The 71,754-nt window shown below is 37.7% G+C and overlaps 6 protein-coding genes and 2 long non-coding RNA genes across 12 annotated transcripts; 5 read left to right on the top strand and 3 right to left on the bottom strand.

The window, feature by feature from the left end:
• Positions 1–5,909: 5,909 nt before the first annotated feature.
• On the top strand, positions 5,910–7,418 carry LOC126687747 (uncharacterized). Its single transcript, XM_050382305.1, has 2 exons — positions 5,910–6,643; positions 6,749–7,418. Exons 1-2 carry the CDS (start codon positions 5,910–5,912, stop codon positions 7,416–7,418), a joined length of 1,404 nt encoding a protein of 467 aa, XP_050238262.1.
• A 28,387-nt stretch (positions 7,419–35,805) lies between these two features.
• Positions 35,806–37,520, top strand: LOC126687746 (uncharacterized). Its single transcript, XM_050382303.1, has 2 exons — positions 35,806–36,487; positions 36,568–37,520. Exons 1-2 carry the CDS (start codon positions 35,806–35,808, stop codon positions 37,518–37,520), a joined length of 1,635 nt encoding a protein of 544 aa, XP_050238260.1.
• Positions 37,521–43,090: 5,570 nt separating this feature from the next.
• Positions 43,091–45,468, bottom strand: LOC126686090 (origin of replication complex subunit 6). Its single transcript, XM_050380117.2, has 10 exons — positions 45,219–45,468; positions 45,093–45,139; positions 44,910–45,014; positions 44,749–44,829; positions 44,553–44,664; positions 44,416–44,478; positions 44,242–44,329; positions 44,087–44,157; positions 43,477–43,567; positions 43,091–43,375 (listed from the first exon to the last, which is right to left on the bottom strand). Exons 1-10 carry the CDS (start codon positions 45,336–45,338, stop codon positions 43,296–43,298), a joined length of 858 nt encoding a protein of 285 aa, XP_050236074.1. The 5' UTR covers positions 45,339–45,468; the 3' UTR covers positions 43,091–43,295.
• Positions 45,469–46,691: 1,223 nt separating this feature from the next.
• Positions 46,692–47,381, top strand: LOC126687745 (uncharacterized). The gene is made up of 2 exons (XM_050382302.1): positions 46,692–47,040; positions 47,182–47,381. The coding sequence occupies exons 1-2, from the start codon at positions 46,692–46,694 to the stop codon at positions 47,379–47,381; spliced, it is 549 nt and encodes a 182-aa protein (XP_050238259.1).
• Positions 47,382–47,641: 260 nt separating this feature from the next.
• Positions 47,642–48,091, top strand: LOC126687744 (uncharacterized). Its single transcript, XM_050382301.1, has one exon. It carries the CDS (start codon positions 47,642–47,644, stop codon positions 48,089–48,091), a length of 450 nt encoding a protein of 149 aa, XP_050238258.1.
• A 116-nt stretch (positions 48,092–48,207) lies between these two features.
• On the top strand, positions 48,208–49,056 carry LOC126687743 (uncharacterized). Its single transcript, XM_050382299.1, has one exon. It carries the CDS (start codon positions 48,208–48,210, stop codon positions 49,054–49,056), a length of 849 nt encoding a protein of 282 aa, XP_050238256.1.
• Positions 49,057–55,679: 6,623 nt separating this feature from the next.
• On the bottom strand, positions 55,680–57,447 carry LOC126653711 (uncharacterized). Of its 3 annotated transcripts, none has more exons than XR_007632299.2 (3): positions 57,027–57,431; positions 56,638–56,921; positions 55,680–56,536 (listed from the first exon to the last, which is right to left on the bottom strand). It is a non-coding gene; the product is annotated as an uncharacterized LOC126653711 (long non-coding RNA). The 3 variants fall into 3 exon arrangements; XR_007632300.2 differs by having other exon boundaries at positions 57,167–57,431; XR_007632298.1 differs by having other exon boundaries at positions 56,638–57,447.
• Positions 57,448–68,080: 10,633 nt separating this feature from the next.
• LOC126653712 (uncharacterized) lies at positions 68,081–69,849 on the bottom strand. Of its 3 annotated transcripts, none has more exons than XR_008790895.1 (3): positions 69,428–69,836; positions 69,039–69,322; positions 68,081–68,937 (listed from the first exon to the last, which is right to left on the bottom strand). It is a non-coding gene; the product is annotated as an uncharacterized LOC126653712 (long non-coding RNA). The 3 variants fall into 3 exon arrangements; XR_008790896.1 differs by having other exon boundaries at positions 69,568–69,836; XR_007632301.2 differs by having other exon boundaries at positions 69,039–69,849.
• Positions 69,850–71,754: the final 1,905 nt, after the last annotated feature.

Here is a 71,754-nt window from a genome sequence, read left to right as displayed (position 1 = left end):
GTGTCTTAAAAAGGTAAAGTGTTGAAGGGGTAAAATGTGTGAAAGTGTGTTAAAATCAAGAAATTGGCTAAAACTAAAGGGTTGTAATCTAAGGGTAAAAGGATATGCTTTTTAAAGTGGGTTCAAAGAAATGAGGTAATCCTAATGCCATAATCATTTAGCTATCGACACTCAATAATATAGTCTTGAACGGACATCATGTATGTTCTAGTAATTATGCACGCAAATGACACTCATAAAGGACAATTGGGCTCCAAAACGCTCAAACAAACGTGGTGTCATACCATCTACTTAACTCTTATGAAAACATACCAATCATGCCCAAAAATTGAAAACACAATTTTTACAATTAGCACATAACATGCATCCGCATCAAGCTCAAACCATCATGCTCAAAATCACAACACTAACATTCAACTTCACCCTAATCCCATCACATGTCATAAAAATTTTCATTTCATTAAGCTAGCACTAATGACAATTGTTTAAACTAGAAAACGCATTTCATTGTTTCATTGATCGGAGATATAACATATTGAAAAATTTAAAAAATACTGCAAAATCACTAATCATGCTTTCAACAAACCTAAGCCAAATATTTAGTGCTAGAGACGACTCTAAACAACCTAGAATAAACTAACATAAACAAACAACATAAAGCAATAAACAAGATAAAACGGCAAGCAAAATACAATTTCATACTCATCCTTACACTATTTCTAACTTAGTCACTAATTATAGAAATATAAAAAAACATTAAATTGTATGAGAGGGTTAGAAAATGCAAATCTTGCTTGTCGAACTCCAAAAGGATCGGGAGATGGGGAAGGGTAGCGCTCGCCTCCTTGCGCATTGAAAAACCGCCGCATATGCTCATCTTGGCGCTTGAGCCTTGCTCATATTAGAGCATTTTAAGGCCCCGCCTTTGCTCCGCCATAAATAGGCGACTCTCCGCATAAAAGTTGTCTGTGGGCGGTTCACCCCATTGTGCCCCTTCTGGCACATCTCCGCTTGGCTCTTTTGTCTTCTCGGCCCCGGTGGTGGTACCTCTTCGGGTGCATACTCTGCTTGCTCTCCAAACTCTGCTCTAAATGCCACTTCCAACCCGTGCTCCATAATCCATTTCGTTCTCTTATAGTACGGGAGCACTACCGCATCATGAACAAACTTGGCCCTTTCTAGGTGCTCCGTGTTTATCATTTGCAGGGCCGTGTGGGTATAGTCGGATGTGTCGGTCATTCCATGACGCGTGGCCAAATAAAGCACTATCAACGCCAAACCGATAGGCGTTGAATTATCCGGGACCGCCTTCAGGCGGGAATAGAGCATGTCCGCCGAATAAACTTGATAAGCTTTCACCTCGGGGTGCAAAACCGTATTCAACAAAAACAACTCACTTTCCCCAACCTTGTTGTACTCGTTTCGTCCTCCAAAAGTGTGGCCAAGCCACTAGATCACTACCACTAAAGTGGTATCTTTGATATCATTCATTTTTGAAATAGGGCAAGTCGGTCACGCCGCTTCCTAATCAAAACAAAGCGGAGTCACCTTACAACCCGAGCTTCTCATCCGGAACCAATTTGCCAATGAGCGTTTTTTTAGAGACCATACCTTGTCCAATAACTAAAATTTTATAATCTCGAGGGCTTGCACATTTTCTCAAGTGTTGTGACGAATTCATAAACTAATTCTCCGTAGACATCATGGGGAAGTTTTGTTAATGCTCGCAAGCCCAAAACATCTAAGTGCATTCTAACCTCCTCCGCTAAACCCAATTGCTCCATAGTATTCCAACATATTCTAAATGGAATCGCCAAACCTTGGGCTTGTAAAAGAGCAAACCTTTTTCCTTCTTCGTCGGTATGAATCTCAAAAGGGGCATGGTATTGCCTAGTTAATGTCGTAGGAGTGTTGAGGCTGCCGGCGGGCGCCTTCCAGAAAGATCTTGTGCTTGTGGTTGGTCTTGGATCTTGTAGTACTTGAGAAGTGCTTGAGCCCAAGTGCGATCCGCATTTCTTAACCGCCTTATCCATAGCCGGAGTGGGTGAGAAAATGGTCGGAATTTGAGGGTTTGTGGTGGTTGTGGTGGTTGTTTGGTGGCTGGATTTTTACTTGGGAGAGAGAGAGTTATGAAGTTCTTTCTATTATTGATAAAGTGATTGGGGAAGAAGATGAAGATATCTACAAGAAGCAAGTTGAAAATTGCTTCGCTTGATTTCCTCCTTAATGTCTTGATCAAGAAGTTCACTTAAAGTGAGATTGTCACGACCCGATTTCTTGAGCCGAGATCGACCTAAGGAATGATAGTGGTAGCTCTGAAACCCGTAGCAAGCCTGAAAAATCACTAAAATGTTTTTGCAAATAATCGACAAATAACAATCAGACAAACGGAAGCAAACATGTATATATAGTTACACTAGTCGATCGATATAAAACATGGGGGGATTTCACTTCCGTACCATGTACGTACTAGCCCGGCTATATACAAATACAAATAGTGTATCTAGATCACCTCACGGATATCTACTTCCATGATACCGAATATATATCATCTGATGTAGCCTACAAAAATCATAAACAAAACAACAACCACAAATAAACTCATATCACATTATGATGTAACAGCTATGACTGACAAACAACTACTGCAGCTCCTAACCGAGGTTGTGCACTGTACATGCCTAAAAAGAAGACTCCTAAAAACAGGTCAGGAAGCCTTGCCTGTCAAACTCTAGTACCAAAAAATGTTTAACAACAATAGGGTCAGCTTAAGCTGAGTGAGATGTACGTTACTAACGATATTATAAAAATATAACATCGCACTTAAAAACATTTAATAAGAAAATATACTATTTAAATATTATAAACAAAGATTTATCTGATATAAACCTTAATCTTAATCGTAATGTGAACGGACTAGACTTTTCTCCAAACTACTTATACCATTTATGTTATCTCAAATCAAATCAACCGAAGTGGTACGGTCCCGAGATAGTTCAACCGAATTAACCACTACCACGTGGCATAGTCCGAGATAGTTCGACTGAGTTAACTCATGCCACTACTTAATCCCAAGCTGTGAATCCTGAGAAAGTTTAACCGAGTTAACTCACCAGATACAGGTCCCGAGATAGTTCCACCGAGTTAACCTGGTATCTGCCAAACATAATTGTCATGACCCAAATTATTGAGGCGCGACCGGCACTAGGTGATAGGTGTAGAATTACACCTATTATGTGGGTCTATTTTGATGTAATTATGCCATGATTAGTGTCCATTAAAGTGGTTTTATTGCTCATTTTTATGTCAAAGTGTTTCAGGTACATATTGGCGAGAATCGGGCAATTTGGAGCGTAATTGGAGCAATCAAGACTAGAGGAAGCAGAAGTGATAAAGTCAGAGCTTGTTTCTATCGAAACCTCCCCAGAAATGACTGTCTCGATCAAGACATATTGGTTTCGATAGAAACCATGTCGGAAATGCTTCCAGGGGACTTTTCAGCTAAGCCTGTTTCTATAGAAACCATTTCATTTCGATAGAAACAGCTCATTAATGAAGATAGGTGATTTGAAACTGAAAAGGCACATGTGGACAATTTTGTGATCTATTTTGATTGGCTACCTCATTTAGACTTGTCATATAGTGTATTTTTATTCCCTTTTTGTCCTTAAACTATAAAAGGATCCCTTCTTTCCCATTTTAGGGTTATGCACTATTATTAGAATTTTGTAGCTCCCATCTTAGTTCACTATTCTCAGCTTTTTACATTCCTTTTGTTCTTAGTTTTATCAAGCTTTATTGTGGATTGAAGTTATTAATTAATATAAGATTATTGTTCTTTTCATCTTGCTTGTTCTTCATTATCTATTTTATGCTTTGGGTCTTCAATTATTATAAGGTAATTAATCTCTACACCATGTTTATTCTTATTTCTTGCTTATTAGTTATTGTTAGCATGTTTGTGATTAGTAGCTAAACCCCCTTGTTTAGAGGTTCTTAATGAAGTTTGATTGTGATTAGTTGACTAGGGTTTGAGTTGGGTTCAAGGTTTGTAGTGATTTGTATACTTAATGCGTAGGATAGATTGATCTCCTAATCTTAGGTTAAAGGTTAATTAATTAGGCGAGAGTCACTTAATTACCCGGAATTAGCAAATCATTAAATTAGGGCTTAATCACGCGAGAGTGGTTTAGGACTTAATCGGTTATAGGTTAGCTTCGTGATTGGATTCAATTAGTATAATCGAAATCTAATTACGGGAGAGCGATTTAGATTTTGGTGTATAAATTTAATTACACTTAGTTCTAATTGCGGACTCGAGAGAGCGGATTGGGCATTTTAGAAAGACTTGACCCTAACCATTTACCAAATCAACCCCGGTTACCTAGGAACGTTTTCAAACCTAGTTAGCAACCTCTAAACGCCTTTTACTCATTTGTTATACCCGTTAATATTTGATCGTTTAGTTTGTCAATCGCTTGATTAGTTTATTAATTGTTGTTTAGTGATTTAATTGTTCGTTTATTAGTGTTTAAAGTCCATAGTTATTAATCTAAATCAATTGCTTTGTTGCTTTCCGAATTGGAATTCAAAATCCGTGTTCGTTCACTTTAAACCCCTTGTCCTTGTGGGTTCGACCTCGACTTGTCGAGTACTACAAGTTAGCGAGTGAAAATTTTCTAACAAGTTTTTGGCGTCGTTGCCGGGGACTAGGTTGCGTTTAATTGATTGGAAGTATTTTGAAATTCGGTCGAGTTAGCGTTATTTTATGTTTTTACTTTTTGTTGTTCATCTTGCGTGTTTTCGTGATTTACGCTCGGTTCTCTTGTCTTTATTTGTGTAGGAGTTTACCCTTCGTGTATGCATAATACACGACGTGCTAATCTTCCACTAAAACCTTTCCAAGAGGATCTCGGTAGTTACGAAAGAGGCGTGAGAAGAAGAGCCCGGATTCCTTTAGTTATGGAGGGTGACGGGCATGATTATGAGGTAGAAGAAGGATTCAATCCTTTAGTGGATGAAGGGGAACAACAATATCGACCCCCTCCTCTACTTGAGAATGTGAATCAACAAAGGCAACAAGAGCGACCAAGGGATGTTCGCCCTCGGGTGCAACCGCAAGTGCAAAATCAACCGAGGCAAACTTTGGGCGAGTTCTTCTTGCCGGATGTGGATAATGCCACGTTCGGATGTTTCGCTATGCCGGTTCAAGCGGCGTCTTTTGAGATCAAGCCTAGTACTATCCAACTCTTGGAGAACCGTTCTGCTTTTTATGGGTTGAAACATGAGGATCCAAATGCACATATAGCCAAGTTTTTGGGTGTTCTTAACACGTTCAAGATTCATGGGATAACCGCAGACCATATCAAGCTTTGGATGTTTCCCTTCTCCTTGAGGGATAAAGCTAGTTTGTGGCTCCAATCTCTACCCAATGAATCGATCCATACTTGGCGGGAGTTAGCTCAAGCTTTTCTTAACAAGTACTTTCCACATGGCAAGACAACAAAGCTAACCAAAGACATTCTCGAGTTTGTGAAATTCGACGGGGAGTCGCTCTATGAAGCATGGGAGCGTTTTAAGGACTTACAAAGAAGTCTCCCCCATCATAAGCTTAACAAGGAGCATGTGATTCAAATTTTTTATGATGCAACGAATGTCACTACTAGAGCTAGTATTGATGCGGCTTCGGGTGGGTCTTTGATGCAAAAGACGTATGAAGAGGCTCTTGAGTTGGTAGAAAAGTTGGTCATGGTTAGTAGCACATGGGGGCCCATGGATAGAAGGGCACTGGCTAGTCAAAAGTCGGTAATGACGCTTGACCAAGTTAGAGAGATGGAGGCTATCAAGGAAAAAAAATTCTTCACTCCAAGCACAATTGGATGCTTTGAAGAAACAAGTTGCGCCTAGAAATGCTTAGGTGGCTTATGTTCAAGTCGGGTGTGAGTTTTGTGGTGATTTCAACTATTCGGGGGGGGGGGGGAGAATGCCTAGTTACGGGGCAAGCTTTAAGTGAACAAGTAAACTATGTCGGGGGTCAAAGGCAAGTAAATGATCCTTATTCCAACACCTACAATCCCGGATGGAGGAATTATCCAAACTTCGGATGGCGGAATCAAGAGGGGCAAGGAAATGCTCAAGAATCTAATCAAGCGGGTTCAAACTTTCAAGGTCACAATAGACCTCCACAACAACAAGGTCCCTACCAAGGAAACCCAAACCATGGGAACAATTATGGTGGTAGACCGCAACACCCTCCCGGTTTTCAACAACCACAGAACACGGATGAGGGAAATGTGCTTGCCAAGGTACTTGAAAAATTGGAAAAAATGGAGCAAAGGGAGAAGAACCAATCTTCCACTATTCATCATTTGGAAACCCAAATTTCTCAAATGGCTATCTCACTTCAAGGTAGACCGCAAGGGGGATTGCCCTCTACTACAGAGAACAACCCAAGGGAGCACCTAAAAGTGATAGAGCTTCGGAGTGGGCGGAACTTGGAAAAAGCCAATGGTAAGAAGCATGTTGTTGAGGAGGATGAGCCTCAAGTGGTTGTTGACATAGCAAGCTCAAGTAAAGACCCACCTAGTGCTTGTGAGGAGGTGACTGTTGAAGAACCATATGTGAGACCACCGCCTCGTCCACCGTTTGTACCACCGGTCCCGTTTCAAAGCCGGTTAAGGAAAGCTCAAGGGAACGAAAAATTTCATAAGTTCCTTGAGATTTTCAAGAAATTGCAAATTAATCTTAGCTTGGCGGATGCACTCCGAGAGATGCCGCAATATGCCAAGTTCTTGAAGGATATCATCACCAACATAAGGAGTTGGGATAGTGGTGCAACGGTTCCCATTTCGGAAGTGTGTAGCTCAATCATTTTGAATGATCTACTAGCTAAGTTGAAGGACCCAGGGAGTTTTTCTATACCTTGCACTATAGGCACTATGAGTTCTATAAATTGCTTATGTGATCTTGGTGCTAGTATTAATCTTATGCCTCTAACTCTTTTCAGGGAATTATGTGGAGATCAAACCGTGAAGAGCACCTCGATGGTACTCCAACTAGCGGATCACTCATTGAAGAGGCCGTATGGGATTGTTGAAGATGTTCTTGTGAAGGTTGATAAGTTTATATTCCCAGTTGATTTTGTCATTTTGGATTATGCGGTGGATAAGGAATTCCCAATCATCCTAGGGCGGCCCTTTATGAATACTGGGAGAGCTTTGATTTATGTCCATGGTGGGAAATTGACGTTGAGAATCGATGAAGAAACGGTTAAGTTTGATATGAAGAAAGTCATGAGGAGTACCATCGAGGAGGAAGAATGCATGCGGATAGAATTGGTTGATGAAATGGTTGAGGAGCAACTAAGATTGAGCATCGGGACATTTAATGAGGGCACAGAAGGGAGTTTGGAACAGTAGAAATTCTCAGAAGCCTGTTTCTTTCGAAATGAGTTTGGTCCCTTAGAAACAGTGAACCAGAAAACAAGCAGTGCAGAAATGACAAATGCATGTTTTTATCGAAACCAATCTGTCTCGATCGAAACAGGTGTTTCTGAGGAGGTTTCTGAGGAAGTTTCGAAAGAAACAGGCAATCTGAAATCCAACACTGTTTTTCCTCAACTTTCAAAGGTTACTTTCTATTCCGATGAGCTCTATAGTGAATATTCTGAGGAAGATGAGCCGGAACAAGAGAATTTGATTAAGAATGAAGGATTTACTCCTCCCTCATCCGTTGTGCCACCAATTGTGGAAATGAAGCCATTGCCACCACACCTCCGGTACGCCTTTGTTGGAGAAAACAAAACCCTCCCGATCATCATTTCCGCTAAGTTAGCGGATGCTCAAGAGAAGCAAGTTGTGCAAGTAGTGAAGGAGCATGTGTTAGCAATGGGGTGGCAAATCTCCGACATTCGGGGCATAAGTCCACAAATTGTGATGCATAAGATCCATCTTGAAGACGAGTCAAAGAAGTCAACTCAAAGGCAACGAAGACTAAATCCGAATATGAAGGAGGTAGTACATAAAGAGATCGTCAAGCTCCTCGACGCCAGAATTATTTGCCCTTTTTCCGATAGTGAGTGGGTAAGCCCAATTCAATGTGTACCTAAAAAGGGAGGTATCACGATGGTGGAGAATGAAAAAGGGGAGCAAATATCCACAAGGACGGTAACCGGTTGGCGGGTATGCATCGATTATCGAAAGCTCAACACGGAAACTCGAAAAGATCACTTTCCGCTACCATTTATCGACCAAATGTTAGAAAAAGTTATGGGTCACAAGTTTTATTGCTTCCTCGATGGGTACTCCGGATACAACCAAATATTAATTCTCCCGGAAGACCAAGAGAAGACTACCTTCACATGCCCCTACGGTACCTTTGCATACCGACGAATGCCTTTTGGTCTATGCAACGCACCCGCCACATTTCAGAGATGCATGACCTAAATCTTCAATGATATGATTGAAGATATCATGGAGGTATTTATGGATGACTTTTCTGTTTTTGGTGATTCTTTTGATAGGTGCTTGGCGAATCTTGAACGCGAGTTGAAGCGGTGTGAGGAAACAAATTTGGTGCTTAATTGGGAGAAATGCCATTTCATGGTTGATGAAGGTATTGTGCTTGGGCACAAGATTTCCGAGAAGGGTATTGAGGTCGATAGAGCTAAGACGGAAGTAATCGAGAAGTTGGTTGCTCCGATCACGGTGAAGGGAGTCCTGGCATTTTTGGGCCATGCGGGTTTTTATCGGCAATTCATTAAGGATTTCTCATCTATTGCAAGGCCGTTGACAAGTCTCTTAGTGAAATATGCCCAATTTGAGTTCACAAAGGAGTGTCATGAGGCTTTTGGAAAATTAAAGGAAGCTCTTGTGACCGCGCCAATTATATCATCTCCGGATTGGAGCTTGCCCTTTGAGCTCATGTGTGATGCGAGCGATCAAACTTTGGGGTATGTCTTGGGTAAAAGGAAGGACAAGAAATTTCACGTGATTTATTATGCAAGTCGGACTATGGAGGGAGCTCAACTCAATTATACCACTACCGAGAAGGAGATGTTGGCGGTAGTATTTGCTTTGGACAAGTTTCGGCAATACTTGCTCGGATCGAAGGCCATCATTTATACCGATCATGCCTCTTTGAGATATCTTTTTGCTAAGCAAGATGCAAAGCCAAGGATTATTCGATGGATTCTCCTAATGCAAGAGTTTGATACAGAAATCTGAGACAAGAAAGGTACGGAGAACGTAGTGGCGGATCACGTATCGAGGTTAGAAGTTTCGGAACCTATTCCATTAGGTGTTGATATCAACGAACAATTCCCGGATGAAATGTTGATGGTAATCTCGGAAGTGGAGACACCTTGGTATGCGGATATTGCTAATTACTGATCTTCAAATGTCATACCACCGGATCTATCACACCATCAAAAGAAGAAATTTTTGAGTGATGTGAAACGTTTTTTGTGGGATGAGCCGTATCTTTTCAAGATATGTGGCGATGGGATGATTCGGAGGTGTGTGCCTTCGAAGAAAATGATGCCAATTTTGAGCCATTGTCATTAGTCGGATTACGCCGGGCATTATGGGGCATCAAGGACCGCCGCTAGAGTGCTTGAGAGTGGTTTCTTTTGGCCGACTCTATTTCGAGATGCCAAGGAATTTGTGGGGAATTGTGATCGATGTCAACGATTAGGGAACATTTCCAAGCGAGATGAGATGCCATTGACCTCAATCCAAGAAGTAGAGATCTTTGATATGTGGGGCATAGACTTCATGGGGCCATTTCCGATGTCTCATGGGAACCTTTTTATCTTGGTTTGTGTGGATTACGTATCAAAATGGGTAGAAGCGGAGGCTTTACCTACAAACGACGCCAAGGTAGTTATGAAGTTTCTCAAGCGTTTAATGAATCGATTTGGGACCCCAAGGATTATCATTAGTGATGGGGGGTCACATTTTTGAAACCGGCAATTTGAGGCTTTGATGAAAAAGTACAACGTGTATACCACCGTGTTGCTACCCCCTATCATCCCCAAACAAGTGGCCAAGTGGAGGTTTCCAATTGCGAGTTGAAGCGAATCCTAGAAAAAACGGTGAATGGGACTCGAAAGGATTGGTCTCTCAAGTTGGATGATGCCTTATGGGCCTACCGCACGGCATTTAAGACACCTCTCGGTGTGTCGCCTTATCGGATCGTCTATGGTAAGGGGTGTCACTTCCCGGTTGAATTAGAACACAAGGCTTATTGGGCGATTAAAAAGTTGAATTATGACTTCAAGACTGCGGGTGAGAAGCGTTTGTTGCAACTCAATGAGTTGGATCAATTTCGGTTTGATGCTTATGAGAATGCCAAGCTTTATAAAGAGAGAACAAAGAAATGGAATGACGCTCACATCTCACCAAAGTCTTTTGAGGTTGGAGCCTTTGTGTTGTTGTACAATTCGAGGTTGCGGTTGTTTCCGGTAAAATTGAAATCTCGGTGGAGTGGACCTTTCAAGATTCGGAACGTGGCGAATCATGGTGCTTTGGAACTTGAAAATAAAAAGGGTGAAATGTTTAAGGCCAACGGACACCGTTGCAAGCCCTATCTAGGACCTTTGATTGATCAAATTGGCGAAAAAGCTTATCTCGCCCCCCTTTCGTGAGCTTCATCAAGATGACGGTCGAGCTTTTGACCCTAAACAAGCGCACTCGGGAGGCAATCCCGAGAGGTTCGAAATTTTTACCTTATTTTTATGTTTTTGCATTTGTTTTATTTTGTGTCATTTCGTTGTTTTTTTGTGATTTTTGTGTCATTTTGCTCTAATTTTTTATTTTGTTAAGTTTAAATTTTATTAAACTATTTCCGTATGATGCCGGGGTGTTCATTTTGTGCGATGTGCAGGAAGTAGGAAAATTGAGCAGTGTGGTTTTGAGTTAAACCTGTTTCTTTCGAAATAGGAAGTATTTCGATCGAGAATTGTGAGTCTCGATCGAAATAAAGTCTGTTTCGAAAGAAACAGTTTTAACTCAAAAGTGCACTCGATTGTTGCCCAAAAATAATCGTGGCCTTCGCATTTAAGCTTGTTTCGATCGAAATGGCGATTTTCTCGATAGAAACTTACAATTTCGAACGAGAATCACCAGTTTCGATCGAAACATAATTCTGAAAATCCAAATTAAGCTGACGTGGATCAATCTCTGCAACCCATCTCCAATTTTAACCTTATTCACCAACTCACCCTCTCTATTTGCAGAACAAAATCCCGACAGACCCCTTTTTCTTCTCTTAAAATTTCTCATAGCACCACCATTTCAACCTAAATTTTATCCCACCAAATAAACTCCAAATTCAACAAAAATCAAAACCCACTTCCAAAATCACAAACTCTACAATACCTAGTGATCAGAAATCAAAAACCCAAAAAGAAAATTTAAATCCAAAAATTACAAGATGGTGAGAAGCAAAAACGCCGCTAACCGCACTATCCGCACCACCAATGAAGCAAGGAATGCTCCGGAACCTGACTTGCCTCCACTTCCGGCCGTTGGACAACCTCGCCAAGCACGTGTTCCAAGGGCAGCCGCTGCCACCTCTTCTAGAGCGGGGAATTCAACTACGGCGAGCCTCACTCGTCGATACAAAGCTCCTTTCGAGATACGAAGCGAAGAGGAGGGTGAAAGATATGAAAAAATCAAGGTGCGTGGCATTGCTCAACCATGGAAAATCCATTGGGAGTCGCTTAAAAATTTGGGTATCGAGAGGGATGTGAAGCGACATTTGGAAGTTTGGGTTTTGGTACACTTAGCTAGTGGTGACCACAAAACATATACAGCGATGGTACACGAGTTCTTTACAACATTGCGATCGCCGGATGAGGCAAGCACGGACATAATCTACAGGATGAAGAATGTGGAACATCGCCTTAGTGTGGAAGCTTTTGCGGGGAGAACGGGAATGAGAAATGAAGGCTTGAAATGCACTCCAAATTACTTGGATGAATTGGCAATTTGGAAAGCTCTGTCTGACGAGGATAATTATGACGCCAAAGTATCCAAGGTAAATGCAATTAAAGATATCTCTATTTGTGTTGCATTGAAATGGTATGGGCATACTTTTTGTGGTAGGCACGAGTATAGCAAGGTTGCCAATGAGGATATGTTAGCTCTGAATTCGTTGTTGCATCCAGATGTTAGTGCGTATAGGTTGAACATGCCGTATCGGTTGTTTCAGTTGTTGCGAGATATACCACGCCACAACTACAGGATTGGTTTAGGGTGGATGACTACATTTCTGTCAACTACATATGGGGGCTATTATTTGCATGAACAGGAAGCTATGGAGTACTTGCCTCCTAAATTGATCAATTATGATCACTTGGCTTTGGGTTTACTAGCGAGAGATGGCGAGGCGATACCGTACTATCGAGGACGAGTTGGATTAACCGCCATGGAGCGGAGGCAGCAATGTTAGCTGCACTAGCTGAGGAAGGAGAGCCTGCAGAGATATCAGAGGAGGGTTTGAGACCAAGCAAGTTGCCGGTGCGCAGAAAAAGGAAGGAACCACTTGGTTCATCATCACAAGCCGAGCCTGATTTTGGAGAGAAGAGAAGCACTCAGTGGACCGGGTACGATCACCGTTTTGACGAGATAGAGAGGCAAAACCGAGAGAGTTGGGCGGTGCAGAACCAGTTGTTGACTGAGATTTGAGATGATCAGAGGTAAGGGTTGGCAAGAATCAGATATGAGCAGGGTCGCCTAAAGGAAAAATTTGATCGCCAGGATGCGTACTTGAGGCGTTACTTCAATGCTTCTGGAGGGGAGCGATACCCATCACCCGAGCCGTCACCAGACCCCCCCGGTTTTCGACTAGCGGGATTTGTTTTTTAATCCCTAACCTATGAAATTTTCCTTTTATTTATTTCATTTCAATGTGGACATAGCATGAAATAGTGTGAGGAGGGGGTTAGTAAAATTGTTTCGTTAGTGATTAGCTTTTGTTAGGATGTGTGTTTAGGATGTTTGTTATCTTTTATGTTTTTGGTGTGTTTGATTAGTTAGGCTTTATGTTTGTGTTTTTAGTGTTGTTTTGATGTTGGGTGCCTTATATCACTTAGCCTTGAGCTTGATATTGTTGAAAAATTTGCTAGTGATCTTTTGTTGTTTGAAACACTTTTCATATTTGTTATTCCGACTCATAAATGGATTGAAATGAAACTTCTTTGAAATAGCAATAGTTGATGATGCTCACATAGTGAAATGCTAATTGCATGATAATACAATTGAGTTTGAGATTGTGGTTGCATAGTAGTTACTTTGATGCGGATTCGTGAGATGTTGTTTTAATTTTTTTAAAGGTTGAGTTGATTTTAGGCATGATTGGTTTGCTTGTGGGGAAATTAAACTTTTGGCATTACACAATTTTTTGTTGAAAATTTGAGCCTAATGTTTTTGTTGTGAAAATCTTGTGTGCATTTAATTCCTAGAACTTGACTTGTACCCGTTCAAAATCACATTGTTGAGTTTTTGGCACAAAAATGAGAATTGCATTAGGACTACACATTTTTCTTAAAACCACTTAAAAGACTACCCCATTTTCCATTAGTTGCACAAATTTGAGCCTAAACCCTTTCCTTGATTTTAACCCCAAAATTCACACATTTAAACCTTTCAACATTTACCTCTTTAAAACACCTCATTTAACTTGATTGGCTTAAATTTTTAGAAACAATTTGATCACAACTTGATGAAAAAGAAAAAGAATAGCGAACAAATGCCTTATAGAAAAAGAAAGAAAATCAAACAAAGAAAGAATAAAATTGGTTGAGAAAAAGAAAAGAAAATACATATAAAAAAAAGGCTTAATTCCTTAAAAAAAACTCCACCTTGTACTTTTTCTTCGTTTATACCCTACTCTTATAAAAACACCATATGTACCCAATTTTGGGTTTTTATGTTTCATCCCTATCCAAAAGCATTAAATTGTACTTTTTTCATTTGGAAAAGAGTTTAAAACATACTTTTTTTTATTTTAAAAAATACAAATAAATTCTTAAACTTAAAAAATAATTAAATACATCCAAATAATTAATTAATTTTTTTAATTTTATAAATAATAAAAAAATTAAAAAAATTATTATTTTTTTTATTTGTTTTTGAATTAAAAAAAATTAAAAAAATTAAAAAAAATTAAAAAAAATTAAAAAAAATTAAAAAGAATTAAAAAAAAATTAAAAAAATTACGATTATTTTTAATTTTTTTGAAGAAAATGATATTTTTGTACTATTAATAACATTAATATCTAATTAGTATATAAGTTAAAAATGAAGGATTGTTTTAAACTCTTTTTCAAATGAAAAGAGTACAGTTTAATGCTTCTGGGTAGAGATGAAACATAAAAACTCAAAATTGGGTACAAATGGTGTTTTTACAAGGTCAGGGTATAAACGAAAAAAAAATGCAAGGTGGGGGTTTTTAAGGAATTAAGCCTAAAAAAAAATGAATGCAAAAGAATAAAAAGAGGCAAGAAATGAAGAAATTGTTCGTTTTGTGCTTGTAAATTCCAAGTTGGATCTTTGTGTTTTGTATTGTTTTTAGCCATCAAGTTATTTGTTTAAGCCAAATTTTACCCTTTTTAAACCTACCCTACACCTTAGCCCCATTACAACCCATTTTAAGTCCATTTGATTTGTGTCGATTACCGAACTAAGTGGTGGAGTCCCGGATTATAGTCAAGCCTATGGTGAATTTATGCGTGCTTTGTGAGCTTTAAATTTGTTTTGCACTACCCTAAACACGTTGAGCGTCGGAGTGTAAACTTGTGAGGATTCATGCCTTTTGGTTAATTTTCGCACAAATTTGCTTTGAATTGCCTTTGAAAAAACTTATACTTATTTGACATGTCCCGCAAGTGATAATGTGACTCTATGTGATTGAGTTATTGAGTGATCTAAATTATGATGGTGCGATTGAGTTTTCACTAGTGTGTATCTTTAGCGGTTGCAATACTTGGAAGGAAGCATTCATCTCTTTATGACTTGTGAATTTAAATGCGGTTTGTGTTTCAGCGATTCAAGTTAGTAGCATGTTTGCTAAGCGAGATTTAATTCTTGCTCGGGACGAGCAAAGGGTAAGTGTGAGGAGGTTTGATAGGTGTAGAATTACACCTATTATGTGGGTCTATTTTGATATAATTATGCCATGATTAGTGTCCATTAAAGAGGTTTTATTGCTCATTTTCATGTCGAAGTGTTTCAAGTACATATTGGCGAGAATCGGGAAATTTGGAGCGTAATTGGAGAAATCAAGACTAGAGGAAGCAGAAGTGATCAAGTCAGAGCTTGTTTCTATCGAAACCTCCTCAGAAACCTCCCCAGAAACGACTGTCTCGATCGAGACATATTGGTTTCGATAGAAACCATGTCAGAAATGCTTCCAGGGGACTTTTCAGCTAAGCCTGTTTCTATAGAAACCATTTCATTTCGATAGAAACAGCTCATTAATGAAGATACATGATTTGAAGCTGAAAAGCACATGTGGACAATTTTGTGATCTATTTTCATTGGCTACCTCATTTAGACTTGTCATATAGTGTATTTTTATTCCCTTTTTGTCCTTAAACTATAAAAGGATCCCCTCTTTCCCATTTTAGGGTTATGCACTATTATTAGAATTTTGTAGCCCCCATCTTAGTTCACTATTCTCAGCTTTTTACATTCCTTTTGTTCTTAGTTTTATCAAGCTTTATTGTGGATTGAAGTTATTAATTAATATAAGATTATTGTTCTTTTCATCTTGCTTGTTCTTCATTATCTATTTTATGCTTTGGGTCTTCAATTATTACAAGGTAATTAATCTCTACACTATGTTTATTCTTATTTCTTGCTTATTAATTATTGTTAGCATGTTTGTGATTAGTAGCTAAACCCCCTTGTTTAGGGGTTGTTAATGAAGTTTGATTGTGATTAATTGACTAGGGTTTGAGTTGGGTTCAAGGTTTGTAGTGATTTGTATACTTAATGCGTAGGATAGATTGATCTCCTAATCCTAGGTTAAAGGTTAATTAATTAGGCGAGAGTCACTTAATTACCCGGAATTAGCAAATCATTAAATTATGACTTAATCACGCGAGAGCGGTTTAGGACTTAATCGGTTATAGGTTAGCTTCGTGATTGGATTCAATTAGTATAATCGAAATCTAATTACGGGAGAGCGATTTTGATTTCGGTGTATTAATTTAATTACACTTAGTTCTAATTGCAGACTCGAAAGAGCGGATTGGACATTTTAGAAAGACTTGACCCGAACCATTTACCAAATCAACCCCGGTTACATAGGAACGTTTTCAAACCTAGTTAGCAACCTCTAAACGCCTTTTACTCATTTGATATATCCGTTAATATTTTATCGTTTAGTTTTTCAATCGCTTGCTTAGTTTATTAATTGTTGTTTAGTGATTTAATTGTTCATTTATTAGTGTTTAAAGTCCATAGTTATTAATCCAAATCAATTGCTTTGTTGCTTTCCGAATTGGAATTCAAAATCCGTGTTCGTTCACTTTAAACCCCTTGTCCTTGTGGGTTCGACCTCGACTTGTCGAGTACTACAAGTTAGCGAGTGAAAATTCTCTAACACTAGGGAATATGAGTGGTAGCTCGAAATCCCGTAGCAAGCCTAAAACCACAATGAATTTTTCGCAAATTAAGATATATTATTATGCATAATACGTTTTCAGAAAAATCTTTTAAGTAATACGATAATAGGTATTAAACCATTATAATCCTTTTCTGAAAACATTTGCCAAATGATTCGTAGAAACCAGGGTCTTACCGAGTGATATCTCATATCCAGCACGGCCCTGTTCCTAGTCATAATCATAACCAATTCTACTCACGGCAATTGGTATAGAAATCAAACGGATAAAACATCTTTTTATAACAAATATCATTTATAAATTGTATCAGAGTTTACAATATGAAATACCGTTTGAAATCAAGTCATAAATCTTATACTGACATCTACTGACTACTGCAGCTCTAAGGACTTGTACTTTGAGCAAGTCAAAGACTTCCAACACAAAGGATATAGTATGTCTGATCCGATTCTGATCACGTGAAAAACATCAATGGTGAGGGGTCAGTATTTGGAGAAATACTGAGTGAGTTTACGTTTACAGATGGTATTATCATCAAAATCATATAAACATCTAATATACTTTTAAATACTTGAATAATCAATTCATAGATCAAATATCAAACAACACACAAATATACGATCCGACTGAAACCTTAGTCCAAAGATTCCTAAGAAACCAACCTTGGAATCTAATGAGCTTACTTATGACACCATCTTGACCGGAAACAAAACACCGTCGCCACAGATCTGTATTGGGTCTCTGGGCCGGGAACAATGCCACCATCGCCACAGCTTCCCTTTAAGTTTTGGCCGGGAACTAAGCCAACGTTGACATCTGACTTAACAGCTCATACATAACTCTATGACACAGGATTATCTAACCTTAGTATTGTTAATCACGCAGTCCTATTGACGCCCAATAGGTAGCACGTTTTCTCGGATCGTTAGAACAAAGTTCATCACATCAAAGCATCACAAATTAAATTATAAAACATACAGCGTTAAGGATAACGCAGTAAGCATATAATATAGCAGCGATAAAGCATCCAACTCATATAGACAATACAAAAAAGTAAACTGCAAACTCACAGTAACCGCTATCCAAAACTGTACTATCGTCATCCAATCACGTAGGTTTCATGCATCGTTCGATCATCTAGCTATTCCAACTCGTCGGCTTGTTAGCTTGTAGGTACGTCAGTTACTCACTCGAATTACTTGTACGTTTAATTCATAAACATAAACTTAGTACTAAAACCCTAAGTTATAAACTTAGGTTAATTCGATCTTAATCCAATATTATTTTATTCTCAATTTGCTTCTTAACTTCGATAAACTCTTAATAAACCTTTATACTTAGTCAAGGTAGTAGTCGTAATCGTCTAATCGATTTCGAAACATAGGTTATATACGTTTCGAAATCTAAACACGTATAATCTACTTATTGTCCGTCATTTTTTTCACATTTTTGGAGTCCGTGATTCACTTTTAATGTCCGACATACTTGAAGTCAGAAACTAGGTCGTAACGGGGAAAAAAAATACTCAAATAGGTATTGCCCGTTGGCTGTGCGATCGCACAGAGGGCAGTGTGCGTTCGCACAGTTGCTGTGCGTTCGCACAGCCTCACAAGTTGTGCGTTCGCACAGCCTGGTGTGCGTTCGCACAGCCTGGTTTCGCGCAGCCTGGTGTGCGTTCGCACAGCCTGGTGTGCGTTTCCCACAGCCTGGTGTGCGTTCACATTGAACGCACAGCCCCGGAATTCACGTTCTGAGATGCTCCGATGCGGTCTAAACTCCGAAATTGCTTAAATACCAACATACTATCAAAACCCATAAATTTAACAGTAACAACACCTTTTATCTCGGGAAATCAATGACTCAATGTCGTAAACCCTAATTCATACACTTCCATCGCTTTTTCATCACAATCTCATCAATCTTAATTATTAAATTATCAAAAACATCATACCCTTACCTCAAGAACCATGAACAGTCCCTAATTGTTAAAGGAAATTTGGAAAATTGGACGTACGAGTCGATAACTCCATCGACATGATAAATCTTGATTCTCACCTTCAATATAATGTTGAATTTGAATAAGAAAGTGTTTGGACGAAGATTTAGGCTTGGAGATAGGTTAGGGTTTTAGGTCTTTCGCTCTTAAGTCGTGAAAAATGACATTTCACGAAATAAGGGCTATTTATAGCTCTGTGGTGTCAAAACAGAGTGTGCGTTCGCACACATGGAGTGTGCATTCGCATACCCTCATTTTTCCAAGGTGTGCGTTCGCACACTATCCAAAACTTGGCAGATTCAAAATCCTAACGGTCAGTTTATAGATTTATCTCTTAGGAAGCCCTTTGTCAAATTTCATCTCGATCCAACGGTTAAATTGGAGAGATCATTATTTTACTAAAGAGTGTCAATGTGCACGCAGCATAGGCGCACTATCTCAGAAACTCTTCAAAAATAGATTGGAATGGCTCCAATTATGGTATTCCATATATGGTTCATATATACTCATTTTCCTTTAATAATATATTATGTTCATGCCTGGTCAATGATTCAAATTGCTTAATGACACATAGTCTTATTCCATTTCATAATACACTTATCATGTAATCCTTAAATTTTGATACTACTTCAATCTTGTAGTATATTTAACTTTATTTCCAAAGAATATCTTATATATAAAACGTATCACATCGAGATTCTGATAATTCAAGCGTCATATGCCAATAATGACGTCATACTAGTTCGGGGCTTTACAGACACGTTGCACTATCCGGCACTTGAACTTACGGGGTATTACAGTAATTCTCCTTCACATTTCACAATCAAAATCGCAACGAATCCAACACAAACGAAGTCATACTAAGATATTGACATCTAGACTCGACCTACACCGTTGGTCGCACAGTCCTATTAGCGCCTAATAGGTAGCTTGTTTTTTCGAATCGCACACTAATCTTATACATAGAACAAACAACAATAAAACGATATACAAATTGATCCAACACCAAATATGCAATTAATTTATCAACATATCCATCGATTCATATATATCTCACGGTAGAATAGTCATTTAAATCATACGTTTTCAAATCACAACAAACTACTATGTTATGCGGTGTGCTTATAAGTTATATATAAAATATTTACTTATATATTTACAGCATAATAATACGCGAGAGTAAAGTATACTCACCACTTACTATCCAAATATCTCAATACTAGTTCGATAATTTATTTCCGCTAAGCAAAGTCCGCCAATCTCGGGGTCCGTCGAGGAGTCTATTACAAATAAAATCAATTACGTTTAATTCCATAAACGTATATCACATTTTATAATCCTAAGCTATAAACTTAGATTGACTTATTTTAATCCCTACATACTTCTTTAATTTGATATCTCATTGATATCGACTTTAAACTTTCAAATCTTATATCCGTACTTTTAAGGTCGATAACGTATTTAACCTTTTAAATACGTCTAGCTTGATTTTCTGACTCCTAATCCTTACGTTTTAATGGTTTACTTAGCTAAAACAAAATTTACATATCAACTTCATGTTATCATTTTTGTAATGGTTGTAATAACCAATATCATCTTAAACATTCAAACTCAAACTATCGCAACTTTTACGTCAATATCGTTTTCTATGTTTTAAACTAAAAGGCTTAACCCGTAACTTAAAATCCTTAGCATTTTTAAAATTTAAAATAGCCCTGACATATCATATTCCATCAATTAAAATCCAATAAATTCTTGGTCCAACGATTAATTTCAAACTCATATTATGTTAAAACCGATTCTAGCTTCGTAGTGTTACGTTTAAACTCAAATCAAAAACGTTCTAGCTTTGGGGGAAGGGGGTTCAGCCCCTTATTCTTGCTACCGTACCCTAACACACACACACAACTCTCACAACTCACAAACAACCCATCACAACTCATCAATTTATCTCATAAACACCAATTTTAGCATTTGAATCAATCATCACCATTTTTCTTATCAAAACTGAAACTAAAGTTTAGACATCCGAAAAATAAACTGAGCTCTTTACCCTTAGATAATAGGCTAGATCATTATCTATCAATTTCCTCTTTTAATTTTCGCAAGAATCGCTTAATTCTTATATCAAACGAAAAATCTATAAGGTTTTAAAGATTTTGGCATCAAAATCATCAAGACCATGAATGAACACAAAAACAGCCCAAATTCCTCTAAACCCTAACTGAGAATTGTGATTTTTATCTTAAATTGATGAGCTAGATCTAGAGGATCTCTCCCTCGTTCCCTTTCCGCAAGAATCGCGCGAATCAGACGAGAAGCTTCTAGGTGGATTTGAAATTTTGACATGGAGTAGGAGGAAGGAGATGAATATGAACCCTTTCTCTACTCAATTCTGGAAATATGAAGTTGTGGTGACAATATTCATGTGCAATACCTATATATAGCATGTCAAAAATGTCTCCTTAGATCCTTTAAGTTGCCACCTCCATTCACTTCTCTTTATAACTTGTCTTTCGCTCAATTTAATCCATTAATTCTATAATCATTCGATCTCAATAAACTCCTTATTATTTATATCCAAAAAAATAATATTATTCCACTACCTCATCATTTTACTTCTGATAATTTATTTTAATAAAATTCGGCCAAAAACGCTCAATTTCCAATTTGAGGTAAAACGCTCATTTCCTTACTTTTTCCATCTATATTTTCCTATAATAAATATTGACATCCAAGTTATCAATATTATTTTTATAAATACTAATTCCCGTCAATAATCTAATTAAATTATATTTTCCTGGAATTAAAATATTATTTTCCAATTTGGAAATTTAGCTTAACTTTATTCTATCTTTCCTTACGACTTTCTTTAGTCCCATTTCCATATCTTTTTATAAATTATAATATCCAATTTTTCTTATTGGAAATTCCAAAATCGACCTGCTCGGTTCTTCTTTTATTTAATTACAATGATAATCTTTCATTTTTGACACTTTAACCATTCAAAATAATATTCGTTGCTTACTTTAGCAACGTCAAACTTACGGGGTATTATAGAGATTCTCGATCAAGACATGCCCAAACCTGACATTCTTATAAATTTATTCCTACATAACACAAACAAAAATAAACCTTGAAATTATCTTGAACAAAAATTCGGAGAAAATAAACATGTAAAAACTCTGAAATTAAATGACAACACAAAAAAAATAAAGGAAAAAATCGAACCTCCTGGGATTGCCTCCCGAGCGCGCTTGTTTAAAGTCGAAAGTTCGATCGTCATTCCTTGGAAGCTTATGAAGGAGGGTGAGATAGACTTGCTCATCTACTTGATCCATCAAAGACCCTAAATAAGACTTGCAACGGTGTCCGTTGACCTTCAACGTCTCCCCTTTTATTCTCTAACTTCATAGAACCATGATCCGCAACGTTCGGAATCTTGACTGTCCCACTCCACCGGGACTTGAGCTTTCCCAGGAACAAACTTAGCCTTGAATTATAGAGCAACACAAATGCTCCTACTTAAAAAGGACTTGGGAAACCTTAACACTACCTTGGCATCATTTGTGGGGAAAGCTTCCGCTTCCACCTATTTCGAGACATAGTCAACTCCTACCAAGATATTTTGATTTCTGAAGGACACCGGAAACGGCCACATGAAGTTAATCCCCCCACATCAAATATATCAACTTCTTAAATAGTGGTCAAATGCATCTCATCCCTCTTCAATATGTTACCAACACTTTGACATCAATCACAATTGCTCACGTAATCCTTGGCATTTCTAAACAAAGTCCGCCAAAAGAACCCGCTTTCAAGCACTTTAGTGGCGGTTCTTAATGCCCCATAATGCCCGGAGTAATCCGATTCATGACAATTACTCAACATTGGTATCATCTGCTTCAAAGCTACACACCTCCTTAACATACCCTCTCCACACACTTTGAACAAATACGGCTCGTCCCATAGAAACCGCTTCGTATCAATTAAAAACTTCTTCTTTTGGTGCTATGACAAGTCTGGTGACATGATATCTTAGGACAAATAATTAACAATGTCCTCATATCAAGGCGTCTCTATCTCCGAGATCATCATCAACATTTCATCTAGAAACTGCTCATTTATTTCAACTCCAATAGGAATGGGCTCCGGGATCTCTAATCTAGAAAGGTGGTCGGCTACTACATTCTCCATCCCCTTCTTGTCTCGGATTTCCATATCAAAATCTTGCATTAACAAGATCCACCAAATGAGCTTTGGCTTCGCATCTTGCTTGGAAAAATGGTGTCTCAAAGCGGCATGATCGGTGTAAATGACCACCTTTGAGCCAAGCAAGTATTTCCATAACTTGTCTAGAGCAAAGACCACAACCAACATTTCCTTCTCGGTGGTTGTGTAATTGAGTTGCGCTCCCGCCATTGTGCAGCTGGCATAGTAGATCACATGCACCCGCTTGTCCTTTCATTGCCCCAACACACATCTCAAAGCTTGATTTCTTGCATCACACATGACTTAAAAGGGAAGACTTCAATTTGGGGATGAGATGATTGGGGCGGAGACAATCACTTCTTTCAACCTATCAAAAGTAAGCACCCATTCATTAGTAAATTCAAAAGAAGAATATTTAATAAGCAAATTAGTCAAAGGTCTAGCAATAGAAGAAAAATCTTTGATAAAGCGTCTATAAAAATGGGTATGTCCTAGGAAGGCACGAACTCCCTTTACAATGGTCGGAGGTAGAAGTTTCTCAATCACTTCCATATTAGCTCTATAAACTTCAATATCGGCCTTTGAGATCTTGTGGCCAAAAACGATGCCTTCTTCAACCATCAAGTGACATTTCTCCGAATTCCACACAAGGCTGGTCTCCTCACACTGAGCTAACACCCCGTCCAAATTCATTAGGCACGTCTCAAATGAATCCCCAAACACTGAGAAGTCATCCATAAAGACTTCCATAATATCCTTAATCATATCGGCAAAGATGGAAGTCATGCACCTTTGGAAAATGGTATGTGTGTTGCATAGCCCAAATGGCATTCTTCTGTAAGCAAAAGTTCCATAGGGACATGTAAAAGTTGTCTTTCCTTGGTCATCCAGGAAGATTAGAATTTGATTATACCTGGAATAGCCGTCAAGGAAGCAATAATAAGCATGGCCCGCTACCCTCTCTAACATTTGATCAGTAAAGGGAAACATGAAGCGGCTCTTCCTTGTCTTTGCATTCAACTTGCGGTAATCAATGAAAACACGCCACCACGTCACCGTCTGTGTAGAAATTTTCTCACCATTCTCATTCTCAATTACCGTTATCCCCTCTTTCTTCCTGACGCATTGAATGGGGCTAACTCATCCACTATTGGATATGGGGCAAATGATTTCGGCATCTAAGAGCTTCAATATCTCTTTATGCACAATCTCCTTCATGTTTGGGTTCAAACGCCTTTGTCTTCAAACCGAGGCTTTTGACTCATCTTCAAGGTGCATCTTGTGCATCACCACTTGAGGACTAATACCTCTAATGTCAGATATATGCCATCCCATGGCCAAAATATGATTCTCCACCACTTGAATAACCCTCTTCTCTTGATCTTCTGATAGTTCGTTTGCAATGATAAGGGGCAACGTCTTATTCTCGCCCACAAAAGCATATTGAAGATGAGGTGGTAAAGGTTTTACCTCAACAATTGGTGACACAACGGAGGAAGGTGGTGTTATTCCCTCACTCTTGGTCAACTTCTTGGGTCATGGTTCACCTTTCTCAATATACTCTTCTTCTTGTTCATCGAAATGAAAGGTCATTTTGGAAACGCTTGAAAAATCTCCATTCAGGTCAGCCGTGCATGCCTTTATCGAGACATGGCATATTTTTTTGCCTTGTCTCGACGAGAAAGTCCTGTCGAATTTGATTTGGATTTTTCAATAAATTTCAAATTTCCGCCGCATTATGAATATAAAAAAAACCCAAGTCCAAATCACGCAAAACCATCCAAAAAATATGTAATTAAGCCTCTAGGACTAACATATATAGATGATACAACAAATCAAAATGATTGAATAACACCATAAACTGATCTAGAATCAATTTCAATGAGATTTATGAGGAAAAAAGCTCAACAACACAGAAATCATGAAACATGTAATATAATGATTTCAAATTAAAATAGATGCAAATAGAGATATTTATGGATGAAAAACGACTGATTTAAGCGAAATAACCATTATGAGTTCTGAGGTTGTTTTCTAGTGATTCAGATGCATAATTTATTGTAAATCGTTGTGCAATAATTTATTCTTGAAGGAGTTGATCTGTACTTGCTTTATTTTAATGAATCTTGTTCATTTTGGTGGTTGGGAATTAATGGTGACGGCTAAGGATAGGGTTTGTACAACAATAATTGATTTAAGTCACCCGACAAAATAATAAGTTAAGTTCACTATTTATGATTTCTAAGTTAGGGGTAGGCTTAACTAATTATAATATTAATAATTTATAATTATTTGTTATTTATTTTATAAATTTAAGATGAAATATAAAATTCAATAAAAGAAAGGTGGCAAATTTTTAAAGGGACCTTCAGGGTCACTAAGATTAGGTTTTGGTGAAAATGGGTCAATCAAACCCACAAATTGGACCATAAAATTTTAAGGCATTAGGTTTAATTGAATTTTTTAGACTTTTATACCGATGCCTTCGAAATTGGGTTATTTGTGGCAAATACGTTTAAGTCCCTCAAGTTTATCGTTGTACGCCGATCTAGTCTTTTTGAATTATGTTAAGGAGATCGCTAACTTGTCACCTAGACGATGTCCTTGAAAATCACCATTGAACGCTTCAGTCCCTTATCGATTTTCTACCTACCAAAAAATAGAGGTGTATATATATACCCATATAGAGAAGCTAACTTAATGTATTCGAATGAACCATTTGATTATAATTATTGTGCATTAAAATTCCTTCATTATAAGATAATGATCTAGACGCGAGTCAAGGTCTCAAACTCTTGATGTCTCGATCATATATTCCCATATCAAATTCTAACACTTGATGTAATAAGAATAAATATTAGTAACTCCTTTCTTAGAATTAGAACTATTTCCCTTAATATTAGTTTCTTGATCAAGAATTCTTTTTGGATGGCATAGAATTTTATTCTCAATGACTCGAGAAAAAGGGTCTCGCTTATTTCCATATACATTTAACTAGAGCCAACATTTTATGTGACTCTTGCTCGTGAAAGATATAAAGATAATGAGCGTCAAACTCTAATCACTCATATATAAAATAATTGTGTCATCTCAGAATTATATGCATTAAGTAATGAGTAAGTTTCATAATTGTGTAAAAAAATAGTTTACTTTTCATGTGGTACCTTTTTCTATAAAAAAGTTGACATGTGGTACAATTTTTCGCCAAAAAAATACAATATTTACATACAATGATGTAAGTAGGCCTGACGCATGAACATGTGCACCAGCTGTGCTGGTGCACATGCTACACTGACCCGCGGGTGACGCGCGGGTCAGCTAGCTCACCTATTTTTTTTTTAATAAAACAAACCTTTTTTTTAACTCAAAAACAAAACTTTTCTTACTTATTTATTTATTTAATAATTAATTTTTTTAATATTTAAAACAAACAGTTTATTTTTTTTTCAGTTTATCTATTTATTTACTTATTTAATATTTAAATTTTAAAATACTAATATTAATTTTAATTTTAAAAATATGAATATATTAAATTTTAAAAATATAAAAATATAAAAATACACAAATAATACTTCCCTTGTCTCATAAAAATATACATTTTTTTATTCTATAAAACTAAAAAAATAGCCACATTTATTATTAATTTAAGATTAAATTAACAAAATACCCTCATGATTCTATTGTTAGAACATTAAAAATATAATTTTATAAATTACTTATCAAATACATTATTCTTACACACCAAAACACGGGTTTGATGCATAAAAATATATTTATTATGTATAAATTATGTATCTATTAAGTATATTTAAAAAAATATCATGTATAAATTATGTATCAACGATTTATCTCTTTAACACATTTTAAAAATATATCTATCATATATAAATTATGTATCAGGGGTATATAAAATATGTATACAAAATATATAAGTAGTACATGTATTAAAATTTTTGATAAGTCTCTGAAATGTATAAAATTATTAGTAATAGAACTTAAAAAATAAGAAAAAAGTTTGAACAACGAATATGTATTGGAAATGTATTAAATATGTATATAAAATATAGAGAAAATGTTTCGAACAACGAATATATATTAAATATGTATTAAAAATGTATCAAATATGTATCAGAGATGTATCAAACATGTATATATGTAATACATGTATTAAACTTTTCGACAAGTCTCTGATATGTATAAAAATATTAGTAATATAACTTAAAAAAGACATAAAAATTTAAGGCATTGGGCTTAATTGAATTTTTTAGACTTTTATACTGATCCCTCCGGAACTGGGTTATTTGTGGCAAATACGTTTCAGTCCCTCAAGTTTATCGTTGTACGTTGATCTAGTCTTTTTGAATTATGTTAAGGAGATCGCTAACTTGTCACCTAGACGGATATCCTTGAAAACCACCATTGGACGCTTCAGTCCCTTATCGATTTTCTACCTATCAAAAAAGAGAGGTGTCTATATATACCCAAATAGAGATGCTAACTTAATGTATTCGAATGAACCTTCTGATTACAATTATCGTGCACTAAAATCCCTTCATTATAAGATCATGATCTAAACGCGAGTCAAGGTGGCTCAAATTCTTGATGTCTTGGTCATATATTCCCATTTCAAATTCTAACACTTGATGTAATAAGAATAAATACTAGAAACTCCTTTTTTAGAATTAGAACTATTTCCCTTAATATTATGTCATGATCCGAAATCTCGAGTCGAGACCGGCGCTAGGGAATAGGATTGGTAGCTCCAAAAATCTGTAGCAAGCCTAAAACCACAATAAACTTTTTGCGATTCAGTCAGATAAGCAATCATGCAAAACGATTTCAGAAAGGCTTTTCAAACGATACGATATCAAACATTTATTCACATTCTGAAAATTATACATAAAAACCAGGGTCTTACAATGCGATGCCACATCAAGCATTGCCATGTTTCGCACATCATAAGTAAACGGTTTAAAGCGCAATTAAACTATTTAAGTTTACAAAAATATCAGAGTATATAGATACATAAAACTGTTTGTCAAAATCACATAGACATCCAGGACTAGACTACTGCAACACTATCGATAAACACTTCCTTTGTACATACTTCTAAACAGACATCTGAAGCAAGGATAGAAGTCCGTCACGTAAAAAAGACTATTCACCTGAAATGTTTAAAACAACAGAGTCAATCGAAACTGAGTGAGTTCATAGTTTACTAGTGAGTGTTCTATAAAACAAAACAATACTGTAAATCATTCATTCATATGCATCCGAATATAACTTCTGATTGAAACCCTAATCCTCGATTCATTGAATCTTTCTTGCAATCAAAACTAAGAACTTAATCCTGATGGTAGGTTACGGAATAGTTCAAACATGTCAACCATACCATCTGGTAGAGCCCCAGGATAATTCAACCATGGTGACTCGTACCATCTTAAATCCAACAATCAATTTGAGTCCCGGGATAGTTCAACCTGCGGGATAGTTCATCCATGCTGACCTCGTATCGAATTCACACACAACAAAGAAGTATATTGCTCGATTTTAACTAGTGATCACGTAGTGCATATTGCCGCCCAATAGGAAAGCATGTTTCATCGGATCTATACTAGTTTCAAGATAATGATGTGTGCATTTCATACAAAGCATTTCGATAATAAATCATGATATGAAATCCATATAAATCATTTTACGTTTAGAAAGTAATGCATTTTCAATACATCAAAAGTAAACACGTATAAACTCACTGCTTGCTATTCCAAAAACTTGACCACACGACACCCGTCAAGCTCCTTATCCGGTAGCTGGTTGCCTCGTTGGATCTAGGAAATAGACAAACATAACTCGAGTAAGAATCTAATTTTATAGACATTCTAGACTCGAGATATAAACTTATACATAACTTGTCGATTTCTAATCGCGTCTAATCTCATTTCATTCCTTTGTTACTTATCGACCTTCGATACTAACACTATACGGCTTTAGGTTTACAACTTAAACCTTAAACGTAAATGTCTCACTCCGTATATCAAACCCTCATCATAATCTATGTCCAAATTCCATCAAATTGAAGTCTGTAAACTTCAAACAACTCAAAACACCAAGCATCGAACTTTAGATCATCGAAACGGGTCACGAATGACCTAAAATTGGTCCAAAAGGGTCCTGGCATGACATGAGGACATTCCTCACGTCGTGCGGACCCTCCTCACGTCGTGAGGGGTCTCCTCACGTCGTCAGGAGCCATCCTCATATCGTGAGGATATCCCTCACGTCGTGAGGGAACACTCTCACGTCGTGAGAGATTCCTCACTTCGGGAAAGCCATGAAAATAGCCCTGACTTTGATTCCGACGTGCTAGCAACACTTCCGCACCTATCCATCATCCAAACGACACTCCAAACAACCAAAAACATAGAAAAAACACTTAAAACGAATCGAATGATAACGGTACGGCTTCTCCGTAACCTAACGTTTATATCTAAAAACCCACCAAACTAAACCAAACAAACCTTAAAACGACTAGCTTACCTTGATATCCCTTCGTTCTAGGATCATTTCGCAACGAGAATCATCAAATTTGGACGAGAAACAGAAACCCTAGGTTAAGTCGAAGTTTGATCGTGAAAAGGGAAAGAAATGAGCTTCTAATACTTCAAAATGAAGATGATATATAATGGTTAAAGTACACTTTGGCTCAAGCAGCTCAATCTCGTACTTTAACTCAATTCCTTAATTAACGTCCGCGTCCAAATTTAAAATAGTCTCGGAATTACACAAAACTTTGCCGATAAATTCTTAAAAATATTTTACGAACGACGGCGTAAAAATTATTAGCCCGAGACCTACATTTTATTTTATATTAATTTCTTTAACTTTTTCTTAATCCCGCTAATACCGCTCTAACGAATAATAATTACCAAATAAAAATTATCATTCCGCGATCAACTTAATAAACTTATTCCGACTACGATTCGCAACTAGATTTCCATTTCCGACCTACTTGACCTAAATTTCGTAATTTAAAACACGTGGCACGATCTAATACCTTAAAAATTTATGGGTTATTACATATTAGTTTCTTGATCAAGAACTCTTTCTATTAAGAATAACTTTGGATGGCATAGAATTTTATTCTCGATGACTCGAGAAAGAGGGTCGGTCGCTTATTTTCATATACACTTAACTAGAGCTAACATTTTATGTGACTCTTGCTCGTGAAAGATATAAAGATAGTGAGCGTCAAACTCTAATCACTCATATATAAGATAACTGTGTCACTCTCAGGATTATATGCATTAAGTAACTAATATAACATTGTGTTGACTTAAGTTATATATGATGCAAACATTATCTAAAAGCATAAGTTTGACCCACTTATCTCTTAAGTTTCCATATATTTATTCCGGAAACACTTGTCACGTAGCATGAGACTTTTTTTTTATCAACGGTGGAAATCGACTCTTTAAAATATCATGTTAGTTGTTAGTTACCGAGGAGTGGTTCGAACCCACAACCTCTCGATGCACTTAAAGACGCCTTAACCACTCAGACTAGGCCCATATTGGCATAGCATGAGACTCACTACTATTACATTAGCATCTCATACTAATCAAGAAAGTAAACATTAGTGATGATCGATTCCTATATAATGCCATGTGCATATATTTGCAATCACGAATTAATAAAGATCAATTTGTACTTGTTTGCACCGGCCCAGAAGGCTTGTGACATTTCGGCCCATGGTCAGAGAGGATGAATTGAATGGGCTCATCAGGGATTTTAGACCCGAATAAGAGCTATATTTAATTTTAGCTTTTTTCTATTGGTTTAGGGAGATTGAATCTCATTAGAATTAGGACTCTTTATTAGGGTTTTGTCTTTATAAATAGCTAGGAGCTTTGTATTATTTTTTATCAACACATCATTAATCAAAAACCAAAGCTCAGGCTTTTTATCCCAATCTCCGGATTGAATCTTAGTTTAGGAGTAGAATTGATATTAATCTCGCTTGGATCTCAGGATTCCCAGATTAATACTGTTAGTTTAATCGAACGACGGCAACGTCATTCACAATTTGGACAACGTCACTTGAATTCGGGTTACGTCACTTGAATTAGGGTTACATCATTCAAATCCTGTTTACCTCATTTAGAATCACCTCGGTTAAAGCATCAGTACCTAAAGTTACCCATTAATAAATTCAAAGGTTTGAGCAAGGTGAAAATCTCGCGAACATCTTTTGGCGACTCCACTGGGGACAGTTTATGGTCAGCACAAAAACCGGAGTTTTTTCAGACGATTACAAGGAAACTCGGTCTCAAAGCCGTGCGAAACTTCAAAGGAAATTTGGAGAAACAGAACAACCAGATCCAGAGATCATCACCATCATGGCGAAAGGAGATAAGCAGCCGCAGACCAAAGGAGTTCAAAATACGACACCTGAGGTGATTTCTGCTAGCAACAAAGCCATGGAAGGCGATGACGTAGAGAAAGACTTCGACGAATTCTCCCGAGAAATACCACCTACTCTCCCGTCGCTATCTAGGGCCGATTTACCGTTATGAGAGACGAAATAGCTCAGGAAAATCGGCAGATGTTTGACGGAGCGATGCAACAGATGTCCAATGCCTTCAAGGGGATGTTGGCCGACCAAGCAGTCGTTCAGCAATCAATCGTCAAAAACTTGAGCAACTTAACAAGCTCAATGGACAATCTGGGAAAGATCTTTTCGGGACAATCAGTGACCGATCAGAGTTACCGTAGGGCCGATTATACCTCGACGTCGTAAAGAAATGGCGGTCTCGGTAGTACGGCCGATGCGGGGCATTCACCGAGTAAAACCGGTTTCACTTATGGATCGGTGCGGTTGTTAACGCGCCCAGAAGGAGACACGGGTGCCAAGGGCGATCCATCCTCATCAAGAGCCGGGCGATATCAAGGGTGCGACCCATCCGGCACTGGAGCAGCACGACACCAGGGCCATGATCCGTCTGGTCCAGGAGCCGGAAGGTACCAAGGAAACGACCAGTTGCCGGGACAACAATGCCCGAACCAGCAGTCGCCGCAGGATAACCTCTGCGGAAGTAACAATGCCCCCATGGGAGAAAATAACTTATACAATCGGGGGCAATTGCTAGATGAATTGGAGAAGTTAGGAGTCAACGTTAGGCCGATGCCTAGACCTTCATACATGAAGCCGTACCCGGATTGGATCGATAAACTATACCCATTCCCTAGAGGTTACAAAGTGCCCGAATTTAGCTTATTCTCAGGCGAAGAGAAAAGTCAGTCGACCGTGGAGCACATCGCAAGGTTTTCCGCTCAATGTGGAGAGGCAGGAGCCCATGACTTCTGGAAACTGCGTTTGTTCGCTAGTTCCCTCACCAAGGTGGCTTTCACGTGGTACTCCCATTTATCGCCTAACTCGGTCAACACGTGGAAAGACCTGGAGATAAAATTCCACGAAGAATTTTACAGAGCGCCGCCTGACGTTACCTTGGCCGATCTGGCAAGAATTTCGCAGCTACCTAGTGAATCTGTCGAGAAATATATCGGTCGTTTCCGGAATTTGAGAACAAGGTGCATGACCCATATATCCGAAGGAGATTGCGTGCCGATGGTTGTGAAAGGGATGAACTTCGCCATGCGGGAACATTTCGAATGCCACCATTTTCGAGACTTGTTTGAACTCACCAACAGGGTTACAGGTTATGAACGATTACTCCAGGAGAAAGAACAGAGGCGAGGATCCTCGAAAGGTGCCTATTACCGCAATCAGTTGGATGTCGCCGTCGTTGCTGATAGTGAAGATGATTCATCCGACGATGAAATATGTATGGCCGAGTTCCTAGGGAAGAAACCAACGGAGTGCTCAGCGTTGAGGAAGCCGGGGTACGTAAAAGAGAATAAGATGGGGGTCAGCCAGAAGGAATATTCATTCGACTTGACAAAGGCCGATGATATATTCGACGCCTTGCTAAAAGACGGGCAAATATACTTATCCGAAGGTCATGTTGTACCATCAAGCGAAGAACTGGTTGGCAAAGATTTTTGCAAATTCCATAACTCGTGGAGACATAGCACCAATAACTGCGTCGTATTCAGGAACGTGGTCCAAAAGGCGATAACCGAAGGAAAATTGTTGTTCCCCGCCAGAAGGGAGGCCGATGCAAAATGTGTTTCGATCAATGTGATTCGGCCCAATTTGGACCAAGTACTGGGTATTGGGAGAGTATTGGAGAAATGGAGTGCTAAGAAACCTCGGCAAAGAGTAGTAGTGAGTAACGTAGTTAGGCAACATCGAGCGACCAATCCGATTGTGCCAGAGCCGATTTGCCTACATTGTCAGCATTGCCAGAGCCGCCCTCGGACCGAATTCGTACGGAAGTCGGCCAGACCAAACCCCAAAACCTTTAAGCCAAGGTCGCCCACAAAGGAGTGGCAGCAACACATTCCATCTGGACAAAAGGGGAGATCGGTTTTCAAAAGAGTATTCAGGCCAACGGAGGAGACCCCTCATATGACCAAGACACAGAAGAGGCGAATGCAGAGAATGCGACATGAGTCGCGATTGGTTGCAACAGAGCCCGAAACGGCACCAGGGTGCCGAGTGCCCGTCAAAGACCGTTTGTCCACCACTACATCTTCTTTCGGTACTAAGAGACCGATTCAAGAAAGACTGGGGGCAACCAGAGACAATCCAGAGATGACCCAAGGCAAGCATAATCGGTCGGAAGTTGAATCTTTTGATACACCGAAACGAAAACTTAGGAAAGTCTGGATGGAGAAGAAACGAAATTCGGATAATGAGGTACCTTCTCCTAAGGTTGAGAAATCGCCAAACGGTGATAAGCGATCTTACAAAGATGTAGTCCTGAGTCATGCAGATGGCCAGTTGAAGGCTTGGGTGCCTGTGAAGAAAGAGTTAGTCGTTGTACACCAAGGTGGGCAACTCAAAGCTTGGATTCCGAAAAGCGATAACCGAAAAGAGGTCCAAGTAGTCACTCTTCCGGATTCATTCAGGAATAAACCAGGACATAAGTCAATCTTGGATGGAGATGTTATAATCCCGGACGAGAATAGTGCCGATGCTTCGGCAGTTGTGTCTTTAAGCAAACCGCCGACAAGAATGACAAGACACATCAGGCCGTTGTATATCAGGGCCGAGGTAAATAGCGTTGCCACCGGGAGAATGCTAATCGACAACGGCGCAGGGGTAAACATCCTGCCATCCCAAATGCTCAAGAAGTTCGGAATAGAACGTCACCAGCTAGAATCCACTGACGTTTAAATGACGGATTTCGCTGGAGGCGAGACTCCAGCCGAAGGGTACATCACCCTAAAAATAAAGGTTGGCCGAGTCGAGACTGAAGAAGGATTCTTTGTTGTTAATGCTAGGAGCAATTACAACGTGTTACTCGGCCGTGATTGGATTCATTCCAACATGTGTATTCCTTCCACAATGCATCAGATGCTGATATTATGGCGAGAAGCGGGGGAGGCCGAGATAGTTCAGGGCGATCCAAGTCCTTTCGGCGAAGACAAAAACGTTTTAGAAGCTATGATGTATGACGAGCAAGTGAGGAATATCCAATCCTTGAGTCATCTAGATACAAGCAGTCCCAAGATCCTCGTCAATGCGGATCGGCCGACAGACGTTACCCTTGGGGGCAGCGGCCGATCCACCATCTTGCAACTTTCCGATGAATAGACGACATACGGAGTTGCGAAGTAAAGTCCAAGACTTAGCACTAAGTCACGGAGTACTGTCCGCGGAGTGCATATAAGAGGATCCCTATCAAGACCCCACCGGTACCTTGAAAATAAAGGACCTTAAGATAGCCACGGGAAAGTTGGGGGACGATCCAGCCCAAGTCCAAGACACACTCTTGGAGGTTAATTTGGGGTCAGATGCATTCCCCAAGCCGGTATACATTAGCGCAAGCCTCGACGTCACATTTGGAGGCGAATTGATAACGCTTCTCCGAGAATACAGGGATTGTTTCGCGTGGTCATATGCAGAAATGCCAAGTCTAGATAAATCCATCGCCGAACACAAGTTACCCCTAAAGGATGGTTTTCGCCCATTTAGGCAACCGCCCAGACGAATGTCAAAAGAGGTCGAGGAGCTGATCAGGGAAGAAATCAATCGGCTAAAAGATGCTAACTTCATACGGGAGGCTAAGTACACAGAATGGTTATCCAACATAGTGCCCGTCATGAAAATGAACGGCAAGCTACGAGTCTGCGTCGACTTCAGAAACTTGAACCTGGCGACACCCAAGGATGCGTATCTGATGCCGACAGCCGATATGCTAATCGATGGACAGCCGGGCACACCATCCTTAGTTTTTTGGACGCTCATTCCGGGTATTATCAAGTGCCGATCCACGAAGCCGATATTTCTAAAACCGCATTTCGCTGCCCCGGGCCGATTGGTGCAAATGAATGGATCGTGATGCCTTTCGGTTTAAAGAACGCTGGTGCAACTTGCCAAAGGACTATGAACAAAATGTTTGAAGGGTTGAAATGTTTAGAAGTGTACATCGACGACGTGGTCGTAAAATCGCCAAACAATGCAGCGCACCTTGCCGATTTGAAAAAAGGTTTTGAGCATATCCGAGCTAATGGTTTGAAGATGAATCCATTGAAATGTGCTTTCGAGGTATCGGCAGGAAATTTCTTGGGATTTTTGGTTCACCAGCGGGGGGTGGAGGTAGATAAGAATAAAGCGAAAGCGATAATCAATGCTTAACCACCAAAGACCAAGAAACAACTATAGTGATTGATCGGACAAATAAATTTTTTGAGGCGATTCATTTCAAATACAGTTGGCCGATTACGTAGTTGGAGCGTTTTGTTAAAAGGAAATGATAACGATCAATTTGTATGGACCCCTGAGCAACAACAAGTCTTTGACGAGCTAAAAAGATACTTGGTGAAACCGCCGATTATGATGCCACCAAAGCCGAATCAGCCTTTGTTGCTATACTTACCAGCGGCTCCCCAATCTTTGGGGTGTATGCTTGCTCAGGAGGACCAAGGGGTTGAGAGATCAGTCTATTACCTCAATAGAGCTCTGACCGATACCGAAACACGGTACTCAGACATCGAGAAGTTGTGTTTGTGTTTATACTTTACGTGTTGTAAGTTGAGATATTACATGCTACCGGTCGTAGTTTACGTCCTCGCACAGATCGATGTAATAAAATACATTCTATCCCGACCGTATATTAGGAATCGGATGGGGAAATGGGTAGTGGCGATGTCAGAGTTTACTCTCGTATATGTACCTCAGAAAGCTGTAAAAGGGCAGGTCCTTGCCGATTTCCTTGCAGATCATACAGGGACCGCCTTGAAGGAGGGAATCGGCTGCATGGAACTACATCCTTGGAAGTTATGGTTTGATGGCTCTAGAACATACAGGGGTGCCGAAGCAGGAATCGTCATCGTCTCACCCTCGGGGGCACGATTCACGATGTCTTGTTCTTTGAATTTCAAGTGCACTAACAATCAAGCCGAATACGAAGCTCTCATTTTAGGTTTAGAAATCTTAATGGAGTTGGGGGCAATATCGATCCAAGTATGGGGAGATTCGATGTTGGTCATAAAACAAGTAGCCGGAGAATACAAGTCGAGTCAGAACTTCTAATCCGATATTGTAACAAAGCCAAACATCTTATCAATGGTTTCTCAAACACATGGCTGGAATACACAGAAAGGGGAGACAACATGGAAGCGAATGATCTCGCACAGCACGGTAGTGGTTATAAACCTTGTTACGTTTACGAGGCGATCCAGCGAGATACACCAAATCTGATAACTAGGGACGATGTAGTGTTCAGGACGATTCATTCTGTGTATCAATTAGATGTTTCCACATATTGGAGAAAAGAAATAACCCAATGGTTTGAGTCACCAGATATGACCAACAGAAGGCTACGAACTTTAGCCTTCAATTATATAGTTCTGGCCGGTGAATTATACAAAAGAGGGAGCGATGGTTTGCTCTTTAGATGCATCGGCCCAAAAGAGGCTATGTTGGTCATGGCTGAAGTGCATGAAGGGATTGCAGGCGCACATCAGGCTGGTCCACGGATGAGGTGGCTCATTCACAAATATGGGTTCTATTGGCCCAAAATGGAGCAAGATTGTATCTGGTACTCCAAAGGATGTGAAGCATGCCAAAAGTGTGGTCCCGTTCAGCATGTTCCGGCAGAGACGTTGCATTCAATCATTAAACCTTGGCCATTTCGTGGATGGGCTGTCGATTTAATCGGTAAAATATACCCATCGTCATCCAAGGGACACACATTTGTGATTGTCGCGACCGATTACTACTCCAAATGGGTCGAAGCCGTACCATTGAAGTCACCAAGTCAGGAATCGGTCATAAAGTTCTTCAGAGAGTACATTATCCTGAGGCATGGTTTACCAGAGACTATTACTACAGACCAAGGAACTATGTTTAGTGGGAGCGAGATAACCGATTATGCAAAAGATATGGGATTCAAATTGATACATTCGACCCCGTATTATGCGCAAGCAAATGGCCAAGCTGAAGCAACTAATAAGGCGATTAAGGGTATTATCCAGAAGATGATAGAAGATAATCTGAAACAATGGCATCAGTTGTTGACGGAAGCCGTTTGGGCGAATCGCACGAAGTAGAAATCGGCTACGGGTACTAAACCTTTCAAACTCGTGTATGGATATGACGCGATGTTACCAATGGAATTGACGGTGGCATCTACGAGGCGAAAGATGCAGCACGTCTTGACAAAGGCCGATTATCATGACAAAATGGTGCTTGAAGCTTTAGACTTAGACGAAGAACGATTGTTGGCACTTGACCACTTGGAGGCCCAGAAGAGAAGGGTAGAACGGACGTACAACAGGCGAGTTCGAGAAAAGAAGTTTCAGCTAGACCAACTTGTTTGGAAAGTCATCCTACCTATCGGGGCAAAGAAAGAAACACTAGGAAAATGGTCGCCAAACTGGGAAGGACCTTATAAGATTGTCCAAGTATTGGGTAATGGTGCGTATGTACTTGCCGATATAGAAGGACGAATTCATGATAGGGCGATAAACGCTCAATATCTCAAGAAATATGTACCCAGCTGCTGGGAAGGGGTCGACAGACATATTTTTGAGAAGTAGAAATATGCCTTGCAAACATCGGAACACCAGCCGATGACCCAGCACGATAGTGACCCGATAGAAGAATCGGAACGTAAGCCGATTACTAGCAAAATTGTAAACCATAAGCACCGACTTTTGTGCTTATCTGGATTTAGTTTTATTAACATTGTAAAGGCATCGAAAAATCAGCCGATCAAATTTTATATGTTTTTAAAGAAAATCGATTCCTAGTTAATTTTTGTCAGCTCAAACCATCGGAGCACCAGCCGATGAGTATAACACAAAAGATTAGCGTACGCTAGAAAATCTTAGACTTCGGAAATAAAGACGATTCAACAGTTCTGATAAAAAATATGTTTCAAAAACGAAACAATAAAAGCTTAGTTTGAAACATCGTAAATTGTTTGAGTATTACAAAATTAGCCAAAATGGCTGAACAAATCGCCCATGGCGCTGCGAATGTCAGATAGGTTCTTCACAGCTTCTGAATATCGTTTTTCAGCACTCGCCAGTGTCTTCTTCAGTTGGTTACGGCGATCCTTCAGGTCAGTGCCCTGGGAGATGAAATCATCAAGTTGTCGCTCTAAAGGGGCAGCGATTTCCTCTTCAGCTTTGAGCTCCACTTGAAGCTCTTTGATCTTGGACTTCAACTCGTCCATCTTGGAAGTGTGAGGAGCGAGTTGATCTGAGGTCTTTTTCGCCTTTGACCTGAGTGAGCCGAATTTGTCATCAAGCTTGCGCTTGGTCTCCAGCGATTGCTCATAAGAAGATCTGGCAGGAGCAGCTTCAGCATATAACTTAGTCAAATTCGGGAGCTCTTTGACTATGTTGGCGATGGTTTTCTTTGTTTTCTCTGCTACCTTGCTTTCGTCTTTCACCAAGAGAAGCGCCTCTAGCGATGTTTTAAGTGACTTTGATTCATCTGGATCGCCCAGCACTTGCACACCTTTTTCCTTCATTGCGGCGATGTTGTTTAGATGCACAGCTAGATCAGCTTCAGAACCGCCAGTATCGGATTCTTCAGAGCTAGAGGAGCTCTCGGTGGAACCATCAGCATCGCTTTCCGAGTCAGAATCGAAAGCTAGGAGTTTAGTCTGCAAAATGAAAGTTAGTATTGGGGTCGTTGGCGATGATAGAAATATATATGGTAAGAGGGATATACCTTTAAGGCTTCAGTATGAGTCATGTCCGGTTTTAAGTTGGAAGGGCGAGATACTGAGACAGTCGCTGTCGCCGACGTAGATGCAGGCGATACCGCAGCAGCAGAGCGGTCAACTGAACTCCCACTCATCTTGATTGAGATCCGGGTAGTGTTCGCCTTCTTGGAGGTATCGGCATCCGTTTGTTTTGTAGCAGCAGCCTCTGATTTTTTTGACGGTTTAACAGGAGCTGGTTTGGTGTTAACCAACTTCGGTTCAAGTTTGACAGCCGATTTCGATGCGATTGGTTTCTTCCCAGTTCTTTTCCTCTTCAGAGGTTGTTCATCTTCTTCTTCTTCGTCCATGATAATCGCCCCTTCCATTTCCGCTTCTACTTCTGCGATTTAAAAGAACAAGGTTAGGCAGTATCACATCAAGAGGAATGCGATTGAAAATTTCCATTATGCTTACCTGCGGGAATCTTCAAGTCCTCGACAAGGGAGGCGATATCCTTATAGTTACCTGGTAAAAAATAACCAGTATATGTTACCTTTTTAGGGTGAGATTTTGGATTTTTATTGACCAACATATATTCAGAGTCTGGGACTAAGGGTGCTTTATATGTGAAAGAAGGGCGAATATACTGTCGGAAGATGGGGTAAGGCCGATGCAGATATTTTTTCTCCCATATTTTCCTCCATTTGAGTATGTATTTTCGCCAAGCTTCTCTTCTATGGTTTTCCATTTTTAAACTAAGAAGGGGGCGATTGGTGGGGTCGTACTTGAATTTGTAAAAGCGTTCAAATTTAACAAGTTCAAGGTGATGCTCGTAGTTACCTTTCCTTTTCTTCGGCTGCGGAACCTGTAAAAGAAAAACATCGGCGTGAGTATGTTTTCGCTTCGTTTCAGGCAGTTGAAAAATATTCAATTGAAGGATATCATCTGCCGATAATCCGAAGTTAATGCCGATCACGATTTCCCACCACTCTTCGAACTCGTGTGTAGAAGACGGATGTCCATCTGGTATAGGTAACTCGTCAGGCGATGGTAAATAGCTCTCATGAAGGTGGCCAAGGAAAGCTATGTGTCTTAATGTCGGTAAAGCAGGGCGATTAGAGCCATACTCGTTTCTATCTACTAGGAAGGGGCAGGGAATCGCCTGGGTGTAACCAAATTGCCTTGACAAGTAATTGGGGCAATACGCTTTTGATCCACTATTTTTGAAACTGTTGTCGATCATAAGGTTACGGCTGATCAATGAGTTGCTCCAGTTGTCCCACCATTGAGAGTGGAGTTCCTCGTCTATATCAGAGTCTTCGGTTACCTCCCAGCCATAAGATAACCACTTAGGAGAATATTGGATGTTCAAAATAGGGCACCACGAATTTGGCGATTGTTCGCGAGTTTCTAAGAAGTAGCCTATGACTTCTTTATGATGTGGTAAAGTTGCAACCCCTTGGAATAATGTATAGCCAAAACACTCGTCTGAAGTTCGTTCAGGGAGTCTGACGATGTCAGGGAAGTACATGAACATCCACGCTTGGATTATCCACATCGGTCCACTCGGACACCGATGTGTCTTCACCTTGGCATTCTTGATCATACTATGAAGACATCTATAGACCAATCCAAGGATGAACTCTCCCATGTTCAGGGGGTGACCTTCGGCTAGGGCAACGGCGATACGAAGGCATTCTTGTGTGACTCTGAAAGAGGCTGGACAAATTATAAATTTGGCGAGGAAATATGCTAGAAAGGCGATGTGTTCGTTAGCAGTTGGTGGTTGGTTGTTTTGACCGATGTTTTTCTCTAGGAAGTGTTTGAAGCTTTTGGCAGATTTCTCGGGCCCAAGATGAAGGTTTGGGGATGTTTGGCAGTTTAGAGGCGATATTCTTATACCGGTAATGTTCACGTTGAACATGAAAGCCAGGTCTAGCAAAGTGATAGACATCGATCCTCGCTGAAAGCAGAAGGTATTAGTAGTATCGGACCAGAAAAGTGAAGCTCCAAAACAGTAGTGCTTGGCGATGGGAAAAGTGTTCTGACTAATTCCAATAAGGTCATATAGACCTATTGCTTTCCAAACATCGCCATAGTAGCCGTGGAGTCGTAAGATCTAATTTTTGTAATCGGCGTTGGTGCTGGGCCAGTTTCTGAAGATTTCTCCGGTCCACACAGACGAGTAATGGATCTCTGAGAAGCGAGGAGGAGCATGATCTGGGAAGGGAACGGCAGTTTCATAAAGTTCTGAAGGAGTGGTGAGAATCGAACCTACGGAAAATCGGCTGTCGTATAATTCTGTAATTACCTCAAAAGCGGTGGATGGAGCGGCTGAGCGAACTTCGGCGATTTTCTCGGATGCTTGAAGAGCGGCTTGTCCTTGTTGAGACATGATGATATGACGATCTAGTTTAAAGAATGAGCGATTAAGATTCAAAAAAATCGGCTAGAAGTCAACAGATTTGAGAGAATTTCGGGAGTCAAAGATTCAGGTAAATCCAAAAAAGGAAAGTGAAGAATATTTTATACTTGGATAAATGGCAGTTACTGAAGACCATGAGTCAAAGAGGTTTTTTACCGTTTCGGGCCGAAACTAGAGTCACGAAGCCCACATTGGTAATAAAGGCCGACAATAACAAGCCCGAAGTCTAAACCTCAGACTTGTTGGGGGCATTGTTTGCACCGGCCTAGAAGACTCATCAGAAGGCTTGTGACATTTCGGCCCATGGTCAGAGAGGATGAATTGAATGGGCTCATCAGGGATTTTAGACCCGAATAAGAGCTATATTTAATTTTAGCTTTTTTCTATTGGTTTAGGGAGATTGAATCTCATTAGAATTAGAACTCTTTAGTAGGGTTTTGTCTTTATAAATAGCTAGGAGTTTTGTATTATTTTTTATCAACACATCATTAATCAAAAACCAAAACTCAGACTTTTTATCCCAATCTCCGGATTGAATCTTAGTTTAGGAGTAGAATTGATATTAATCTCGTTTGGATCTCAGGATTCCCAAATTAATACTGTTAGTTTAATCGAACGACGACAACGTCATTCACAATTTGGACAACGTCACTTGAATTCGGGTTACGTCACTTGAATTAGGGTTACGTCATTCAAATCCTGTTTACCTCATCTAAAATCACCCCGGTTAAAGCATTAGTACCTAAAGTTACCCATTAATAAATTCAAAGGTTTGAATAAGGTGAAAATCTCGCGAACAGTACTAAATGTATTCGTCACTCATATTCTCAACTTTTGAGAATGAATGCTTTAACAAATTGCCTAAGAATAATATGTTTAGATATTAGAATCCTTTTCCTAAACATACATTGGGATTATTTATACAACCCTGATAGAAGTATGCCTCCGGGGTATACTTTGGAAAGAATGTGATTCATTTCCTTCCCATCAATATGATCTTTGGAAGATTATTTGAAAAGTTCATGTTCTCCCCGAAAGCCAATGTACTTCTTGCGGCAGCAAATAAGTATTATTCTTCCTTGGCATCATGTCTTGAAGTTACGAGGCATCAACTGCTACTTGCGGTGCCGTTGTTGTGACATTGATTGGGAATCCGTTCTCCACATTTTTAAGGAATGCAGCTAGATGAAGTAAGGCTCGCTAGTCCATTAGGTCTTCGTGCGGATGATGCGCTCTCGCCGAACATCTCCACATGGTTTGGTAATGTTCAAGCTTCTCTAATCGGAAATGACTTTGAACTGTTTGTACTAATCCTTGGGCCGTTTTGGTATTGCTAGAAATTTTATGGTTTTTGAATGTAAGGTGGAAGATGTCAAGAAGATTATTCAGCAATTGATTAGGCATATTCATCAGAAATTGAGATTAGTAGTGTTTTTGTTAGTTACAGACAAACCATAGAAAATAAATATTTTCCAAAGAATATATCTCCTGGAAAAGTCTGTTTCCAAAAAGAACAATAGATGGTTAGAAATGAGGACTTTCTTGAAGATTGACTATAGTTAAATGGTTGAATATTGGAGTATGTACAAATAATTATTCTTTTTACACAAACAAAGTGATTAGAACATAAGAGAATAGCTGTGATTCATTTTTTTGAGTATTAAACGTCTCAATTTGTTTTGCTTTCTAGTTCAAGAAAAATTCAACTGAATAATGGCTAGTATAATAAAAGAATAGCCTGTGTTACAAGGCTTCCAATCCTGTAGTTTCGGCAGTTTCTCTCAAAAAGCTGAGGCGACTTTGCTTAGTTTGCTTGCAAGGATCTGAAGAAAATACAAGTGCGAATTAGTTAGCGTTTGATCTTTATGTTTTTGGCGGATGCCTGCTAAGTGCTAACTAAGCAAAGGTAAAAATCATGGACTACCTTTTGCCTGACTAGTCTCATTGGATGACAAAACAGAGGATTTCCAATCTTCATAACCAGCTTTCTCTGATCTTTTACGCTTCTTTGAAACCTGCACAATCTCATGTTATTCCCGATTTCATGGACATTAAAAAGCAGGCTTAGTTCATAGATATTAGCTAGGCAATTGAATATAAGCAGCATAAATATAATTCATGAAGCATAAATTTCAACATCAGATTAACATCATCACCCTTGCTACATCCTTGCACAAAAACAGAAACCCCGTTTTAGGAAATGCTCAAACAGAAAGCAAGGAGTGAAATGACATATTTTACGAGAATCAGTTATAAATATAGTAATAAGAAAATTCAGAAACATAGACTCCACAATTTGCATTCAGTATAGATGCTAAGTAACAAAAGGAAGAGGCATGTAAGGGTCTATTTGATAAACTTCCATCGCGGCATACATCCTATTATGTAAAGATAGGTTGATCGAATACATTTGAAATTGCTGTCTCAGGTCAATTAAACTTAGATTGAATTGTGTAGCAAGTATTCACGCAGAACATGTACATAAATGAACTACGAGCTATAATGCAGAATAAAGAGAGGCTACGCAATGGTACCTCTGCTCCATCATCAGATAAATAACCACCATCCTCAAATTTTCTTTTCTCGGGTAAGACATCCAGCAGTTCTGCAAAACGATATTCTCATTTTTAAATGAATGAAATGAGAATGAAGATAAATATGAATCACTAAAAGCTCAACGAGCTCTTACCTCGGTTGCATTTGACTTGTCTAGGATCCTTCTTTTCCTTCGAGATACCAAAGACATCATGACATATGTCCTTCATGGAGGTGGTGACCTATTTATCAAAATCCAAGTTAGTAACACCCTATCTAAATGAAGTACCCCAAAGATTTACGGATTTGTAAAGAGGGATTTTCTTACACTTTTAAATTCAGTATCAGAAGAGCCACAAACTTCACTCAGCTTAAACTTATCTATCCTGAGCTGCAAAGCGAATATAGAATGAGCACACGAGGTACAAAACATGAAAACAACGCTGTAGTGAACAGTTAAGTTACCTTGTGTTTCTTTGCACACAAGTAGAAGGCAACTGCAGTAAAGATAGGGCGGGTAAAATCAGCAGTTGCTCGTCTTGAGGCAGGCAATGATGCAACAAACCGCTGCTTGTACCTAGACGGTGTCATATGCATTTTAACAAACACATAGCAAGCATTAAAATAAGCGAGTGAATGGAGAGGGTAGACGTGATCTTACAATGACAAGCCTTTCTTAACAAAAGGAATGAGCCTAACGCATCCGAATTGAATCCCCAATTCTCTAATATCGAGCTTCGACCTGCACAAACATGCGACTTTATTCGAAAAAAGCATGGACTTTGTTAGACCAAATTCAGAATGAAGAAAAAAAATACATACTTGACACCCAGACTGTTTTGAAGCGAATTGAAAGATCTATTATAAGCCGTCTCGGACATTCCGCTCAATCTAATACCAGCTTGCCTATCAAAAATCACTTGAAACCTGCACAATTTTAACTCATTTAATCCAGTAACTATAACAACAATAAAAGGAAATAAAAATAAAAATACCAAATGATACCTTGTTGCAGCGATTTCTAAGCAGATTATAGCCTTACAGATCTCTCCCTACAAAGTATTTAAACAATCAAACCAACTGATACTGATTTTCTCAATCAAAATGAAATAAAACGCAAAAAGAACTTACAACTCCGATGATAGAAGAATCAAATTGGACATCAATTAGGCGGCGGAGCTCGGCGGCTTTTCGGAGAAGGTGCTTGGGTTGGGAGAGACCAAGTTTTTTAGCAATGTCAGAGAGGTCCATGATCTGATCGGTAATGGGTTTGTTTGGATAGAAGAAATGGGTTTGGCATTTCGAGTAGATTAAAACTGATAGGAGATGGCGGGAAACGCCAATTTGCCGGCAATTCTTTTTCTAGTTTTCACCGTTTGGCGCGCACTGTGTTTATTTGGAATTTTTGCCGGGAACTTCTTTAGATTAGGCGCCTATTTAAATTCATCAATATTTGATCATTATTATTATTTTGCTTATTTATTTGAAAAATCATGTATTACCCCTCTGTCCCTTCAAAAATTGCTATTTTTTTATCTCATAAAAGTATAATAAAAAATAGGGTTAATTACATATAAAATCACCACCTTTACACGAATTTTCAAAAATAACACAGCCTTTAAAACGTGTCAATTCAGGGCATCACCTTTCATTTCTTTTCAAAAATAACATGGGCACATTTTTTGATAAAATTTTGCTGACTTGGACATCTGATGAGAGTGTCACGTGTCACGCCACGTCAGCAAAAATGCCACTAAAAATGTGCCCGTGTTATTTTTGAAAAGAAATGAAAGGTGGTGCCCTTAATTGCCACGTTTTAAAGGTCGTGTTATTTTTGCAATTTCGTGTAAAGGTGGTGATTTTATATGTAATTAACCCTAAAAAATAATGTGTTAGTTAATGAACAGGAAAAACTGTTTTTTCTTTTTTTTCCTCTGAGGGCTAGTTAGCTAGCTAACGTACGCTAGTGCCAATGGCGAGAAAGAAACTAGTAAAAACGGTTACTCTGATGATTGAATCTCCATCTACTCTTTCGATCATTGAATCTCCGTCTACTCTTTCGATTAATCCTTTAGTTAGCTTAGAGTAGAAGAACTTCCTGTTGAGGTTGCTATTGAGGTTTCTAAACCTGATTTGGAATATGTGGCCGATGGTGAGATTACTGTAGATCTGATGATGGATGTGAATCAAGTGACTGTAGATCAAGAGAATGTAGTGAAAGAAGCTCCGAATAAGCGGAATGATCAATTCTCTAATAACAAAGATAGAAACGAAGCTAGTACCCTAAAATTCATCCCTCCGGCTGTGAAGGATGGTGTGAGATATGTCAGTTTCAATCCAAAAGATGTTCAGAATGAGGAATACCGAGGGAAGTATGTTATCATTGGATGTGTGTACGGTATGTATCCTAAATTTGAGAGACTCAATGCTTTTGTTAGGAGCAGATGGTTGAAGTTTGGATTGAGGAATGTTATTAGAATTAATGCCTTTATGTCCATGTTTGAGTTTGGATCTGATGATGATTGTAGTGAGGTCTTAGGTGATAGCCCCTATACCTTTGACCAGAAACCCTTGTTATAGAAAAAATGGCACCCTAGGATGTCTATGGACCCTAATGCTATCAGCTATGTACCTTTGTGGATTCAACTGCCTGGTCTGCCATGGGAGTTCTGGACAATTGAGATTTTGAGTAAGATTAGGAGCTTCTGTGGAACTCCACTTTATAGTGATCAGTGTACTATCAGTAAGGTTAAGTTGAACTTTGCTAGAGTACTTGTTGAAATGGAAGTTGCTGGTCCATTTCCTGAAGTTCCTGACCTCCAGGATGAGAATGGAAATGTCTTTAAGCAGAAAATAGTCTATGAGTGGAGGCCCTTGTTCTGTGACAAATGCTATAGAATGGGGCATTCTATCAAAAACTGTAGAGTTACTCAAAATACTAAAAAAGCCCTTGGTGAAAAGGATAATTAGGAGAAGGTAGAGAATAAAGATAAGATTGATGAAGTTGATGTTGTAGTCACTGAGATTGTTATTAATGAAAATGTGAAGGAGAATGTTGTTCTTGTAATGAATCAAAACTAGAATATAAATAAAGAGAAAAGTAAAGCAAGCAGCAGTTCTAAAAAAGGAGATAACAATGGTAAAGAAAGAAGTAACTCCTTCAGTGCCCTTGTTGACATAGCTGGCACTGACATTGATACTGGAGAAGTGATGTTTAGTAGCAATTTGAAATTTGGATCAGTTGGAGATGGGAGGAAGGCTAGGCTGAACTATAGGATGATTGATATAGATTGATGATTGGTGTGTGGAATATGAGAGGAGTGAATATCTCCCTTAAGCAATCAGAAATGTATAATCTGATTGGTAAGTATAATCTGAATATTTTAGGTATTACTGAATCTAGAGTAAATGTTAGTTAGTTTAATAAGGTGTGGGATATTGTTAAGAAGAAGTTGCCTGATTGGGATATTGTCTAAAATTACTCTTGCTCTAGTATGGGGAGAATCTGGATTTTGTATATAAAAAAAACCATAAAGTGTCTTTGGATCCAAATAATGATCTATAAGCAGTATATTCACTGTAAGGTGAGTTATGGTACTTATTCTATGTTATGTTCTTTCATTTATGGGTCTTATCTGCCTAATGAGATAGTAGAATTATGGGATGGGTTAATGCAATTCAGTCAAAATGTGAGATGTAGCTGGATTGTTTTATGGGACTTTAATGCAGTGATGAGTAATAGAGACAGAATTGGGGGGATGGATGTGGATGAAACTGCTGCTTCTGAGTTTAAAAACTGCATTATTGACTCTAATCTTCTAGAGTTAAAGTTCAATGGTATAGATTTTACCTGGTCTAATAACCAGTCTGGTCATGACAGAATCTGGAGAAAATTAGATTGGTGTTTTGTGAATGATTACTGGATGGAAGAGTGGACAGAGTCTTACTGTGAGAAGAGGTCCCCTGGTATCTCTGATCACCCCCCCCAATCATTGTTCATCTGAATGAAGAGGTTAGAATTAGAAAATCTCCTTTTAATTTTTTTAACTTCTTGTGTGATCATGAGAAGTTTAAGGATGTTGTTAAGGAGGTTTGAGAAAAGGATGTTAGAGGTTGCTCTATGTACAAGCTTTATCAGAAGTTGAAGCTTTTGAGAGATGAGTTGAGAAGAATTAACAAGACCTTCTACAGTGACATCTCCTTGAAGATTGAGAGAATTAAAGAGGAGCTAGACATATTACAAATGAGTCTGACTAAGGATCCTTTCAATCTTTCTTTACAAGATGAAAAGAGAACTTACAGCTCTCATTTATGCAAGTTACTTAAGTGGGATGAGAGTATCAAGAGCCAAAAATCTAGAATGCTCTGGATAAATTTGGGGGATCAAAACTCAAATTTTTTTCATAAGAGTATAAAGCAGAGACAAGCCAGGAATAGAATCATTATGATAAGTAATTCTAATGGTAATGTTACTAACCCTGATGGTATTAAAGAGATTTTTCTGAATCACTATAAGCAGTTTATTGGTTCAACTTGTCCTGATGGTTATTCAAGTGCCTTTTTCAAGAAAAACTGGAGTATAGTTGGGAGAGAAATTTGCAATGCAGTGAGGGAGTTTTTTCAAACTGGAAAATTGCTTAAGCAGGTAAATTCTACCTCTATTGCTCTTATTCCTAAAGTTATGAATCCTAAATGTGTAGGTGACTACAGGCCTACAGGTTGCTGTAATGTCACTTATAAAATCATCTCAAAAATTCTGTCTAGTAGACTTAGTAAAGTGCTTAACCTTGTGGTGAATGAGAGTCAATCTGCTTTTGTTAAGGGTAGAAATATTACTGATAATGTCCTTTTGGCTCATGAAATCATTAGGAATTATCATAGGGGGAAGGGTAATTCCTGCTCTATTAAAGTTGACATTCAAAAAGCTTATGATTCCATACTTGGGATTTCATTGAAGAAGTGTTTATAGGCTTGAGGTTCCCTAGGAAATTCATCTATTTGATCATGACCTATGTGAGAAGTGCCATGTTTTCTATAGTGGTTAATGGTGAGGAAGTGGGCTATTTTCCTAGGGGTAGAGGGTTAAGGCAAGGTGACCCCACCTCCCCTCTCATTTTTGTGATGTGTATGGATATTCTGTCCAAGATCTTAAAAGCCAGAACTTTTCAGAATTCTGAGTTTATTTTTCATAAGGGATGTAAAAAGCTAAAGATTAGTCACTTATCTTTTGCTGATGACCTCTTCTTGTTCTCTAATGGTGACTGTAATTCTGTCAGAATTCTTAAACAGTCCCTTTTTGATTTCTCTAAGCTGTCCGGTTTATGTCCAAACTTAAGTAAACGTTTTGTGTACTTTGATGGTGTTAGTAACCAAAACAAAACTGAGATTTTAAACATCCTAGGGTTTCAGCATGGGTCTTTACCTGTCAAGTACCAGCTGGGTCTCCCTCTTATAACCTCTAAACTTTCTATAAATCATTGTTCTGAGATGATTAAAGTCTGTCCTATGCTGGTAGGCAACAGTTGATTAATTCTGTCTTACTAAGTATGCATATCTACTGGTGCACTACTTTCATTCTCCCAAAAGTTGTGGTTTATGGAGTTGAATCAATTTGTAGGAGATTCTTGTGGCATCATGATTCTGATCTGAATAAGAGTAGAAGCTTAGTGAGTTGGAAAGAAGTTTGTTGTGGTAAGAAATTTGGAGGATTAGGAGTGAAGTCCATTCATTTATGGAATGTAGCAGCTATTTCCAAACATGTCTGGAACATAGCAACTCTTAAATCTACCTTGTGAGCTAAATGGGTCATTGAGAACAAGTTAAAAAGGATGAGCTTCTGGGGCATTTGCAAACCAGCAGACTCCTCCTGGTCTTAGAGAAATCTTCTGAAGATTAGAAGAGATATAGCTGAGCATTTTGAATATAAGCTTGAGAATGGTGAAAAGTTTTCCTTTTGGTTTGATCCTTGGCTAGAAGGAAAATCAGTCAATGAGAAGTTTCCCTTTGTTAATTTTAAAGATGCTGAGATTGCTAAAGATGCTAAAGTTAGCAAATTATGGAGGAATGGAGCTTGAAGGTTCCCAGATCCTAATGACCAAGACACTCAGAATGTCTGGGAGTATATAACTAGGAATTTTTGTGTTAATGATAACATTGAAGACAAAGTCATCTGGAAGAGCAGTAGAATTGGTGTTTTCTCTGTGAAGAGTCTTTTTGAAAGATTATATGTTGATAAGGAAATGATGTGTTAGCACTCCCTGATCTGGTTTATAGGGCACATCCCTAGATACTCATTCATTGTCTGGTTGTGCCTGAAGAGAAGAATCTTAACTAAAGACAAGCTAATGAAGTGGAAAATTGTTAACAATGAGACTTGCTGTTTGTGTGGTTCAGGAGCTGAAACCATAGAGTATCTGTTTTTTCAGTGTAGATTTTCTTAGAATGTCTGGTCTAATATCCTTACTAAAATGGGATATAGTATAAGATGCTTTAGCTGGCAGAGAGAGGTCAGTTTGTTTTCTGAGAAGAGCTTCAGGCAGATCCATCATTTTCAGAACCAAAAAAATCTGGTTTACTATTGCTATTTATTTTATCTGGAAAGCTCGTAATTAGGCTATTTTCAATCAGAAGATTCTTTGTCCTGATCAGGTCCTAAGGCAAATCTCTTTTGCTATAGAGATGAAGAAGTTGTGAAGTTTCTTTAGCTCTGTTTTTGTTTTGTTTGCTTCTTCTTGTTGCAGCTGAGTTAGTTGTTTCCTATTAGCTGTTGCACAACTTTTTTTCCCAGGCTGTTTGGCTTTTGACGTTTGGGCTTTGTTTGTGTAAGTTGTAGGGTGTATCTCCCTTTTTTCAGCAATATTAATAAAGTTGTTGCTTTGGGTGATTGACTAAAAAAAATGTTAATTAAACATAAAATTATAAAATATCCTTAAAATTTTTATTATATTTATCATCACATAAAATTAATATCCTTTTTTATATATAATTGGGGAGGCAGTAGCACTTGTGGGAGGAATTGAACCCACGACCTAGCAGTTTGTTGCCAACGCTTATGCCATTATATTTATAACAATATAAAATGAGGTAATAACCTGGATTTCGGTGTTTATAAAAGAAGTGACGAGTCTCATTTTGAATCGTTAAAATGAGAAAAGTAAGAAATTAAAACAGAGTAATTGGATAAAGAAAACACGAGTAGGTCGATATTGGAATTTTAATAAAGAAAATTCAATATTAGAATTCCATAAAGGAAGTGGAAAAAAGGACTTAAAAAGAGTTGACGAAAAAATGGACAAAAGTACATTTAAGTCCTAAGATTTAAATATAATGATTTAATTCCTAAAACAATTAAATAAATTATAGTTGGGAATTAGTATTTAAGAATATGATATCGATTAATTGGATATCAATATTGATTAAGCGAATTTGATGAAAAATAAGCGTTTTACCTCAAATTGGAATTTGAGCATTTTTGGCCAAAAATTGCCAAAAATAAATTATCGGGAATAAAATTATGAGTTATTAAGGTAATATTATTTATTTGGGTAATAAATAATATGAAGTTTACCGAGGTGTGAAAATCGGGTATTAAATCGACGAATTTAGGCAAAATAAAAGCTAAAAGTTAAAATGGTTAAAAATAACAATTCAAAAAACTAAAAGAGACTTTTGCCATTAAAACATGAATCAAATGGATTTGATTCTTAGATCAGCGATAGAAATAAAAGAACTCAGGTCCGATTGAGGCGATTCTTGAGAAATAAAAGAACTCAGGTCATCTCCTTCCTTAGAAAGCTAAACATCCAAAAAAACTTAGAATTGCCATATCTCCTTCGTTCAAGGTCCGATTGAGGCGATTCGTGCGGCCACGGAACGAGGAGGAGGAGCTCTACTTATCTAGCTTTATTATTTGAGGTAAAATCGCATCTAGTAGTTAGTATTTTCTGCTGTGATTTTCGGTTTTGATGATTGAAGTTGAGCTAATGGCTTTTGATGGTGAATTTGATGTTCTTGATGGGTAATTAATTAAGTAGGCTGAGTTTAATTAATTATTTGGTAAGATATGAGAGTTATGATGTGTATGTGATGATTAGGGGCTAATGTTTGGTGGATGGCCAGAGGTCTTAATGGCCGGACCTGTTGGAACTCCGTCCAGCTGGCGATGCACCATGCCAACGACGGCACGGTAGAGCTGAGCTTCGGCAGCTCTGGTGCGACACACCAGAGCTGAACCAAAGCATCCCCTCCCCCTTGCCGAAATAGGGGAGGGAAGACATGAAGGAAGGGGATCGAGTTACCCCTTTCCTGAGGTCCTGTAATACTCAGTTTTGCGTAAAATGCCAACTTACGCAAACTAGTGTCGAATTGGACGTAAAATGGATTGTGAAAGAAAACTTGGAGTCAAGGTTTTGTTGAATGAAATGAGGTTATATTAAGGTGTATGGGCTGTTTTCAAGTGTTTAAAACGCTAATGAAATGAGTTTAGTATTAAGCGTTTTAAGCTTGAAAGTGTAAACTAGAAAGTTGACATAAAATGTGATAGAGTCGAGATAGAATGTTTAAAACCACGGGTATAGAGTTTGAAAGTATAAGTCGATATTTAAAGAATATCTAGTTAAAATCATAAGTTAAGATTAAGAAGTCAACTTAAGCTAATAACTTAGGATTATTATATTGAACATATGTTTATTAATTTTTAAACATATTTGTATTATAATGCGACAGACGTATCGACGAGTTACGGAATTAACGGTGTTGGCTTAGAGGAATTCGGCCAAGGCATTAGAATCGTGAAAGTTTGGATAGCGAGGCGTGAGTATATTTTACTCACTCGCATTATCGTACTAAACTTATATTATATTCTATATGAATAGTATGTAAATGCATCGCACTTATGTGTTGTATGAATTGATTGAATTGGATTGGTTTGTATTTGTTTGGATGGTATTGATTTGGATTGGATTGTTTGATTGGATTGACTTGTGTCGTTTTGTATATGAATTCTTTGTATTGCTTTGTATATGAAAATTTTGAATGTGTGTATGGTTTGTATTAGAGATGTGATCACAGAGTCGAGTCAAGTTTAGACGATAAAAATAGAACGAAACCAACTAACTTACCGTGGAACCTCTCGTATGTGTAAAGTTGTCTCGGTGGAATTATCTCGGGACCTTTGTTTGAGACACAAAGTTGATCTCGGTTGAACTATCTCAGGACATATGTCTACGGAAGTAAGCTCGGCTGAATTATCTCGGACATTCCCTTCTTGTTTGGATTCGAGCGTGATACGAGTAACTCGGTTGAACTATCTCGGGACTGTATTACTTGGTATAGGTTGAACTCAGTTGAACTATCTTGGAGCGGACCTTACCAAAATGGATTAAAAAGACAATACCCTCGCTAAGGCTAGGTAAATACCTAGACCGATATAAGTCTGAGATTAAGACTTGCTTGAATTGCCTATTTGCCTATTTGAATTGGTTGAAAGTATATGTATATGAGATTATTGTGTTTGCATAAAACGTTTTCAAAATGCGATGCTTTTTTGATAATAGGGTGAGTAACGTATAACTCACTCAGCTTAAAGCTGACACCCCCCCCCCCTATAGTGTTTTCTTTCATGTACCTAGACTCTGGACTTGGCTAGAAGTCCATTTTTGATCGGAAGTCGCTTTGGCAATGTACAACCCCAGACTTCCCTAGTGTTGCAGTAGTGTCATGGTCTGATCAGAGTCGTAGCCTAGTACAGCGACATGCTTTATATTTGCATATACTCTTATTGTCTTTGTATTTATGTTTTACCGGCTACGATGTATGTTTTGCACACGGAGGTAGTACCCGTGTTATGATCATAAACACTAGTGTATGTCGACAAAACAACTAGTGTGTATAATGGTATTTTGATATAAATGCTTCCGTTTATAAAGTCTCTGCGTTGGTGTTAGTTTGCGAAATATTTCTAGTGTCTTTTAAGTTTGCTACGAGTTTCAGAACTATCATTCCATTCTCTAGCGCCGGTCTCGGCTCGAGATTTCGGGTCGTGACAAATTAATATCCTGATATTTTAATAACAAATTAGTTGAATTATATGCATATTAACTTTTTTTAGGGCACACAAAATAGAATTATTATGAATTGTAAATAAGTGTCATAATTGTCACGACCCAAATTTATGAGTCGCGACCGGTGCTAGGGAATGGGAGTGGTAGCTCCGAAACCCGTAGCAAGCCTAAAATCCTGTGTAAATTTTTCGCAAATCAAATCATATTTCATATATTAAAATACATGTGACCCCATTTACAAATAATATCAGAGTTAAAAACGCGTTATACAAAATTCTAGTTAAAATATCTAGACTACTGCGGACTGCTAGAATGAAAACCTTCTTTTTCTTCTTATACAAATGACTTCCGAGAATTAAAACTTCGGAAGCTTAACTCTTCAAATCATATCATACCATCCCTGAAAAATGGGAGGAGCAACGGGGTCAGTATAAAACTGAGTGAGTTCACCAAATTACACGCAATATCACATAAAGGGTTAAAACATTTGAAAACCCATTTTATATATAGAAAATACTCTTTTGAAATCATATTGCATACTCTATTTACTTTTCTTCATAACTCTTTGTTTATTTCATAAACTTGTAGTTTATACGTATCTGACATCTTTGATTTCTTATTAGGGTATTGACATTTTTCTTTCTCGTTTTGTTGTAATAGTTTTCGATCGGATCTTAAATCTTAGGTTATATCATCATGATTCTAAATCAAATTAAATTATTGGCAAGTCTCTTGTGACTTGATCCTTATGGTTGGGTCCCGAGATAGTTCAACCGAGTTACCCATAACCATATGGTACAGTCCCGAGATAATTCAACCGAGTTACTTGTACCATTTCTCAATCCCAAACGATCGATAGGAGTCCCGAGATAATTCAACCGAGTTACTCCTTAGACACGGGTCCCGAGATAGTTCAACCGAGTTGCCTTCGTGTCTGCATTCGGACTCTGCACCCTGCAGGTCTTTTGAACTTAACTGTAGATTCATATAATTCCTATTGTCGTTTAATAGGAATGTTTGTTCACATTGTGTCTCGATCTTTGTTTCGTATTAATTCTCGATGTATCGCACTTACTTTTATTTCGTATAAGTTCCGAAGACTATCATCGAGAATGGATGAAATACAGGTCCCGGAATAATTCTACCGAGTTCCACCTTGTATCTCAGTTCTTATTATTGAATATGTCAGAGTTCACTTTTCTTATCTATGTGTTTATCATTTCGATGATTTATGTTGGGTTTTCTTGATCCTTTATGGACCATGACATGCACATTACAATCTACAAGCATACATCTATAACACACGCACGTATGGGTATTCATTATAATTAAAAGTACGTATAGGAACGTGTAAGCGTTCGATTTTGAGCTTAATTATAAAGTTAATTATACTATTGAATTTTAATAAACTCTGAAAACTAACTTGATATTTTTGCTATTTAATCTTTTTATTAAGTGAGTGGAATAAATTTAAAAGTGAGTAAAATAAGCTAATAAATTAAAATGCTAAACAAAACAAACAAAAATCAAATAAAAAAAAATGAATATTTATTATTAACACACAAAAAAATATAAAAATTACAAAAGTGGTATGAAAATAAATTACAGAGACAAAATTGTAAAAATAAAAACGTCAGGGACCAATCTGGCACATCGTGAGAAGTTCAGGCACCAAACTGTAAATTAGCCAATTTTGTCATGTAGTGGCACTATTTGCTACAGTGTTTATGAATAGTAGAAACACTGTAGCTCGATCAACATTAAGACCTGCCAAAAACAGTTTAAGGCCATTAATCCAAACATGTATCTAATTAAGCAATATTAGGCATAATTAATCTAATTTATCATATTTACAAAATTGCCACTGCTCAAGCCTATAAAAGAAAGGCCTCACAGCCATTGCAAAGGAGCAGGGAATATACAGAGCAATCTGCCCATACAAATCTCTTTCACCTTTTAGCTAGCTTGGTGTTCAATCTAAAAGGCTTCTCTTTGTTTTTCTTACTTCTAGATTGGGGTTCAATCTAGCAGTAACTCATTTCTTGTTTTTGCATTCCTATTCTGTTTATTTCTTTTAATTCTGAATTCACAAGCAAATATGAAATAATCTGAGTTCAAGCCTAAACAAGTAAGTATCTCTACCATTTTCTTAGCTAGTGTTTTCAACATTTATAAAATCATTTACATTGTTTTAAAATGAAAAACCAACAGCTGAGATTTTATTTTTTTTTAGAAAAATCTGGGTACATGCCTATTTCTAATCACAAAATCCCTGTTCTCATTTATAAAGAAATCAACTCAGATTGAGACTTATCTTCAAAATGTGAATCCCCTAGAGTCCATTCTTGTGGTCCTTCCTCCATTGCCCGAATGCTTCTGATACATCTGCTGCAGATACAACCAGAAGAGAGTAGTAAAATTTTCAATAAATTGTAGACCAGAAAACTCATAAATCAACCAAAAGAAACTAGATTCAGTTTCTCAATAACCTTTGGTTTCAATGAGCTTATGGAAGCATTGAACTTGCTGTTATTCCGGCGAGTCTACCGCCATCGGTTCATAATGAATCGACAGATAGATGAAACAGAAAACCACAATCCAGTCATAACCCAACAAAACCTAATTAATCAATGAACAAAATTGAAATAGTTGAGATATAAAACTTACCTTCGAGTGTCAATCTCCAAGCCCATTCTTCTGGTCTAGGTTCTTTGAGAGCAAAGGCTCAGGTTCTTCTGCTCTCATTCTCCAGCTTTATAGGAGCTCCAACACCCTGTAGATGAAATCAAATGGAGTCAGAAACCCATGAGAAACCAAAACTAGTAATTACAGAATGATAGTTCAACTAAAAATTATTTTTGAGTTTAGAATCATAAACTAGGCATATTGTAACATTCATCGTGCATGAACAAACTGAATCTAAGAAGGTTCAGTTTGCTAAAATAGCTTCAAAACAAAGCTGAAATGGTTTCCCTTGATAAATTCACGAAAAATCCCTTTAATCAACGCCATATCTACCGAGGTTCGGTCGACATAAAAGGATTCCTCACGAATTTCCAAACAGAACCAATCTGAAATTATGAGCTAGACGAAGTGGATTAGGATAACTCGAGAAACAAAAAAAAACAGAAAATGATTAGGTTTTGGTTTAGGTTCAGTAATTGGCTGCCATGAGGAAGAAATAAGGAGTAATGGAAGAAAGGAAAAGATGGCGAGCAGTGATGCGGCTAGGTTAAACGGAATGGGGAAAGTGATTATAACCTGTGTATTTACAAAAGGGGCTAGGTCATTTTAGTGGGCTCATTTTGGGTAGTCTTTGAATCTTAATTAAATCCATGTGTTTTATAAGCCCACCATTTTATAATTATTGATAATTTAATCCATTTAGTGCATCTAATCATAAAATTGATATTTCAGCTTCTCTTTATTTTTTATAATTTTGCATCATTATGTACTATTATTTTTAATTACGTCGAACTACGTGGGCTTTGATTCCGGTATTCGGATACGTAGGCATCGGAATTTAATTTTCGATTCAAGTCTAACCTTTAATTTTATTTTATGTATCGAAATTCATATTTTCATATTTATGTATTTTTTTTTATTTTCGTAAATGATTGAATTTTATTTGGGGTTAAAGTATTATTCAATCCTTTCTAATTCAGAAACTCTAAAAAAAATTTATTTATTTTTGGATATGATTGGATAATATTCCAGTGTTTGGATATTATTTAATCTATCCCAAATTTTAATTTTTAAATTTATTTATTATTTATTTATAATAATAACTAAATAATATTTTGGTGTTCAAATATTATTTGATTAATTTACTAAATAATAAATAACATAATCCTATTATAAAAATTAACTAAATAATATTACGGTGTTCATATATTATTCAATCTATTTTAATTTTGTGAACTATAACAATTTAAATATTTTGTTTATTTATAATGCGATTAAATAATATTTGGCGTTAGAATATCATTTATTCCATTTTAAATCTACAACCTTCTTATTTGGCGTCTCGGCATTCAAACCGAGATTTAAATGTACACTTTTTATTCGGCATCTCGGCTTCCAAACCAAGATCCATTTTTATATTTTTTTTTAATTTGGCGTCTCGGCTTTCTAACCGGGACTCAAATTCAATTTACACAAATTGTATGTTCAATTGTGGTATTAGTTCCTCTATGAACTACGTGGGTTTTGATTCTGGCATGACAGATACGTAGGCGTCTCGGCATTCAAACTGAGACTCAAATCCAAATCCTTTAAAATTTATTTTTCAGTTATGGTATTAGCTCTAGCGAACTATGTGGACTTTGATTCCGGCATGACAGATACATAGGCATCTGTGGATCCAGATACAAGTCCAGTCTTTTAATATTTTTTTTATTTTTTTTTTATTTTTTTTTATTTTAATGTTTAAATTAATATTTTTACATTGTTTCACTAATAGTTCATAATAATACACGTACATTAATTTAATTTATGCTTTTAATTTTACTAGCTTATTTATTTATGTTTTATCTATACTAAGTACACACACTCACAAATGGATTGGTGTTCAATCCATAAACCGTTTTCTTAGCTTAAAACGAAAATGAGTACCGTCAACTTCTTGGGAAACCGGAAGCTCTGCGTGAAAATTCTCACTCGAAACTAACTCCTGTTATATTCGGGTTCGATAAACAGCGAGGGTATATTGGTTTTGGGACCTTTCCTTAGAATTAGAGGTCGAAAAATTAACCCGTAATTATTAAAAAGCAAACGATGAATTAAATAGGATATTATTTCCGAACCTGAATCTCTGAAGAGGTGAAGATAATTATAATGCTTTAATTATCTTTTCCTTCCCGGTTAACTCCGGGTGGCGACTCCATAAATATTTTTTAAAATAAATAAAAAAATTAAATTCTCCCACTCTTTAAAAACGGACTCCGCCAAAATTGTGTGGGGCCTCGAGCGAAATCTCGCGGGATCTCCACAGTGGCGACTCCACTGGGGACGTTAGAAATAATTCTGAAAATATTCATCGTTTGCTTTATGGTTATTTACTGGTTGACCTTTCATGTCCTAAAACTCACGTGCGGAAAATTAGAAACTTCATTTAGGCTCTCGCTTATGACAATGTCTTATGATGTTAGAATAAATTGGAAATATAAGGTCAAGGAGGACCGATTTTACGCATTGTTTTGTATGATATTTGGAATGACCGAAAGTGGCATATCATGCATCTCATGCATTTGCATATAATTTTTAGAATATCATACATATTAATGCTTTATTCATGCACTTAAATGTCTAGTATGCATATCAACACAATTTCCTAATCATGCATCATTTTGTTTTATTTAGGAAACATCATTGCGCCTCCAAAGTTACCTCGCACTACTCAATACAAAAGAAGTAAGCAGTCACCGAAACAAGTTGTCTGGTCTAGGTCCAAAAAGCGTCTTGACAGATTGCTTGAACCTACTGAAATCAATTTTAATACACCAGTTAGACAATCTCCAATGGCTCAGCAGTCGCAATTGCAAAGCTCACAATCACCCACCAGCCAAGGAACCGACCCTGTCTTAAGGGACGAGGTGGAAAGGATAATTGAGAACACTCTTGATGCCAAGCTAGCTCCAATTTTGGAAGCATTGAAGCAGTTGAAAGGAAAAGGACCTGCAGAACCTTCCATGGTAACAATTGAATCGTCTCCATTAGCAGACTCAAAACATGCCTCCATAGCAGACAAGGGGGAAACATGGGCCCACCTATTTGGAGAAAAGAAATATGAGGAATTGAATGCTAATCCTACACCACCCAATTCTGAAATTGAGAAGATCACAAAGGAACTTGAAAAGTTAAAAACTCAAGTAGCAGACAAGAAGAAAGGGACTTTTAACCCGGATGATCTCAATTTGGTTCCTCCAAGCTCCTTACCATCAAAGTTCAAGTATCCTGATATAAAAAAGTACAATGGGGTCGGTTGTTGCATTAGCCATCTCAAACACTTCAAAACTCATATGGATACTACAGGTGCTGATGAAGACACTATATGGAGTCTGTTTTCTCTTTCACTAGAAGGACCTGTTCTAGAATGGTACTACGGGTTGAGTCGGGCCGCAAGAAGTGACTGGAGAGAAATGATAGCTCAATTTGTTAAAAGGTATGATTATACCTCCCATATGGAAGTCACTCTTATGGACTTACAATCGACTACTCAAAAGGCCGAGGAACCTTTTATGGACTATTTCAGAAGATGGTTACAAAAAGCTTCCCAACTCAAGAATCAGATCGGTGAAAAGGACCAAATCCACCTCATGATTAATGGATCACTACCTAATATCAAGAAGGAAATAGCATGTTTTCCATTCAAAAATTTTAGAGACCTCTGTGATTCTGCATTGCAAGCTGAAAAGGTGATAAAAGAGAGAAACAAGGCTTACGCGAGCTTCAATTCTAATAACAGAAAGGGTACAAGCATAACCTCAAATCCGAACACCTCAACAAAATTTTCTGACGTAAAAGCACTAAACAGTCCATCTCGAACATACTCTAGCTTTAAGCTTCCCTTGTCGAAGGTCTTCGAAGAGCTTAAAAAGAGAAATCTAATTACACCCTTAGACCCAAAACCTTTACCACCCAAAGTGTCGTCAAATTTTAACCCTAACCTAAAATGCCTATACCACCAACAAATTGGACATGACACGAACACTTGTTATAGACTTCGAGATATCTTGCAGGATCTCATTGATTCTGGAAAAATCCCAAACCCCGATGACCCAAACAGACCATCAACTAAACACAATCCCTTACCCAACCACCAAAATAATAGTAACAGAAATTATCAAGCTGTACCTGGTATTTATATGCTCACAATTGATGTTACCGATGAAGAGGAAATCTTAAGCTCTATCCGAGTGCACGCGCCGAATTCACAAAGAACCAAGCTCTCTCCATATGAACCCCTACCAATATCTGTAATTGGTAAAGATCCATCGTACGAGGCTTTCAAAAGAAGGTGGTGTTCTCCAAATCACGACCAGCATGAAGAGGAACTCTCCGATCAAACCATAGAAAATTCACAAAGCATGCATGTCAATATGGTTAAAGGAGTACCAGATTCAGGATATCTTGTGCCTTCCGATTTTTGGGAATCGATGGAAATTGATCATGAAAGTATATCACCTGAATCAGATAACTTTTGGGAGAGTCAATGTGGAGAAACGGAAGCTGTGAAACCAATTACCCGGAGTGGTCGCTTCTACAATGACGAAAGAGAGAAGGAAAAAGAAAATGATACGCGAGGAGATGCAATGAAAGAATCTGAAGAGGATGTAGTCTTGAAGCAGCTGAGGCAAACTAAAGCAAATGCAAGCGTGTGGGATTTGCTAGTTGCATCCAAAACCCATAGAGATGCAATGTTTGAAGCACTCGCTAGTCTGAACATAAATGTTAACAGTACTCCTCAAGACTTGGTTCAATTAGTCAAAGGGGGTGCAGACATTATCTTCTCTGATAAAGAACTAACATCTGAAGGTAGGAATCATATTCGAGCATTGTACATTCAAGTGGAAGCTAAATGGATGATTGTTCCCAAAGTCATGGTAGATGACGGCTCGGCGTTAAACGTTTGTCCTCTAAAAGTGTTACCCAAATTGGGTATGACTAAAAATGACTTGCAAAAAACACAATTAATAGTGAGAGCATATGACGAGTCTAAAAGACTAGTGGAAGGAACCTTCAAAACGGCTGTAAAAGTGGGACCTATTGAGTCTATAGTGGAGTTCATGGTGGTAGATATACCAATCAGTTATGCACTACTACTTGGTCGACCTTGGTTTCATGCTTTAGGCGGAGTTCCATCCACTCTTCATCAGAAGATTAAGTTCCCATTTAATGATGATATTATCACTATATCAGCTGAGGAGGACAGCATATGTTCTAAAGTTAATCTAGAAGCTGAAATTCCTCCAGTCACTGGTTTCAACTTAGTTGCTGGAATATATGAGGATTATATGGACCCTCAAGTTGCTGTGATGATGAAGAATATGAAATTTTTCCCTGGCCTGGGATTAGGGAAGAATCAACAAGGCACCCCTACCATTCTTGACCTTCGAGGACAAAACACCAGGGTTGGCCTCGGTTATAACCAAGAAACTGCCTATAAAAGTGCAATGCAGACTGAGAGAGGTATTTTTCTAAAGGAAGGAACCCATCAAGTTTACAAGAATATGAAACCTCGAAAGGAGTGGCCCGGTTGGGAAATTTTCAATGATGCCGTCAAGGATGTTTGCATTAAGAAGAAGTGGGATGTCAACAATATGCTGATAGGTCTAAACCATGTTGTCGGTGTCCAAGCTGAGGCCGAGACCATCTCGATGGAGGACTATGTCCTGAATAATTTCAAAACTCTTAGTTTAGATGATGATGTTTTTATTTCTGATGTACTGGATGACAATGATGTATTCCTTTCCAAATTCAATACAATAAACACCAACTTTACTTATTTGTTTGATGTTTTTCCTGATGGAAGCATATGCACATTAGATTATTTGCATAGCATATTTCATATCAACTCAATGCATTCTATCTCATTTAATTTGGGTACAACCGAAAATCCTAAAGAAATACTTTTAGGAAGCAATTGCACTCCTGAGTTTAGAGAGAGACATGAGAGAATATTAAAAGAAAAACAAGTAGCATTTGCATGGACTTATGAGGATATGCCAGGAATCGATCGAGATATCGCTCAACATTATATTCCGACATATGATGACGCCAAACCAATTAAGCAAAAGCTTAGACGAATGAAGCCAGAGTGGGCGCAAAAGGTTAAAGAAGAAGTGGAAAAACAGATTGAGGCTGGATTTCTAGAAGTAATTGATTATCCAGAATGGCTAGCCAACATTGTTCCTGTAGCTAAGAAAGATGGGAAAGTCAGAATGTGTGTGGATTACAGAGATCTCAATAAAGCATCTCCTAAAGATGATTTTCCATTACCTCACATCGATGTGCTAGTAGATGCAGCTGCAGAAATGTTATGGTATGCTTGTTGCGATGGCTTCTCCGGTTATAATCAAGTATTAACAGCCCAAATTCACAAGGCTAAAACATCCTTTATCACTGAATGGGGAACCTTCTGTTACAAGGTTATACCGTTTGGATTAAAAAATGCTGGAGCTACATATCAACGTGCAGTGACAACCCTATTCCATGATATGATGCATAAGGAAGTAGAGATATATGTGGATGATATGGTAGTAAAAGCAAAGTCCGAGGAAGAGTACTTTGAAGCCCTTGAAAAATTTCTAGATAGGGTCATTAAGTATAACCTTAGACTTAACCCAAAGAAGTGTATATTTGGAGTTGGGTCGTGCAAATTATTAGGATATGTGGTAAGCCAAAAAGGGATAGAGATTGATCCCGACAAAGTAAAAGCTATCAAAGAGATGCGTTCGCCGAAAACAGAGACAGAAGTCCGAGGATTTCTAGGAATGTTGCAGTACATAAGTAGGTTCATAGCCAAACTAACTTCTGTGTGTGCTCCAATTTTCAAGCTATTGAAGAAGAGTCAGTCAATGATATGGTCTGAACAATGTCAAGAGGCCTTTGACAGAATTAAAGAATATTTGTCAAATCCTCCAATCCTCAAGCCTCCTAAATCAGGAAAACCTTTAACTTTATATCTCTCCATAGAGGAACAATCGATGGGGGCTATGCTAGCACAAGAAGACGTGGGATATGTGGAGCACGCTGTGTACTACCTCAGTAAAAAATTAAGTGAAAATGAACAAAAGTACACGATGATAGAGAAAATGTGTTTAGCAATGGTATGGCTCACTAAAAAATTAAGGCACTACTTTATGACCTACCAAATCGATGTGGTATCAAAGATTGATCCTATGACATACCTATACAAAACTCCTTCTTTAATCGGAAAGCTTGGAAGATGGTTACTTTTGTTGTCCGAATTTGACATACAATACATATCCAAGAAAGTAATCAAGGGAAGAGCTGTGGCTGAATTTTTGGCACAAAATCCAGTAAATGATGATGAGCCCATTGACTTTTCTTTTCCAGACGAAGAAATTGGGTTAATAGATATTGGAAAGTGGAAAATGTACTTTGATGGCGCTGTGAATAAAAGTGGAGCTGGCATTGGTGTCATTTTGATATCCCCGGAAGGAGAATGGATGCCACTATCCAAAAGATTGGATTTTTGGGTGACTAATAACATGTCTGAATACGAAGCGTGCATCTTTGGGATGGAATCTTTGAGAGCAATAGGAGTTAAACACGTGGATATCTTTGGAGATTCTAGTTTGGTGATTAAACAAGTGAGAAAAGAGTGGGAGATAAAAGAAGAAAAATTGAAACCATATCTCCAATATATTGAAGTACTCAAGACGCATTTTGATGTAGCAGAGTTCAGGTTTATCCCTAGGGAAGAAAACCAGATTGCAGATGCACTTGCTGGGTTAGCATCAGTTTGGGAAGATCCGGGAAGATTGTTTATCAGGCCTTTAGTGATGGTGAGAAGTAAAGTTCCTTGTTTTGAGGGGACAAAAGTATTAGACATCACTCAAGATGGAAAACCATGGTATTATGATATTCAAAGATTCATGCAAGATAAAGAATATCCAGAAGCAGCTACAAAGAAGGATAAAAATTTGATCCGAAAACTAGCACAACAATTTTTCTTGTTACAAGGAAAGATATACAAGCGTCACCATGATCTGCACTTGCTTTGTGTAGATGAAGAAGAGGCCAAGCAACTCATGGAGGAGGTCCATTCTGGTATCTGTGGACCTCATATGAATGGAAAAGAATTGTCGCGCAAAATTATGAGGCAAGGATACTTCTGGCTGACAATGGAGGCCGATTGCATTCACTTTGTTAGAAAGTGCCATAACTGTCAAATTCATGGAGATCTGAGCCATATTCCACCATCAGAGTTACATAGTCTTACCTCGCCTTGGCCCTTCTCGGCATGGGGTATTGACATCATTGGTAAAATTCATCCAACTGCGTCAAATGGTCATGAATTCATCGTAGTCGCCATAGACTATTTTACACGGTGGGTAGAAGCCGAATCCTACAAGATACTGGGGGCAAAACAAATGGCCGAGTTTATTGAAACTCGTATAATATACAGGTATGGGGTTCCACACCATATTGTGAGCGATAATGGAGTTCAATTTCAAGGAGAAGTGAGGCATCTATTGCATGAGAATGGAATTGAGCATCATAAGTCTTCACCCTATAGACCTCAAGCTAATGGCGCAGTGGAAGCGGCCAATAAGAATGTTAAAAAGATCCTTGCCAAAATGGTGGAAACATATAGAGATTGGTCGAAGAAATTGCCTTATGCCTTACATGGATATAGGACAACAGCGAGAACGTCAACCGGCGCAACTCCATATTCTTTGGTGTTTGGAATGGAAGCGGTCCTACCAATAGAGGTTGAATTGCAGTCACTCAGAGTGGTATTGGAGGCCCAAATTCATGAGTACGAATGGGCTAGAGCGAGATATGAACACTTGACAATTTTGGATGAGAAGAGAATACGAGCGATGTTCAATAACCAGATGTACCAAAGGCGAGTTGCCAGAGCATTCAATAAAAAGGTCAAAATAAATAAGATAAAAGAGGGTGACCTGGTGTTAAAACAATCGAGACCAACACCATTTGACCCGAGAGGAAAATTCCGACCTAATTGGGAAGGCCCATACTTGGTTAAGAAAATCATGTCCAAAGGAGCTGTCAAACTATCCGACATGGAAGGCAATGAATTCACAGAGCCGATCAATCTGGATAGGCTTAAGAAGTATTATGTTTGAGCAAAGGTGTGATCCATCCCGCTAGGTTGTGATGTTCCAAAACAACCTAGGCAAAAGTTAGGGATTTGAGAAAATAATTAGTTTGAAAACCCTTAATGGGCGAACTAATAACAGCTGAGCAAAGTGTTAAAGTATTGTACCCTCGTTAAAATGAAATAAAATACATTCAATTGACATTGAAATAATTGTGCAAATGATTGGTGTCGCAATATGCTTAAAACGCGGAAAGGTTGAAAACAAATAAATAATCCATCTGCTCCTACCAAAAATGGCCGAACTACGTGGACTTTGATCTTGCAATAGCAGGTACGTAGGCACTCAAATCAGTGAGTTCAAGTCCAATCTCTAAAAAAAAAAATCATTTTCTTTCACACCCTTCCATTTAAAAATAAAATTTGGAAATCCATGACGAACTACGTGGACTTTGATCCTGCAATAGCAGGTACGTAGGCACTCAAATTGTTGAGTTCAAGTCTAACAAAAAAAAATGCACATGTATATTCAAACAAACCTACCCATATTCTCTAAAAAAAAAACATACCTTCTTCGACCTATGAATTTTGCTTTCAGTTGACATCCATTACATCACAAATAAGAGCTCGTCAAGTTGAAAACCCACAAAGGGCGACTTGAGCAAAATTAGGCAAAGCTCGTTGAGTCGAAAACCTGTAAAGGCCGCTCAAGCAAAAATAAGAAAAAAAAAAAAAAAAAAAAAAAAAAACTCGTCGAGTTGAAAACCCACAAAAGGCGACTCGAGCAAAAATAAGAGCAGCTCGCTGAGTTGAAAACTCGTAAAGGGCGGTTCAGGCAAAAATCAGAGCACATAAATTCACTAGGCTGAAAACCCACAAAGGGCGGCTTAGATCAAGATCAATGCAAGTACCATCAATAAATATTTTCTAGCAAGTGAACCAGATTCGTGGCTGTATGGTGATCTGTCAAGGCCTTTGAAGCCAGAGAAAATGTGAAACAAAGATTAGTTAGATCATTAGCGACGACCCAATTGGGGGCATCTGCTAATACTTACACATTTCCATGCATGTAGTCTTTAAATAAATTAGGAGCATTAACATACACAACATCTTTAAAAGTTACTTTCAGGATATTCTTGAAAACATACAAAACAATGTGGAAATATAAATTTTCAACTTTCAGTCGATAACGGCTATTAAAATGTGTTGACCTATGCACGGTCCGTGGTATTCATAACTTACACAACCGTTATGAATTGGTAGCTCATACTACGGCTGTTAAAACGTGTGGACCTATGCACGGTCTGTGGTATTCATAACTTACACAACGGTTATAAAGATATAGCTTATACAATGGCTATTAAAATGTGTTGACCTATGCACGGTCTGTGGTACTCATAACTTATGCAACAATTATGAGTAGAATAGCCCACACAACGGCTATGCAAATCTTTTCGACCTACACAATGGTCTTATCAGTGGACCTATGCACGGTCTGAGGTGCTCGTAACTTACGCAACGGTTATGAGATAGACGATCTACACAAGGTTGTCTTAAATCCTTCACAGTTGTGTGGCTTACGCATCGGCCATTTACTAACTTTTAACTGCTCGTAGTTGGCACATCAGCTACTTACTAACTCTTTACTAACCCGTAGTCTGCATACCGACTACTCGTTGACTTATAGCCTGTGCACCGACTATTTTTGTGTACTCACGATCAACTAATTGTTTGTAACTTTAAGGGTGAATCTCACAGAATTTATAGAAACCCCTTTTAAAGTCGAATTTTATCTCTAGTCTAGTTAATTTTATAATTAAGATTAATACTAACAATGACACGCTTACATAATGCTTTATCAAAACTAGTGAAAATGAAATTCCTTTTTTTTTATAGTGGCTTCATTTCTCACAAATTTCTATAAAGCAGGGGGCAAACTGTAAGCGTTCGATTTTGAGCTTAATTATAAAGTTAATTATACTATTGAATTTTAATAAACTCTGAAAACTAACTTGATATTTTTGCTATTTAATCTTTTTATTAAGTGAGTGGAATAAATTTAAAAGTGAGTAAAATAAGCTAATAAATTAAAATGCTAAACAAAACAAACAAAAATCAAATAAAAAAAAATGAATATTTATTATTAACACACAAAAAAATATAAAAATTACAAAAGTGGTATGAAAATAAATTACAGAGACAAAATTGTAAAAATAAAAACGTCAGGGACCAATCTGGCACATCGTGAGAAGTTCAGGCACCAAACTGTAAATTAGCCAATTTTGTCATGTAGTGGCACTATTTGCTACAGTGTTTATGAATAGTAGAAACACTGTAGCTCGATCAACATTAAGACCTGCCAAAAACAGTTTAAGGCCATTAATCCAAACATGTATCTAATTAAGCAATATTAGGCATAATTAATCTAATTTATCATATTTACAAAATTGCCACTGCTCAAGCCTATAAAAGAAAGGCCTCACAGCCATTGCAAGGGAGCAGGGAATATACAGAGCAATCTGCCCATACAAATCTCTTTCACCTTTTAGCTAGCTTGGTGTTCAATCTAAAAGGCTTCTCTTTGTTTTTCTTACTTCTAGATTGGGGTTCAATCTAGCAGTAACTCATTTCTTGTTTTTGCATTCCTATTCTGTTTATTTCTTTTAATTCTGAATTCACAAGCAAATATGAAATAATCTGAGTTCAAGCCTAAACAAGTAAGTATCTCTACCATTTTCTTAGCTAGTGTTTTCAACATTTATAAAATCATTTACATTGTTTTAAAATGAAAAACCAACAGCTGAGATTTTATTTTTTTTTAGAAAAATCTGGGTACATGCCTATTTCTAATCACAAAATCCCTGTTCTCATTTATAAAGAAATCAACTCAGATTGAGACTTATCTTCAAAATGTGAATCCCCTAGAGTCCATTCTTGTGGTCCTTCCTCCATTGCCCGAATGCTTCTGATACATCTGCTGCAGATACAACCAGAAGAGAGTAGTAAAATTTTCAATAAATTGTAGACCAGAAAACTCATAAATCAACCAAAAGAAACTAGATTCAGTTTCTCAATAACCTTTGGTTTCAATGAGCTTATGGAAGCATTGAACTTGCTGTTATTCCGGCGAGTCTACCGCCATCGGTTCATAATGAATCGACAGATAGATGAAACAGAAAACCACAATCCAGTCATAACCCAACAAAACCTAATTAATCAATGAACAAAATTGAAATAGTTGAGATATAAAACTTACCTTCGAGTGTCAATCTCCAAGCCCATTCTTCTGGTCTAGGTTCTTTGAGAGCAAAGGCTCAGGTTCTTCTGCTCTCATTCTCCAGCTTTATAGGAGCTCCAACACCCTGTAGATGAAATCAAATGGAGTCAGAAACCCATGAGAAACCAAAACTAGTAATTACAGAATGATAGTTCAACTAAAAATTATTTTTGAGTTTAGAATCATAAACTAGGCATATTGTAACATTCATCGTGCATGAACAAACTGAATCTAAGAAGGTTCAGTTTGCTAAAATAGCTTCAAAACAAAGCTGAAATGGTTTCCCTTGATAAATTCACGAAAAATCCCTTTAATCAACGCCATATCTACCGAGGTTCGGTCGACATAAAAGGATTCCTCACGAATTTCCAAACAGAACCAATCTGAAATTATGAGCTAGACGAAGTGGATTAGGATAACTCGAGAAACAAAAAAAAAACAGAAAATGATTAGGTTTTGGTTTAGGTTCAGTAATTGGCTGCCATGAGGAAGAAATAAGGAGTAATGGAAGAAAGGAAAAGATGGCGAGCAGTGATGCGGCTAGGTTAAACGGAATGGGGAAAGTGATTATAACCTGTGTATTTACAAAAGGGGCTAGGTCATTTTAGTGGGCTCATTTTGGGTAGTCTTTGAATCTTAATTAAATCCATGTGTTTTATAAGCCCACCATTTTATAATTATTGATAATTTAATCCATTTAGTGCATCTAATCATAAAATTGATATTTCAGCTTCTCTTTATTTTTTATAATTTTGCATCATTATGTACTATTATTTTTAATTACGTCGAACTACGTGGGCTTTGATTCCGGTATTCGGATACGTAGGCATCGGAATTTAATTTTCGATTCAAGTCTAACCTTTAATTTTATTTTATGTATCGAAATTCATATTTTCATATTTATGTATTTTTTTTTATTTTCGTAAATGATTGAATTTTATTTGGGGTTAAAGTATTATTCAATCCTTTCTAATTCAGAAACTCTAAAAAAAATTTATTTATTTTTGGATATGATTGGATAATATTCCAGTGTTTGGATATTATTTAATCTATCCCAAATTTTAATTTTTAAATTTATTTATTATTTATTTATAATAATAACTAAATAATATTTTGGTGTTCAAATATTATTTGATTAATTTACTAAATAATAAATAACATAATCCTATTATAAAAATTAACTAAATAATATTACGGTGTTCATATATTATTCAATCTATTTTAATTTTGTGAACTATAACAATTTAAATATTTTGTTTATTTATAATGCGATTAAATAATATTTGGCGTTAGAATATCATTTATTCCATTTTAAATCTACAACCTTCTTATTTGGCGTCTCGGCATTCAAACCGAGATTTAAATGTACACTTTTTATTCGGCATCTCGGCTTCCAAACCAAGATCCATTTTTATATTTTTTTTTAATTTGGCGTCTCGGCTTTCTAACCGGGACTCAAATTCAATTTACACAAATTGTATGTTCAATTGTGGTATTAGTTCCTCTATGAACTACGTGGGTTTTGATTCTGGCATGACAGATACGTAGGCGTCTCGGCATTCAAACTGAGACTCAAATCCAAATCTTTTAAAATTTATTTTTCAGTTATGGTATTAGCTCTAGCGAACTATGTGGACTTTGATTCCGGCATGACAGATACATAGGCATCTGTGGATCCAGATACAAGTCCAGTCTTTTAATATTTTTTTTTATTTTTTTTATTTTAATGTTTAAATTAATATTTTTACATTGTTTCACTAATAGTTCATAATAATACACGTACATTAATTTAATTTATGCTTTTAATTTTACTAGCTTATTTATTTATGTTTTATCTATACTAAGTACACACACTCACAAATGGATTGGTGTTCAATCCATAAACCGTTTTCTTAGCTTAAAACGAAAATGAGTACCGTCAACTTCTTGGGAAACCGGAAGCTCTGCGTGAAAATTCTCACTCGAAACTAACTCCTGTTATATTCGGGTTCGATAAACAGCGAGGGTATATTGGTTTTGGGACCTTTCCTTAGAATTAGAGGTCGAAAAATTAACCCGTAATTATTAAAAAGCAAACGATGAATTAAATAGGATATTATTTCCGAACCTGAATCTCTGAAGAGGTGAAGATAATTATAATGCTTTAATTATCTTTTCCTTCCCGGTTAACTCCGGGTGGCGACTCCATAAATATTTTTTAAAATAAATAAAAAAATTAAATTCTCCCACTCTTTAAAAACGGACTCCGCCAAAATTGTGTGGGGCCTCGAGCGAAATCTCGCGGGATCTCCACAGAACGTACAATGTATCTTTATAAATATATGAATAATAGTACATATAGGCATGTACTATATTTTTCTTATTTGTATTTTGGTTCGATTTATGTCATTTTACTTTACCCATCCCCGGTACCTTAACATTTATGTTATTATCAAAATAACACAATACGATAAAACATCATTTTCAAAGCATACATTTTAAAAACAAACATTTCAAATATATAAATATTCATATAGC

This window comes from Mercurialis annua, linkage group LG6 (assembly GCF_937616625.2).
Source record: "Mercurialis annua linkage group LG6, ddMerAnnu1.2, whole genome shotgun sequence".
Classification (NCBI taxonomy): Eukaryota; Viridiplantae; Streptophyta; class Magnoliopsida; order Malpighiales; family Euphorbiaceae; genus Mercurialis; species Mercurialis annua.
Note: the sequence above shows the minus strand (reverse complement) of the source record. Positions and strands in the feature narration are given on the sequence as shown.

Coding starts and splice junctions, on each gene's coding strand:
- LOC126687746 (XM_050382303.1), top strand. CDS start 35,806: ATGCCACCAAAGCCGAATCAGCCTTTGTTGCTATACTTACCAGCGGCT. Junction 36,488..36,567: donor AGCCGGAGAATACAAGTCGA/GTCAGAACTTCT, acceptor TGGAATACACAG/AAAGGGGAGACAACATGGAA.
- LOC126687745 (XM_050382302.1), top strand. CDS start 46,692: ATGGACCCTAATGCTATCAGCTATGTACCTTTGTGGATTCAACTGCCT. Junction 47,041..47,181: donor AAATACTAAAAAAGCCCTTG/GTGAAAAGGATA, acceptor ATATAAATAAAG/AGAAAAGTAAAGCAAGCAGC.
- LOC126687744 (XM_050382301.1), top strand. CDS start 47,642: ATGATCTATAAGCAGTATATTCACTGTAAGGTGAGTTATGGTACTTAT.
- LOC126687743 (XM_050382299.1), top strand. CDS start 48,208: ATGTACAAGCTTTATCAGAAGTTGAAGCTTTTGAGAGATGAGTTGAGA.
- LOC126686090 (XM_050380117.2), bottom strand. CDS start 45,338: ATGGACCTCTCTGACATTGCTAAAAAACTTGGTCTCTCCCAACCCAAG. Junction 45,015..45,092: donor TTAGAAATCGCTGCAACAAG/GTATCATTTGGT, acceptor AAAATTGTGCAG/GTTTCAAGTGATTTTTGATA. Junction 44,665..44,748: donor GTTAAGAAAGGCTTGTCATT/GTAAGATCACGT, acceptor GACACCGTCTAG/GTACAAGCAGCGGTTTGTTG.
- LOC126687747 (XM_050382305.1), top strand. CDS start 5,910: ATGCTTAGGTGGCTTATGTTCAAGTCGGGTGTGAGTTTTGTGGTGATT. Junction 6,644..6,748: donor AGACCACCGCCTCGTCCACC/GTTTGTACCACC, acceptor AATTAATCTTAG/CTTGGCGGATGCACTCCGAG.